The sequence below is a fragment of the Fistularia commersonii genome, chromosome 1 (genome assembly GCF_037954325.1).
Source record: "Fistularia commersonii isolate RoL2024-O1a breed Wild chromosome 1, RoL_Fcom_v1.0, whole genome shotgun sequence".
Classification (NCBI taxonomy): domain Eukaryota; kingdom Metazoa; phylum Chordata; class Actinopteri; order Syngnathiformes; family Fistulariidae; genus Fistularia; species Fistularia commersonii.
In genome coordinates this window covers 11,702,801-11,761,644 of record NC_141284.1, presented here as the reverse complement: position 1 = coordinate 11,761,644, position 58,844 = coordinate 11,702,801, and the positions used below count along the sequence as shown (strand labels likewise).

At 41.1% G+C, this 58,844-nt stretch overlaps 4 protein-coding genes across 4 annotated transcripts; all 4 read left to right on the top strand.

Moving 5' to 3' along the window:
- The first annotated feature begins 12,921 nt into the window (after positions 1-12,921).
- Positions 12,922-17,253, top strand: LOC147237364 (uncharacterized). Its single transcript, XM_086147932.1, has 2 exons — positions 12,922-13,170; positions 14,262-17,253. The coding sequence occupies exons 1-2, from the start codon at positions 13,120-13,122 to the stop codon at positions 14,547-14,549; spliced, it is 339 nt and encodes a 112-aa protein (XP_086004058.1). The 5' UTR covers positions 12,922-13,119; the 3' UTR covers positions 14,550-17,253.
- Positions 17,254-18,453: 1,200 nt separating this feature from the next.
- Positions 18,454-36,807, top strand: LOC147237363 (cytospin-A). Its single transcript, XM_086147923.1, has 12 exons — positions 18,454-18,678; positions 19,047-19,169; positions 22,312-22,914; positions 23,097-23,149; positions 29,653-30,173; positions 30,785-30,878; positions 30,959-31,019; positions 31,211-31,271; positions 31,574-31,670; positions 33,982-34,098; positions 34,180-34,239; positions 34,342-36,807. Exons 2-12 carry the CDS (start codon positions 19,130-19,132, stop codon positions 34,429-34,431), a joined length of 1,797 nt encoding a protein of 598 aa, XP_086004049.1. The 5' UTR covers positions 18,454-18,678; positions 19,047-19,129; the 3' UTR covers positions 34,432-36,807.
- Positions 36,808-36,813: 6 nt separating this feature from the next.
- LOC147237362 (CD109 antigen-like) lies at positions 36,814-38,529 on the top strand. Its single transcript, XM_086169009.1, has 4 exons — positions 36,814-37,147; positions 37,277-37,428; positions 37,906-37,934; positions 38,257-38,529. The coding sequence occupies exons 1-4, from the start codon at positions 37,068-37,070 to the stop codon at positions 38,527-38,529; spliced, it is 534 nt and encodes a 177-aa protein (XP_086025135.1). The 5' UTR covers positions 36,814-37,067.
- Positions 38,530-38,533: 4 nt separating this feature from the next.
- On the top strand, positions 38,534-52,150 carry LOC147237361 (CD109 antigen-like). The gene is made up of 28 exons (XM_086147912.1): positions 38,534-38,689; positions 38,882-38,921; positions 39,503-39,584; positions 39,667-39,754; positions 39,871-39,994; positions 40,080-40,189; positions 40,454-40,645; positions 41,046-41,144; positions 41,247-41,309; positions 41,710-41,880; positions 41,970-42,122; positions 43,377-43,446; positions 43,589-43,673; positions 43,818-43,935; positions 44,652-44,765; positions 44,882-45,100; positions 45,373-45,514; positions 46,326-46,502; positions 46,665-46,737; positions 46,855-47,086; positions 47,202-47,373; positions 47,974-48,164; positions 48,358-48,513; positions 48,598-48,663; positions 49,392-49,531; positions 49,650-49,806; positions 50,016-50,118; positions 50,476-52,150. The coding sequence occupies exons 1-28, from the start codon at positions 38,618-38,620 to the stop codon at positions 50,670-50,672; spliced, it is 3,606 nt and encodes a 1,201-aa protein (XP_086004038.1). The 5' UTR covers positions 38,534-38,617; the 3' UTR covers positions 50,673-52,150.
- The last annotated feature ends 6,694 nt before the right edge of the window (positions 52,151-58,844 follow it).

The window sequence follows — 58,844 nt, the reverse complement described above, 5'->3', positions numbered from 1 at the left end:
GAAGCGCCGGTACAGGACCATGTCCCCAGGCAGTCAAGCAGCTCGTCGGTTGTTGACGATGTCCAAAGTAGCTTGGGAAATCCAGGGCTTCTTGGGGGCTGGTCTTGTTCACCCGGCGGCTCCCTTTGGTCACCTCGCTTTTAAAGTGAGGCCAGTCCTGGGACATCCCGCTGGTGAGGGCGCTAAATCGGTAAGCAATGGAGCAACTGTAGCCCTCCATGATGGCAGGGTCTAAAAGACAGGAGGAGTCCAGCTTGGGGGAGGCATTGGCTGAGGCCCCACCCTTGAGCTTTAGCCGCAGGTCGGCTATCAGCATGCGATGGTCGGTGTTGCCAAGCTGTGCGCCTCTGAAGACACGGCAGTTGGTAACCAATGTCTTCCAGCGGCGGGAGATGAGGATGTGGTCTATGGCCTCTTTTTGTCTTCTGTCTACCAGGTCCAGTGGTGGATTTGTTTTCGGGGGAACCAAGAGTCGGCGATGCAGAGGTTGGCGGCTCTGCAGAGGTTAAGTAACCATTGGCCCTTGTCGTTGGTGGTGGTATCAACGGGGACTGGGCCGGTTACAGCCGGGAGGGTCGGATCCTGAATGGAGATTGTGGCAATGGCGTCGGTGAAGACGACGACAATGTCATGGGGGGGGTGCGGCCTGGATGGCATCTTGCAGTTGGTCATGGAATGTGTCCTTGGCATGGTCTGGGGTGACGTCAGTTGGGCTGTCGGCGACAATGACTGTCAGCTTCCCATGTTGGTGTTGGAGGCGGGCAGACAGCAGTCGATCGCTAACTGGTTTCCAACTGATGACAGTGTTCCTCCGGTATAGCGGGATGGCTAGGGCTACTCCATAAAGGCCTCTGCCATCATTTGGGCCGCTCCAGAGGAAAAGATGGTCGCCAACAGTGGTCTCTCCAGTTCCGGGCCAGCGTGATTCGCACAGGCCAGCAAGGGTGATGTTATACCTAGAGAGTTCACGGGATAGTAGTGTGGCATAGCTGGGGCGCAGGAGTGTCTGGACATTCCAGCAGGCAATGCGGGTTTTGTGACGGAGATCCAGGTGGTGTAGTCCGGGGGCAGGCAGGGGTCTGTTACCGATTTCTCCTGTACTGAACTCCGTCTGGTGTTTGGATGTGATATGATCTGGCACTGTCTGCTGTACTAACATCAACAGCTGGTTTCCAACGTCCATTGTCCTGAAAGCGAATCATTTGTCCTGGATGAAGAGCTGAGAGTGGCTTTGAGGATCTATCATAATATTTCTTTTGGTAGCTTTGGCGAGAGGCTCTGATGCTATGAGTAGCTTTGTGGCTTACCGCTTTTGGTTTTAGCTGGTGAGAGGTGCATGGCAGAATTGAGTTCAGGCGACAATTTGAAATTGTCAATGGGTGTAGTGCGGTACTCAAGTAGACTCAAATAGGGATCCTTGCGATCAACTTTTGCCTTTTCCATAAGCGTCTTGGCGATGTGGACAGCTTTCTCTGCAAGACCATTGCTCTGTGGGTAGTGTGGACTTGAGGTTACGTGTTTGAACTCCCACGTATTTGCAAATGCCTCAAATTCCCTGCTTGCGTATTGTGGGCCATTGTCTGAGATCACAAGTTCAGGAATACCATGCCTTGCGAAGGATGCTTTGAGTTTGTGTATGACTGTTGTCGAAGTGGTGTTGTGCAGTTTGTCCAACTCAAAATATCTGCTGCAGTAGTCGACGGTAACAATGTAGTTGTCGTTGTTCCAGGTGAAAAGATCGGTAGCAACTGCTTGCCATGGCCTGTTGGGGATCGTGTGGCTGATCATGGGCTCCGGGCTCGGAGTCCTCATCAGGGACTCTTGCTTGATGGTACATCGCTTCAATGTTGGAGATGAGTGCGATGTGTTCATGTCGAAACCTCGTCAGGACTCCAACCAGACCATTAGTGAGGTCCAGATCCTGTAACAGCTCCTTGTTCAGTGACTTCCCTTGAAACGAAGCGGCACAATCAAAAACAACCCACAACTTTCCCTTTTGTGGATGGATCACGCCGTGATGGGGAATATACCATACTCGCTGCAATTGCGCTCATCTTCAGGAACTTCCACTGCGTAGCCTTTGTTCAGCAGGTCTGACATGAAGGTCTTATTGTCCTCGTGGAAGCTGGGGTTCTTGGCAAGTTTCCTTTTCAGGTTTGATGCACATTGCTCGGCAACACATTTGTCGTTTGGCATCACCTTATTTTTGTTTCTGAGAGGCATCCCAATGCTGTAGTGCTCATTAACTTTCTTGATTGTCTCAGTCACAGACTTCATGAACGGAACATCTTCTCACGATATTTCTGACTTCTCTTCACAAGCTTGCTCCAGAAAGTCGTGATTGTATTGCTGCAAAAGCATGCTGTCCACACCGCTGACTGAGATTCTGTTGACTGAAGCCCTTCGACTGTAGTGGCTTGACCTGCCTTGTCTTGACTTGTCGTGATCGTCACCTTTCTTGAGAGGGCCATTAACTACCCAACCAAGTGTCGTCTTTACTGCATAAGGCCCGTCATCTTGGCTGTGGATTATCTTCCACGGCTCCATCGCAGAATGAGCGTTCATTCCGATTAGTAACTCAACATCTGCGTCGATCTGTGGTAGCTGTACTTCCTTCCGCAGATCAGGCCATCTTTCAAGTCCTTTTCAACGAGAACATTGTCCTTTTTTACAGGTATATCTTTGTGGGTGTAGACATCTGGCAGGCTGATGTACTTGTACTCTGTCAGACCACAGACTTCGAGATCTGAGAGTACAAAACAGGACACAGGCTTCTCCTGGCCCATAGTACGGAGTAGCACTTGAGCCTTCTTACCATGGACACCAAGCTGTCTCATCAACTTTTTGGAGCAAAACGTACCAGAACTTCCTGAGTCCATGAACGCGTACGTCTCTATTTTCATGTTGCTCCTCTTGGATTTGATGCGCACCGGCACGGAAGAAAGAATGCAGTCGTTGCCTCCGGCCCAGGTGACTGCTGTGACTTCACTCTTGGCTGACGCATCTTCTTTAGGAGTTGAGCATCCGCTGGCAGAGCCTTGACTCCTCTCAGACTTGGCGTTCTCTTGGTCATTCTCGTCCATTAGCTGTCAAGCAGACTTGGGTGTTTCACATGTTGCTCTCTTTTTACAGTCTTTTCCCATGTGCCCTTGGGTCAGACACCCGAAACGAAGTCCTTTACCTGTAAGGAACTCAATTCTCTCTTTGTTCGGAAGACTTCTTATTTTGTTACAGGATCACCACAGGGATCCCCACAGAATGCAGGAACTTTTCGATGAGGTAGGTTGGCTAGTCTCTGTTGTGTGACTAACATCTCTGTGATATCCTTCTATTTCAGTATCACCTCACCGAGTTCAACTTGCTTTCCATTGAAACTTGTACTTGTGTTATTGTTGTTTTTGTTCTTTACTTGCTCATAAGACGTGTATCTAGTTGGATCGTGAGAAGCACTATTGTTTTGGATGGCTCGAACGCAGCTGGTCAATTTTGGTCTGACATCTGAAGCGTGATGTTCGATGGTTGCTGCTATAGGCATGTTCTTGTAGAGGTAAGAATTCATACCATCGTCGCCCATGTTTTCTGTGTCATCATATTCTCCCAGACCGTGGATCTTTGCTGTGGACTCTGTAATAGCAGTTTGAACATCTAGCTCCTTCATTTGAGCCTGGAACTGGATCGTCATGGCTTTCAGCTGTGCTTCCATTTGAGCCTCTTCCAACTGCAGTGTTTGCTTTTTCTTAAGTGCAGCTGCGCGTGCGAGTAGAGCTGCACGGTTAGCTCCCTCTTTTCTACGCAGAGATGAAGCATGAGACGATGCTTTAGATGAAATTGAGTGTCTACTGTTTACACTTCGTACTGTGACTGAACAACGTTTTTCTTGTACAGCGAATGCACTGTCGTCTTGATCCACGTCTTCGGCAGCAGACTCGCCTCGCTGTGTCACTGCGTCGTCCTTTGGAGTCAAATGTTCAGTAACAGCCTGTTGGTCAGCAGCCTTGGCTTGCTGTCTAGCTTCTATTATCCACTGCTCCAATTTGTCTGAAAGTTCTCGTACTTTGCACAATTTGGCTCACTCCAATACTGCTGGTCGGCTTCCCTCTCCTCTTCTGACAACAGTTCACTAACTGCATTGTTCGTTTCAGTAAACTCATTCAAGAATTTTGAATAATCACTCAGATAATCCTTTTCCACTAGAAGTGCATTGAAATCATTTTGAATGAGGTTTTCTATTTCCTCTGCTTTAGAGACAAGGCGTGCTAATACACGTTTTCTGAGATTCATCTGTTTATCAAGTTTCTCTTCTAGGGCCTTTGTGGTCAACTTGACCTTTCTTTTTACCTCTAGCTTGACATTGCCATCCATCTCGGTTTTATCCGACATTTCAAGTGGCTATCAAATGTTAGATCAGTCTTATAGCAAGCTCTTGCGAATTTCTGAAATCCAGATTAACAGTCCTCAACCTCAAAACATGTAAATGCTTTCAAAAACAAGATTCCAGGGCTGTTCTTATGACCAGCATCAAACTCGAGCTTCTTCTGGGCTGATATGACTAGCCAACAATATAGCACTCTTCAAATGTCCCATGTGGCTTCTGGCTAGTAGGCTAGTAAATCCTCTAATATTTTGGTTTGGTCACGTTACTTGTCTACGTTCATTACAATGACGAAATGATCCTTAATTCGCCATTACTATCAGGCTCTAAGCTATAACTTATCCATTCATTCAATTTTGTTCTTTGTCTACTCATCCATCCTCGTAGAAGTCTTCTGGAAATATGGTTGGGTGCACAGCGTGGTCACATCAGTTAGCTATTTCTTCAGCTAGCTTCTTTCATCAACTTGTGCTCGGCGCTGCACATCCCTCGGCTCCCGAAGATCTTCTCTCGCCCTCTGCGACGGTTTTCTACTTAATGAAGTGGCTAAAGTTCCCTCTATGTATTCATTAAGTGTTTGCCAAAGTATTCACTCATTTAACTTCTCTAAGACGGAAAGAACGAGTCTCTACGTGTGTTTACTATTGAGGACGGTAGAAAATAGCGCGTTCGCTCCGTCCTTTACTGGATACTGAACCAGGTACAAATACACAGTTTCACTTTCTAGTCACACGTGAACTGACCACGTCATAGCTCAGCGCGCGCTCCTATCCTTATTTGGTTAACCTAAACATGAATACATGTGCCATGAATAAACATGTATTTAACTAAAATGTGAAATTAAATACAATAATGTAATTATGAAATAATTATGCTGTAATAAACAATCACCAAACAATTAATTTAAATAACATTATATCCAAATCTGAGGCTAAAGTACAAAAATGGAAAATTGCACTAACAAGACTCATAAGACTATCTGACATTCTTTTCATCTCTCAAACGTTCCTCCTCCAAAATCCTCCTCCAAGATATCCCCTACTACATTTCTCTTCTTGTCAGTACCATAATTGTACAACTTAAAGCCTGCTCCTAAGCTTCTAGTCTTACTACTGTTCCGCCTGGTCTCCTGAACACACAGTATATCCACCTTCCTTCTCTGCATCATGTCGACCAACTCTCTACCTTTTCCTGTCATAGTCCCAATATTCAAAGTCCCTACTCTCAGTCCCAGGCTCTTTCCTTTCCTTCTCTCTGCTTTCGAACACGCACTCCTCCTCTTCTTGTTCTTGTTCTTTGACCCACAGTAGCCCAATTTCCATTGGTACCCTGTAGGTCATCAGTACCAATGGCGGTCGTTGTTAGCCCGGTCCTCGACCGATCCGGTATGTTATGGTTGACTCGCATGTTTGGTTTTGGCAAAAGTTTTACGCCTGATGCCCTTTCTGACGCAACCCTCTGTATTTATCTGGGCTTGGGACCTCAAGGAAGGCTAGGGGAGACACGGGCCAGTGCCGCCCTGAGGCTGCATTCATCTTGTTCAAACTGTATGCCCAAAAAATATGATATTTTCCCCAGATCATTCATGTTGAACTTCAACTTCATGCTCTCTTTAAATGTGCCGAGCACATCATTGCTGCTTGCTGCAATGATTAAAACATCCACCCAAATGATTACAATGATTTTGTCACCATTTTCCATCAGTTTTCTGTACACACAGTGGCAACTTCTTACAAAGTTGTCCTGCTCTAAATGGTCATTTAGGAGTTTATACTAGTTTCTTCCTGATTGTTTCAGGCCAGAAAGAGATTTCTTCAATCTATACACCAGTTTCTCTCCTGTCTCTGACCTCTTTTCAAACCCTTCTGGTTGTTCTAAGAAAATCTCCTCATCTATTTGAGCATGTAAATATGCCGTCTTAACATCCATCTGATAGACAATGAGGTTAATTTGTACGGCTATCTGCATTAGTTCCCACACTGATGTACTGTTGGCTGCTGGTGCAAAAGTTTCATGATAGTCTAGGCCTTCTGTTTGATTGTAACCCTTAGCTACATATCTCAGCTTAATTATTTGTCCTCCTTCAGCATTTTCTTTAAGGGCAAACACCCACTTTCCTCCAACTGCTTCTCTCTGTTCAGGTAAAGTTGTCAGTTTAAATGTGTCCTTGTGTTTAAGTGAGTCAATCTTCCTCATGGCACATTTCCATCCGGATGCCATCAGAGACTTAATTGCCTCATTGCTTCACTGTCAGTCTGTGGGACTCCACACACAGTCCTGTAACATTAATCAGCAGTTGCATGATTTTTATTACTGCCAATATAGTCTGTCTGATAATCCTTTAAATACTTTGGAGCAGTCTTTTCTCGTCTAGGATAGCGACTGGTTTGCCTATATCTGGGTTTTTATGTCTGACCTCGTCTCTTTTCATTTTGGACATTTTCTGATGTTTTGTCGTCATGTGACCCATCTGCGTTTGCCCTCTCATCCTCATTTTGCATCTGGTTGTCTTTTTTTATTTTCACTTTGTGACACATCAATACTGGTTTCATCTGTAGATTCTGTGCCTTCATATCCCTGGATTTCTGTCTCATTATCATAAGTTTGTGTCTGTTGTTCAACTCTGCTCTTTTTGATAAATTTCACCAGTCTCTGTTTTGGCACTTTTTTGTAAGTGGATTGTAGACTAGTTGTGTAGGACTGTTCTTGCTGTATTCCACAAATATTCCTCTCTCACATCTTGGATCAAATTTCCTAGTGTCATGCTTGTATGCATAACAGTCAGTCCCAAAAATCCAAATTTTTGAGAGATCTGGCGTCTCCCTGTTAACATGAAGTATGGAGTATTTTTGAGTCTGTCACTGTAACATCTATTTTGAATATAGGGAGCGTTCTGGACAGCATAAGGCCACAAAACCCTTGGTAATCCTTTTCCTATTAGCAGACATCTTCCCATTTCAAAGAGTCCTCCATTGTCTTTCTGCTGTCCCATTTTGATGGGGAGAGTATGGGGATGATATTTCATGTCTTATCTCGTTTTCCTCAGAAGAGATTGAAAAGCATTTCCTGTGTATTCAGTTCAATTGTCTGACCTGATACATTTCACAATACCATACACTGCACTGTCAGCAAGGAACTTCATTGACTTTGATACAGCCTGAGGAAAACAGTTTCAAAGGGATAAAAAAAACAAAATAAGTTATATTTATCTCAATAAGATTGTTTATGTTATGGGTCTCAAGGGTGATGACCACAGTAACAAAAAGGTTACCTGTTTTAAGCATGTGAAAGAGCAGAAGTAAAGAAGCATGCAGCTCGTTTTCTCTCCCAAGTAACATCTGAGGAGACGGCAGAAGCGTCCACCCATTTACCGCTCCCAGTGCAAGAGAAAATAAAAGTTCCGCCCCCCACTTTTACAGAAAAAAATACTAGAATTGGAATAAATCACCAAATAATAACAAATAAAATCCCAATTAAATGTGGTCACCCTGTTTAACTGTGACTCCTGGTTCAATCCAGCTTGTTGGTATCCTCAAACAGTATTCTTGCTAAACGACATACACTGGGTTATCAGACACTTGCTCCCTTACCACATATATCCTATTCTCCCAGTTTTACCTTTTACCTGGCCCAGCACGCTCACCCAAATTCCTAACCAGAACTCTATCTCCTGGCTTTAAGACTTATCCCCTCACTTTCTGGTCATAATGAGACTTTCTCTTAGCACTGGATGACAGACTATTACTGTTAGCGATACGATATGGGTCTGCCATCCTTTTCTGCCACTTCTCTACATACCCTGTGTGTGTCTCTGGGTCAGACCCTTTTGCCAACCAAAACAGAAAATCCACTGGTAGACGAGGATGTTGCCCAAAAATCAGAAAATGGGGTGAAATACCAGTGGACTCGTGTCGGGTGCAGTTACAAGCATTTATGACCTGTGGGAGATGTTCTTTCCATGCCTCCTTCTCTCTGTCTGTCAGTGTCCATAACCTCTGCAGCAGCGTACAGTTGAATCGTTCAACCGGGTTACTTTGGGGTTGGTATGGGGTTGTGCGGGAGTGTCCTACCCCAGACAGCTGACGAAGAGCCCAGAAGAGCTAATTTTCAAATTCCCTCCCTTGGTCGTGATGGAGTTTGTGAGGGAACCCAAAACGAGGCACAAAGTCATTATAAATTCACTCAGCTGCTGTCTGTTTTTCGTTGGGTAGGCTTGAGCAAACCTTGTGAAGTGGTAAACAACCACCAAAATATACTCATACCCCCCTCTGTTCTTCTCAAGGTGCAAGAAATCAATACTGACTAGTTCGAGAGGTGAATTAGACTTTAAGCTGCTCACTGGCGCTCGCACATGAGTTGTGGGTTTTTTTCTGTTTTATGCAGCTGCATTTCTTGGTCACATAGTCCTCAATATAGTCCTTCATGTGAGGCCAGTAGAGCCTCTCCCTGACAAGATGGAGAACTCTTTCTGTGCCCACATGTCTCTTGTCATCATGAAGATGTTTCAGGACTACATCATGATATTTTTGAGGCAGGACTATCAGCTTTCTGGCAGGTGTCTGGGAGTATAGTACTCGATCCTCTAGGCCAGGGGTGTCAAACATATGGCCCGCGGGCCGGAACCAGCCAGCAAGGAGATTCAATCAGGCCCGCAGATTAATTTCAAAGTGGAAATATGCATAAAAAAACAAGAATTTAATTTTTTTAATTAAGTGCAATTTGAGAATTTTCCGCTAGGGGGGCACTATTTTGGCCAGAGTAGAAGACAAGCCGCATCACTGAGACAGACCAATCAGCAGACGTTATCAATGCGCCATTTGTTGCTTATTACGACATTGTTTCTACCCTGTTCTCGACCTCCCTGCTACACCCTCATTAGCCAAAATGTCGTTATCAAAACAAGAGAAAAGTAGAAAAAGAGTATAGAATTTTCAAAGAAAAATTGACTTTGTCCTATTTATTTACGGAGATGCACGGGAAACCTTTGTGTTTGGTGTGTTTGCAACAAGTTTTGGTATGTAAGGAATATGATATTCGGCGCCACTACAAGACTCATCAAAGCGAAAGGACAACTTGCAATAGCTTGCAAGGAAAACTGAGAAGAGATAAGATCAACGAATTGCTGGCGGGTCTGAGGAATCAGCAGGCCACTTTCACCGATAGCCGAGAAATCAGGGATGCAGCAGTAAAAGCCAGCGACCTAATTGCTTGTGAAAATGTGCAATTTAATGTCAGTCACCAGCTTCACTACAAAAGAGTATGGTGGAATTCTACTGTTCATGCAACTCCATACATTTTCAGTATGTATTGTATGTGTATGCATGTTTCATGTATGAAGTTTACAGGACACATTTACAGGACAGATGAATACTTTCTTCCTTACACATTTAATAGCACTCTCTGCAAGGTGTAGGCAGGGATTCAATTTAGATTTTATATGCACATGCGTAAATGGTTTAAAAACCCCTTTCTTTATAAGTCTCATTTAATCATAAAGTGCATTACTATATTTTTCAATACCAATTACTTGTTAAAGTTTTGTGCCTTTGTACGATCAGTGGGATCAGTTGCAATGCATACATTTGAATGATAAAAGTAAACTACACGTTTGTCTAAGGAAATATGAAGTGTTTCATGAAATGTTTTTCTCAATATCCTTGTACTTCTTTACGCCAAAGCAGAGGAAAGACATGATATTTTCGTTAATTATTACTGAGTATGCTATAATTTTAATGGTCCGGCCCACTTGACATCTACCTAGGCCGTATGTGGCCCGCGATGAGAAATGAGTTTGACACCCCTTCTCTAGGTGGAGTCTGTTCCACTCACAGAGGACTTTGCAAGCAGGTCCCTTCACTGACCTCCTGATGTCATCTGCGAGTTTGTTGTTAGTCTCCTTGAGTCTTATGACGCCCCCAACTGCGCGATCATCTCGTTGGGCCTAAATCAAGGCATCCCGTTTTATCTCCTGGAAAGGTGTGGGAGGTTGCAGGGCTGTGTTGTGGGAGAAAGCAAAGAGGGCTGCGACCCAAGCTACTTTGTTTTTCTGGGCCGCTTGAGTTCCCTTCCAGGCTGCATTCACACCTTCCTGAGACGGTTCCTCTGTGCATGAGGCCATGTAGTGGTCCATGTCGACTGGCAGGCAAGACAGGGTGTCTGCATCAATGTTAGCTTTTCCTGGCCTATATTTGATGTCAAAGTGGAAGTCAGACAGTTCCCCTACCAAGCGATGACCAACCGCGTTGAGTTTAGCTGTGCCCATAATGTATGTGAGTGGGTTGTTGTCTGTATATGCAGTAAAGTGTGGAGCATAAAAGAGGTAGTCCCTAAATTTCTCACACACTGCCAACTTGAGAGCAAGGACCTCTAATTTCCCACAATGCAGGTGATAGCTGCGTTCTGCATAGCTAATGACTCGCAACTTCTCACCCTGCTGTTGGTATAAAACAGCCCCCAGGCCACGCGTGGATGCATCCATGTGTTGGATGCGTTGGATAAGTTGAAATCCGGGTAGGAATGGGGGATGGGTCAACATGTCAATCAGTTCCTCCAGAATAGTCTGATGTTTAACAGTCCACTCTATAGATGCCCTAGATGGCAGTTGGGGCCCTTTGCTTTTACCATGACGACCCTGGACGGGAAGGGTGGAGACCTTCCCCTGAAGTAACTCATACAGTGGCTGAGCTATTTTGGAGAACCCTTGGATGTATGAGCGGTAATAACTGAGAAAACCAAGGACCCTTCTCAGGTCACCTTTGGTCTCTGGGGATTTGGTTTTTAGAGCCTGCACAGCCTCGTGGTCCTTTGGGTCGATTCGGACGCCTTCAGCACTGACCAAACGACCCACATAACGAACCTCCGCTTTAAACATCTCCCATTTCTCAGACCTAAGTTTAACGCCGTAAGGTTGCAAAGCCTGGAGCACCCTTCGAACCACTTCTACATGTGCTTCAAATGACTGGGAGTAGCAGAGGATGTTGTCAAGATAAGATATGCAGGTGTGCCACATTTACTTCAGACTCTATACTTCAGACTTCAGCAGTCTGGATGGCACACAACTCTGACTGGCCTGCTCCTTCCACAATCTCACTACCCTACCTCATTCACTACCTCACCCATTCACATGTCATGCCCTAACTCTGCTGACTTTCTTATCGTTGTTTGTCCCAACCCGCACACATCTTGCCTATTTATTTATTTATTTATTTTATTTATTGCTATTTGTTTTTGTCACTTTTTATATTGTTGTTTTGTTCTGGTTTTGTATATTTCACCCTTACTGTTCCTTGATGTTGTCCATTGCTATCCCTGATGTTGTTGCTGCTGTTGTCTGCTGTCTATTTATTCGTGGATGTCTTGCTATCGTCTGTCTATTTAAATTTATATTCATATTTATTTTACTTTTTTTTGACATTATAACTGTGACATGGTTGTGACAAAGGAATATCCCCTATGGGGAAGTTTACCTTATCTTATACTTGAAATTACCTGAAGGAAAACATTCAACTCAAATGCTTACTTCATATTGTTTATTGTTGTATTTACATTCTATGCTCTATATTTGAAAGTATCTATAATGTTGTCTCTATACTCTATATGAAATCTGCACTTACCTGTTATACTGAAACAGTATAATTGTTTACCTCATAGGGGTTTTATTGTGTTTCACAGACCAAGTGAATGTTTACTTACCTGTTTATTGCACCAAAGAAATCCAATTATTTACCTACCATCATGTTCAGTGTTTGAGTATTGCAGTAAGCTAAAGTGACGAACAACTTTGAATAAATACAAATAAAAGAAGTGATGTAATATTCAGATAACGCCAGTAAACTGAAGTGATGTTTATGTTTGCATGTACTACTTGCGTCATGACGCTGGTGTAAACATATACTAGGTGTGATGTCTTGGGGGGCAGTTAAATAAGATACCGCAGCAATAAAGCCCCATATTGTCAAGCTCTGTCATACCACATAAGTGCAACACATAAAAATTACAAACTGAATGACTGTTTCCTAGTTTTAAATCTTTTCTAGTATGATTTGATGGACTACAGTAGTATCTTGTTGGCTGCTATTGGTTCATGTCAGTATTACCTGGCTGAAGTTATCACTTCTGAAACATTTCAAACACGTACTACCATCACTTGCACTTGCAGTGCTGCCTAGCTCTAAGGGAAATTCTGTATTGCTGCTGTGAGAAAGTAAGCATAAAAATAATAAAATTGACCACAGAATTATTTATGGCTCCATTGACATGATATTGCCATCACTATTCTTCCAACACAATTATGATAACTTGTTGGATCATGTGAGGCTGGATGGGTGAGATGGGCTAAATACATATTAATACATACAATATATAATATATTCTTTAAATTATGCGCACCATATTTTCAATTTGAGTCCCAAAGTTGTCAGATTGTATTTGAAGAACCAGACAGCGGAACACCCTTTGGATCAACCTTCCCTCTGTTTAGGCTGCCCATCCCTGTAATCCCCTCAAGCTCACCATTTAGAGACAGCCTGTTATGTAAAGGCAGGAAGGAGACATTATAAGAGTGCAACAATCCGCCTGCAATCAAGTCCCTGAGAAGAGGTTGAAGAATCCACCAGCCTGGACAGCTCATCTGTTGGTCGGCTTCCCGACCTGTTGAGGCCAGGAAGGGGAGCTTGATAGACCACCCTGTCTCCTGGCCTCCCACTCATTTCTGATCTGACAGAGACTTCGAAGGAACGCGAGCAACAATGTTTTGCAGAGTCCCAAGACTGACTCCTGGCTACATCAGGCTTCTGCAGGTGAGTTGTTGATTTAGATTAAAAGCCTTGGTAGTTTGAATGTTCTATTGACGAGGAACAGTAATATCAATAGTAAAAAACACAATTTAAATGACTCTGACCGTAATATGCAATGTTTCAATTCCTGAAAGAATTAAAGCCAAAAAAGAATCAAGTAAAGTACTCAAAGCATATTTTATTTGCTGATATTTTCCTTGTTACTCCACTTAATAGATGATGGAATTAAATATTACTTCATTGCAATTCATTCAAATTAAATGGCTTACTTTGAAGCCTCACACAACAACCAAAAATTATTCTTAGATTCTTGGAGTACCTTTGATGCTCAATACTCTTTAGAGGAGCTGTTCATGTATACCATGCCTAGTTTTATTACTGAAAGCGCTATAGCAAGTCTGTTTCACTCCACTTTGCAAATATTATGAAGTCATGTGCGGCAAGATAATAAAATGCATTATTATGTTTGCCATCTGCCAGTAGGAGTTTTTTCCAGGCAATTCTTACAATAATTGTTGATTGCATCTATATTAATTCACAATGCACAATCACGTTTTTGGTGTCACAAACAATAGAGAAATCCAAGCCTGTGCCAGTCCATTGCATTGCAAGAGGAAATAGGTATTGGGTGAGTGCCTACAGAAATGGCTTCCTAACAGCCTGTGACACAGCCCCCATTGGAAAATTTCAAGTTTTTATCATTTGATTCCACTATAATTGTTGCAGATAGCTCTGCTGAGGAAATTACCTGTGTCGAGAAATAGAACGACTTTTTGTTTGTCAAGAGACCAATCACAATAAGGTAAATGAGAAATGATGTTTCTAATCTGCTTTTAATCTATTGGGGTTCAGGGGAGGTTGAGGAGAGAGCTTTGTGGTTAACTTGCACCAGATGCTTTTAGGAAAATGACTGCAAAACATGCTTCCCTTGTATTTAAACCTCCTTGCACTTGCAAGTGATTTCTCTCTGTGTTTGGCACATGAACAAATCTCAACTTTTAAACATTAGCCTGCCAGTTTTTTTTTTTTTGTTTGTTTTGTTTTTTGTAAATTGTCTTGAAAGCAAGTTTCCAGGATTTCACTTTCTCCTTCAGACACAGGCCTACCATGTCATCTCCACACCACCTCCGGCATCGAAGACCATGCCTGGTATGGCTATGCTGATGGGGGCTGTTGGGTTTGCCATGTGCGGCTACAGCTCCAGGCAGTTGGCCCTCTACCACAGGCCCTCCACCCGGGTGCAACAATTGGTTGGCACGTACACTGATGCGAGTATGATGGGCGCAGCAACCCATAGGACCCCGTTACTGGATGCTGCCCCACTGGTTGCCACCCACCAGGAGATTCCTCCTTGCTCCTTTGTGGGTCAGAAGTTAATTTAAAATAATATGCAGTTCTTTGTTTGACAAAGAACAGCAAATGTAAGCATAGGATGAAAACACATTGGTTGAAAATTCAATGACTACATTTTTGCATGTTTTAAGATTGTAGCTATGCTGGCCCATTGCACAAATGTGGCCCATATGCTCTCTGACAATGCGCAAGTGTGGATATTTGAATGACCTCAACCTGTGTTTTGGATTATACTGAATGTTAAAATATCAATCTCGATTAATGTCTATAGCTACAACATGAAAAAATAGGAAGGTTGTGTCATTCATTAATGTGAGTATTAATGTAGTTTGGGGGGGCTCTTAATAACATGAACGATTTGGAGAAAATGAGGCTAAAAAATCCCCCAAACCGTTCCAGTATGATGCATGAACAAACTATTGGGGTTAATTTGGTGACATCATTTTAAGGCCTGGTGTAAAATAAAGGAGCTTGGTTGTGGTCATGTCAACCATGCATATACTCTTGAGCAACCAATCTCCACTTTAAACACGTTTCATCTAAAGGGGTAGCAGGGACCACCCATCAAAATAGGCAACAACATATGCCGCCTGCTCTGATTTTGGAACACAAGATTCAGATTGGATCTGAGGCTCTTATCTGCACCCTGTGGTTCTCACTTCAGTCAAAACATATCCAAGGTTAGTCAGGATTATGAGGAACAGCAGATTATCTGATCAGCAGATCATACAATCACAGAAGACATTTAGGACCCATTGCATGCATATGATACATCATTTGCTGAATCCAACAGATAATTGACTTTCCTCACACAGTGGCAGGATAGGGCATGGAAAGTGGAGTGGCGGTTCCTCCTGGCTAAGCCTGTGTCCTCTGAAGGGATTAATACAGGTGGAAAATCACTCCTCTCATTAACCTAATCTGGTATTAGAATCAAGAACATGTGACTGCTGAGTAGTTCCAGTGTTTCTCGACTTTGTCACTGGAGTGTCCACCATTTGTCCCCCTGCAATTCTGGCATCAGGATTAAAAGTGGTTGAGAACGCGTGCCGTGCCTTAAGGAGGGGCATGGGTCTTGTTTCTTGCCCTTATTGTATCAAGAGACATGCTGGAGTCTCAGGGTTACAGAAAAATTTGGAAAGTTGCCTGCTCTATTAGAGCCAGATCTGGTAATTGCTTTTTTTCCATTGCTGAAGATTGACTCTTATATGCCAGGTTGAATCAGTGGGTATTTATGGTAGTTTGGGAGCGTTTGCAGCTCAGTAGCTGACATGCAAATCAGTGACGTGCAGTGAGGTTCATGACTGGTTAAGCACTGACTTCAACACAATCAGATTTAAAAACATATGAACCCTACAGAGTAGCTTATTCACCGAATAAGCTGAGGAATCGCAAGACAAATCCCTGGAATCACAAGCGTCCCCCTACCATGAGGCAGGAGAACGTCGTGCCTCACTTAGTGGCTCTTCGCAGCCGTTTTATGATCCCTTAGCACAAGAAACTAGTAACACACATATCGTTGTTGACAAAAAAACACTGTACATTAGAAATGTAGTTTGGATAGCAAATATATTTAAACATTTTAATAGTGATCTACAGAGAGGGAACAATACGGTTTTAGTGCAGCGCATGCCAGCAGTAAGCCGTCATTGTGCAATCTACACTGGCCTCAACAGTTTGTGGCGTCACCGCACGTCTCTTCTCAGTACTTGAACAGTAAATGTGAAAATCCAGCGATTTTGAGTAAAAACATTCTAAAACTGGTGAAGTCAAATTAAAAATTTCTAAATGTAACCATTTAATTCTTTTTTCATTTCTCATTATTTTATTTCCAAGATTGGCAAGTGAGGCAAAGCATCTCCGCTTCCCCTGACTGCACATCACTGGTGCAAATATAGGTCACAATGGGTGATTATGGGTGACCATAATCCACTTTGCACTGGCAACACAATCTCTGTAGTCATTCAAACTACTCTGGATGCACACTGATACCAGTGACTTTCTAAAGAGAAAACGCATGATGCTTTCAGCTGAGGGGGAAACAGAAGGTATTACATGGCTTGTGAGAAATAATCTTTTTTTTCTTGCATACTTGACATGCTCCTCACTTCTGTTGCATGTGTTTGCCCTGCCTGGTTCTGGCTTTAATATTGACTTTATACATTGAAGACCTGTGAGTGAGAAATAAAAAATGTGAAATAAATACACGCCAGGCCTGATTCTCTTTTTACCGTATACAATAAGCTCAGACCACTAAGAAGGCCTATTCAATATCAGAGTTCTTCTCACTGCAATAATTATACTGTTTCACCATTCCATGTGCATTTTTAAAATCTAGGTTAGTTGAACTGAGACAACCTAGTAACTTGTGAAGTTCAGTGTGTGTACAAATCTGACTCAAGCTGTGCCCCTGAGATGAAATATTTGAATTGTTTGCAATATGAGTCATACTATTTCAGATATGTTGAAATAAAAAAAAAGCATTAGATACTCTGTTGTTGCCTGATGGTCTCATTACTTTTTGGTGTAAATGAAGTTATCCCTTTTTATTACAAGAAAGAGAGGCTTTAATTCAATTTGAAATTTGAACTGTTGTACTGTAATCAGATGAAATTTGTTCTTAGTTTGTTTTTTTTCTTTTCCATCCATGTACTCGAATTTGGGTCTAAAACTTTCAGTCGATACTTAATATTTTTACATTTGTATATCAAAATAAATAATGTTTTAAATGCATTTTTGCAGTATTATAGTATAATGAAAACTAAGATCTTCCAGGTAATCTTCAGACACATAATATTTAAAGAACTCACATGATGGATATGGTTTCAATACAAAAGGAAAGAAAAAACAACACAAATATCAACAAAATAAATGCAGGTGAATTAAAAATCAAACAGCACAAATAGAGAAATGCTGAGAGGCACGAATAAAGGATAAAAAATCTACATCAGTTAGAAAAAAAAATTGTATCAGTATCCACCGTCAAATTGATTAGCAGACTGTTGGTCAAGGAATGGTTATTGACAGTTCATATATATATGTATATATATATATAAATCACAAAACATTTGGCAAACGAAAGTTCAATAAGTGGTGTTCAATCGGCCATACAAAAATTAAAAACAACACAAGATATTTCATAATCTTGTTTCAGGTCTTATTTAATTAAATTTAATTTAATTTAATTTAATTTAATTTAATTTAATTTGATTTAATTTAATTGGGGCATTATTTTAATTCTTCATGTTTTATAAGCGTTATACAGACGGCTGCTATTCAGTTACTCTGTTAAGTAAAATTGATGTTGATGGGATGAGTTTTTAACATCTAGTTTTATCACGATGTGGTTCAGACTGATACTTACATCCATTTATTCATTTCAGTCATCTCTTCCAAGTTTATGTTATCGAATCTCACAGTCTGGCATATTATGCTTTCAATGTTAATTGGTGTTCTGTGAAACTTGGGAATTAGAGTGGCGTTGTGTGGTAGGATAAAGGCTATTATTATTATCATAATTTTTAGCAGCATTGTTGTCGTATAACATTTACTCCCCCACACATGTATGTTCACAAAAAATCGACAGATGTACTACCCCGTTTTCTCTCCGGGAAGTATTAACACGCCAACCCTCGTAAACAAGTTTAACGGGGGCCATAACATTATAGTACACCGATTTCATTTTGAAGAACTCGATGTTAAAATCCATCAGAGTAAGAAGATCATAGCATTTTTTTTTTTAATTTAAGTGGATTTACTACAAAAATGCCAGTAACTACAAAACAAAAAGACTTGGACTTATTCATATTACGATCGGCATAGTGGGCGAAACCAAAACTGATAAAATCCGATGGCAAGTGAAGGCAGCGCATCTCCAAAGCTACAGGTTTCCCGCCCCAACTGTGCCCTCCGGTGGATTCGTGCAACGGCGATGCCCGCCATCGCCGACCGACGCCTCCGCCTCTTGAACTACCGTCCGATGTATTAAACCCCCGGATTAAAATCAGTCCAGAGGAGGGTCACCGTTTACGCGTCGAGCCCCGGCTCTGTGCATAGAGAGGGGACGCCGAAAGGCGGCTCCAACAGATCCGGGAGGAACCACGCGCGGAGTGGATCGAGCGAACTTTCCAAAGAACAAAAAGATCCACGCTGAACAGGGTTCGTATGCACTTTTGGGGTATTATTTTTGTTCTCACACCTGTGATGTTTTTTTTTTTTTTTCTCTCAAACAGAGTTAAAGTAACTAAACTCGATATTTGTGATTTCGTAGCATTTTATTTGCATTTCGGAGAATTTTTGGGGAGTGAATAAACAGGAAATTATTTCACTGCTCTCTCCAAAAGAAAGTTAGTCGTTGATCTCATGTACTCGATTTAACTCCACCGCATGAGTCATATCTGAAAACCCCCCAGTCTCTTAGAGGGAATCACTTTATGGGCCCCCGGGCAGTGTAGAATTCCATCGATCATCACACTGGATGTTCTGTGTGTGTCTGTCCATGTGTGCGTGTTTACATGCACGCACAGGTCACTTCGCGCCGTGGCTGCGTTAGTCTTGATTGAGTGAAGGAGCGGCGAGCATCTGAGGCCCCAAACCCATTTACAGCAACATGGGCAACTTTTCCAGCAAGGACACCCATGGACCCTCAGGTAAGATGGACACTTGACTGACTCTAATGAAGTCCCCTCCTTTTCATGCATTTTAATTTCGTGTCAAGCTTTCTTGGCACCGAAAGCAGACACACATGCACCCAGTGAGGAGTCATGCATCGATTAGAGATTCAAGGATACATAGCGGGAAAGTGAGAATGTTGTGGAGAGACAGGATGGATGAGGGTTTTGTAAGGAAATTGAAGGCAACAAGAGAGGTGTGTGTGTGTGTGTGTGTGTGTACGTGGTTGCAGGAATCTTGGCAGTCCTCTTGCCTGCTGCTCAGTCAGTGGTCATTTTCCTCACATCCCTGTGTGATTCGTTTTGGCCCTTCAGGCCAGCTGTGATGAATCGGCAGAATTCCCCGGCTCAGCACAAGGGCAGCGGATTAATCATAGAAGGCTAATGCAATTTGACACACACACTCACTCACACACATACCTCGGTGGATGCGCACACTCCGACTCATTCGGTCAGTCTGCCACCCGGGCGTATGGTTGGATGAGCACATTATGGATTGGAATGAAGAAATAAAAAGCAGGGGTGGCATGAGAAAGTTATTAGACAATCCTGTCATTCTTTCCCAGTGATGTTGCCCTACTGCAGGTGGAGAATAGCTGGTGCTCTTACATCATTAAAAGAAGAAAGAGGAGACAAAACGTTTTTTCTAGCATTGAGGCTTTTGTCCAAACAAGGGAAAGAAGAACAGAAAAAAAGGCCCTAATATTCATCGGTTCATTCATTGGTTCCCACAATTTGGATTATAAATGGCCTGTGGTTTGAGGGGCAACGAATATGTGGTCAGAATTGCATTTTGCGAATAGCTGAGTCCTGGCGTTGTAATTATTATGTGTCAATCTTCAAGATTTATCTGCAGCCAGCTGCAGCAAATATGGCCGTTTTATTTGTGTCCTCTCATTCTCGGAGTCGATGAATGTCCCTACGGTAATGGCGAGGAATTTCTCAATCAAAGCATTCATCATCAGAGTAACGGCCAGGATGACACTGAATGGTGTTTTGAGTGTCAACATGTCAGCCTATTCTCTGCCAGTGTCTCAGTCAATTTGAATATAGAAGCTCCCCCCTTTTTCAAACTTGCAGAACAAGTATGTGGAGGCGTGAGACTGCCTGTGGATCTGGTCCAACGAAATATCTTCAGAGCTGAGGGCAGTGTCCCCTTGAGGACTTTCAACCATTCTACCATAGTGTTTCAGTTAAAATCTGGTGACTGGTGGCTTTTGGGATAAGAGTTCAATGATTATGTTATGAAACTTAAATTACACAATATGATTGGTGAATGTTTTTTGGATAATTGCCCATTCCTTGCTTTGTTGATTAATTAGGGTGCGGCATGCTGCAGGGGATTAGAGTGGTCATCCTTGGAACCGAACTGTTCTGATGTTCTGACTGTTCTGTTCTGATTTCTGCCCCCCCCCAGCCTGTCGAAGTGTTGTTGAGCAGGACACTGAACCCCAAACTGCTCCCCTGGTGCTGCTCAGTAGAAGCCTTCTGCTCATGGTTCATCATGGTCCATGATGGGTTAAATGCATTAATTAAATTTTGCCGATGTTGTGCTGTATGTATACCCGAATGTGACGACTAAAGGGATATCTATCTATTTAGGGTTGTCAAACTCATTTTAGCTCAGGGGATACATGCAGGAAAACCTATTCTCAAGTGGTTCAGGCAATATCATGACATATTAATTACTGTTAATGTACCTATTGTTCAATTCGCCCCTGAAACCTGGTATCTTTTAGCGTTGCAAGCTGGATTAAAACCATGGGCCCGATCTGGCCCCCGGGCTTTGAGTTTGATGCCCCTGATCTACTTCTATTAATCCACTGCACTTGCTTGCGGTGTTCATGGCATGAAGGTTAGAGCATTATGATATGATGGTTTGATTACATGGCTTGCCATTAGAAAACAGAAAAACAGATCAGAATTTCCAAATCCTTTTCTGCCCTGTTTACTCTGAACGTCTTTTTGTTTTGTGTCACCCAACTCGGATACACTAATTGTGCATTAATGAAAGACACAGTGTCTGTTTTGGGGTACAAGCTGATTGGCTTGAGGTCTATTGGTTGATTCAGTCAAGGCTGTTTTCCTTTGAGAAAACAGACGAAAGTGAGCCAGACTGGATGAAAGCACTAGACACGATGATTAATTGACAATGTTAGGGTTTTTAGATAGTCTTAGCCCCACTCTGCTGCCTATAAATAATGCTCTTGGGTCCGAGATTCCAGGACAAACCTGAAAAATACAGTAAAAAGGAGTCAGTCATGCATAAACTACTTGTGTACTTGTCAGTCATGCATAAACTTTTATCTATCAGGCATGTCTGCATACGTGTATGTGTGTGTGTGTTTACATATACAGTGATCCCTCGCTATAACGCGGTTTACTTTTCACGGTTTCGCTACTTCACGGATTTGCATCGTGCATTGTATTCTGCATTCTGATTGGCTAAAAAGTCACTCTGCTTCTTCTCTACCTGTGCGTCAATAACGTTGCAGTTTAATATGTACACGTACGTAAAACAGCTTGCCAAATTTACATTACGTACGTGCAAATTCTCTTGCAATTTCGAGTTTCTCAAAAACCCATAATGTTGACAAAACGCTTTGGACCGACAAAAGCACCTGCGGCAGGGCCCAAAAGGCAGTGGAAGATGCTATCTATCGCAGATAAAGTTAAACTTCTGGACATGCTAAGGGAAGGTAAAAGCTATGCGGCTGTAGGTCGGCATTACGGAATTAACGAATCTCCCGTTCGTTCCATAACGAAGGAAGAAAAAAACATAAGGACGACAGCAGCAATAAGTTTTAATAAGGATGTATAATAATTGTAAAAAAAAAATAAAGGTTTCTACTTCAGGAATTTTGCCTATCACGGGGTCTTTTTGGAACGTAACCCCCGCGAAAAACAAGGGTATACTGTATTATTTGGATCTACAGACACTGTTTAGCTGATTAGCTGCTAAGTAATTCAAGAGTTTATAAATTGACTTGAAATTATATACATAAATTCATACATTTACATGATAGCATCTCAGATGAGGTCCCATTGTCTCCATTGTCTCTTCAAAGATATGCTTGTCTTTGTTATTTTAACTGATTGCTTGATTGCTTTTTCGACCTAGGGCACAATGTCGACCACTTCCAAACGCCTCCTGCTTCACCGCAGACTGAAGAGCCAGGGTCTGTATCTGGTGTTCCCCAAATTTTCCCCCAAACTTCACTTCAATCATCTCTCACGACCCCAGTTTCATGGCCACCTCCAGTTCCAGCACTAACATCAAGTGTGAGGAGGTCTCAGGCAACTTCTTCCAAGCCCCCTCCAGAGTGGAGGCCTCATCAACATGCTGGCTCAAACAGCTCCACTATCAGTCCAGGAGTTAGCCTACTGCAGAAAAAGCCAGAGGGTACTGATGCAGTGCAAGGACAAATTAGTTTAAGGAGGAATGGGGGTCCATGTCCTCCCAACCCTCGGACTCCGGTCCCCCAGGGGAAATGCGCTGCTGTCCAGCCCACAAAGACCACGTCTTTTCTGTTTGGTTCTCCACCAGTCCCGTGTACTTGTTCTGGTCCAAAACGGACAGAAAGGGACAGCGGTCTAAGTCAGTCCCTTTTGCCCAGTGCTGAGGATGGAGACAGCCAGTCTGAGGAACTGGAGAGACTGATGGACGAGTGTTGGTCATCCTTAAGGATCACTGCCAGTGAGGACAGGCCCAAAAGCACAACAGGCAAGAATCAAACATTTCAAGTCATCTAAGAAATCTCCTTACTTGCAAAGTATTCAGATTTATAATATTTGGCTTTCAGTCCTAAAACCTATCACTTCAACGTTGTCCCTTTCCTTGTTTCTCGAGTTTTCAATGTTTTTGGCATCATCTGATGTCCTCATGTTTCTCGATTGTTCCTTTAGAGCTACTAAAGAGTCTCTGGACAGAAGTGAAGAATTTAAGAAGTACTCTGCAGGTAAGACAGACTCAATAAGACATATGAAAATGGGATGTGCTATTTTTATAAATAGCAGGTTAGTGCAAATATTTGCTTTTTTATTTTGGTGTAATTAGAAGTTGTCTTTGAGCAAACAAAAAGCAAGAAAAGACTCAAAAAGCAAAATTGGACTCATCTCACTGTATAGGACGACAGTGGTTAGTGCTCACGCCTCACACCAAAAAGGTCCCCGGTTTTGGTTCTGACAAGCCTTTCTCTGTGGATTGCAGCAGGATGTTCTCCCCGTATTTGTGTGGGTTTCCTCTGGCTTAACTGGTCTCTTCCCACAGAAACATGCTGCAGGTTAACTGGAGACCCCAAATTGCAAAGACATGTGAATGAGAGAGTGACTGGTTGTTTTCTCTCTATATGGGTCCCTCTGATGGACTGGTTGATCTACTGGTCCAGGGTGAACCAAAAATGACTGCAAGGATGGGATTCAGCTTCCTGTGACCCTGAGTGCACAACACGTGATATAGATAATGAATGAATGAATAGATAAATATCTATTTTCCCCATACTGAGCCAGGCATATTATCCCATAATGATCTTAAAAGGTGCTTGTAAATATATTTATGAATATTTGTTTTTTTCTCACAATTTAAATCTGCCTTGCTTTTTCAAATTGTAACTTCTTGTTGGGCAGCTGATAACAGCTATAGGTCTGCATTGCATGGTTTGTGATTACGGTAATCCTCTTTTTCCTATCTTCTTTTACAAAAAACACTTGAAAGAATGATGCAGATAGTGATTTGTGTTGAAAGTCAAAACCCGCATATAACTTGTAGCTTTTCATTCAAGAGATAACACCAAGACAGTGTGTCATCCTCTGTGAAAATATCTACTTGTCCCTCGTCCTAAAGTCTGCTCCCCTAATAGATGTCATCCAGTCTTTTGCCTTACTAAAAGAGGGTGATCATTCCCTTCTCATGAACTTTCCAAGTCTTTTATCATCTATGAGGAGGTCGGAAACATTAGTAAGTTTAGGATTACTTAAGAGAACAGCTTCACTTTAAATGCTAGAAAATGCATGTAACATACACAAGATCTAGAGTTTATTCTCCTTTCCTGGAACCCAAACACAACAGTCAAGTCCCATTTGGATACTAAGGATTTGCCCCCCCCCCCCAATCCTTCAAATCTGTTGAAGTTGAATACAGAAATCACACAAAGAGTATAGTTTTGCTAGCATTCCTAAGAGGAATTGCTCATGTGGTCCTTGTTCATATGCAGATGGTGATATTCTGCAGTAATTTCCTGTCAGTCATTTGTTCCAATTCAGACCCTCCCTTATGAGGGTTGAGGAGCCAGAGGCTCCCAGCTGTCTCTAGGTTTGCAGCAGCTGGATTGTGACCTCCAGTGCCTCACCCCATTCCACTTGCCCCCACCCCCTACTTTGTGTTTCTTCCTTCTATGACGACTCATTTTTATTTTTTTCTGTCATACTGCAGTGTACAATTACCTCATTTTTTAAAGAGCCACCCTCACCAAGAACTTTTAACTATGAACAATAACATTCCTTGATGTCAATGTAGTTACTGCTCTACATAGAAATAGATTTCAAATCTAAAGTATCTCTGCAAAAGACAAACAGCGGCATCTACTTAACAACCTTTTTTCCAATTCATATAATTCAGAAGTATCCCTTGGTACTTAATATTCTGAATGATAAGACAAATGTTTCAATGAATGCCTTTGTATGTATATCTGCATTTTCAGCTGAAAAGAAATGTAGGATTTACTTTCAGCAGTGCAAATGTACCCATATTTTAAATCGATTATTAATTATGAGAAAGTGAGATTGTGTATTGATTAGTTGTTGTGGAGGTTGCCTTAAGTAATCATATATTACAGTTGAAGCTTTTCATTTCTATTAAACCCTCGGTAAATCATAAGCTCATATTTGAGGAGTGACAAGGAGTCTATCAGACAGCTCTCATGTGATCCCCAAATTCAGATGGACTTCGATGTCTGTCAGTGTTTCTGTCATCCATGACATTGCTCTTGACTCCATCATGAGAGTGTCATGAGGGTGTCGTTATGGTACTTGGTAGATATGCAGTTAACCCGTATGAGTTTAGACAAACTGTAAAAAGTTTTTTGTTGCAGGCAGGGGCCTGTCACGCCGCATCAAATTTTGTCCTTGATGATACTTGCTCTCCTTTTGCCATCTACAAAGTCTAACCTTTCTGTTCCCCTCAACCGCCTTTCACTTTCCAATATCCCCCAGCCTGGCTTGTTACTACAATTCTTGCTTAATCCAGCAAAATTGCGGAGAGCCAGAGGGCGAACACCGAGAGGTAATTTGGAGCAATCCAACGGTATGTTTGCACAAGTCCCCAGTAGGCCAATATAAGTTGCAAATCTCAACTTTATGAACCCTTTCTCACTCTGTTCTGCTGTCCTGGGAGCCTTTTTGTTGTGAGCTGGAGAATGAGGGAGCAGGGCAGAGGAGGGGGTTCACATTTGACTATTCAGGAGACAGAGCTTGTTTTGCATTGTGTGGTGAGACTGGGGAAAGGGGCACTCCTCGCAAAGAATGGCCATTTTTGTTTGCGTATGGCACATGTGAGTCAGAAGACTTGCAAATGCATGCAGATGCACTGGAAGTCCTGGCCGGTATGAACGTTTTTTTAGCTTTGTGTCGAAACCTCCTCCCCAATCTCCCCTTGCTGTGCCTCTCGGTCCCTTCTCTCTCCATCAGAGGTCTGACCACTCCTTCCTGTGCTCAAGAACTCAAAACAATTACCCCGCAATGCTGCTCCAATGCTGTCCTCTATCTCATCCTTTCTTCCCCCTCCTTTATTCAGCCCACTCCAGCTCCAAAGAATGTTTCCCTTCATGGTGTGTTCTTTCACATCGATCCATATGTGACACTTTTTTTCAGTTTTCTTTAATGAATTTTTACTGTTCTCTGATCTGAATCCGATCCATGGTTTCCAGGTGTCAATACTAACCGTTTTTCCTGTGTCATTCCCTTAAAAAAACATGTTCTCCATGCCTCTGTATCTGTTTTCACCTCTGGTCTTCCAAGTGTTGCCTCTGAATGTCTCCTGCTGGCTCAATAGTAAGAATGGATGTCCGACATACTGCTATTACACGGGATGATGATATGTGATGACCCCATGTGCAGTGAACCATCTGTATGTTCTTACATGCACTACCAGTCTTGCATTTTCTTAATCAGCAAAAATGCTGTGTTGATTGTGTGTCTGTTGTGTGATGTGTGTTGTGTGTGTGTGTGCGTGTGTGCGTGTGTGTGCGTGCATGTGTGAATGGCCATTTAGAGTTGACTCCCTGCTGGGGATTTTGTCCGTCTCAAAGCCTCACTTTGGAATCAGTTCCAGGTGACTTGAGATTTCCAAGAATTATCTCCAAAGTCTGTGTGCTGTCTTTACAGTGGCAGGGCCTCCCCTGCAACCATTAATCTTTCGGCTGGCTGTTCATTGGCAGACTGAAAATGTAGTCATTTTGGTTACAATTAAGGTGCCAAAATGTGTTTGAATCCCAGAGTAAGAGTACATGCCTTGACGCCATTGCATTTGATTCAGTGCATTACAGTGTCACAATCTCACAGTTTCAGTTAGCAGATCTTTTTTATCCAAAATGAGATATATCTGAGAGCCATTTATCTATGAGATAATTTGATATATGAATGCCTAGGAATTTAGCAATCCTGATAGCAGCATCACAGCTATTATGAATAGCCACAGTATGCAAACATGGATTGGGTACAGGATCCCAGCCCTTAAAAGCACATTTTGAAAAACTTAGACGACATGGTTCCCACAGAAAAGTCTGGCCCTGTTGTGCTAAATTAATTCTGTGACAACTTCTTGTTTTACAACTACCATCATGAGAATGACTCGACCTTGATACATGCCGCAGCTGTGAAGGATCATCATTCAAACATTATATTTGCTTTGGCTGTTGCCTCAGCTCAAAGGATGAGTGGATGAGTGATACTGAGTTGAGTGTCGACTCTTGCCTCTTCAATGAGAAGGCCAGTATCACTTATGATACAATATGATAGGGTGGGGAGTAACAAAGATAGGCCACTCATAATATTGTCTTGCCTCATGTTTTGTTTTGTTTATGTTAAGAAAATATATAAACTTTCAAAATCTAATGTGTAAAATGTCACACCATGTCTGGGTCATATTGGCCAGCCTTGATTTAACCAGACTATAGTTAACTTTCTTACTATATGTTGAGATGATACTGGTTGTGGATTTGAGCATGAAATGTGTGTATATGTATACTTCTGGGCATGCAGTGGGGCAATTCTTAGGGGATAGTGCCTGTTCGTGTGTGTGTGTCACCATAAGCCTGACAACCCATACCCTTATCTCAGTGTGAAATGAGGAGCACCCCTTCCTGTTTCCTTAAACAGACATGCTCCAGTTGGTGCCCTAATGAGCAGATAACGCTCTTTGTGAAGGCAAAATCCCTCAAATTCAAGTTTTAGTTTTAACCTGTACAGACCTTTTGCAAACAAAGACCTTTATCCTACTTTTCATTTGACCTTCTTCCAAGTTGTATTTCATACTCTTTCTTCAAATCTCTCATGTGTGAGAAAACCAAACAATGTGTTTTGGTGAGATAAAGGAATAAGTGATGAGAGGGAACATGTGGAAGAAAGAGGAAATAGAGAGAGAGAGAGAGTGTGTGTGTGTATGTGTGTGTGTATGTGTGTGTGTATGTGTGTGTGTGTGTGTGTGTGTGTGTGTGTGTGTGTGTGTGTGTGTGTAGCCAAGGTAATTGAGTCCAGCTGTGGTCTTGAGTCAATGGTCAGATGATGGAGTGACTTGGCTCCAAAAGTCTCTTCCTCCTCCACATCTCCATTTATCCTTCATCTAATTACTAACCTTCCCAAAGTCTTGTTTACCTCTAAACTCTGGTTTTATTTTGCTCTGCTGTTTGTTTGACCCCAAAAGGCTGCTCCTTTCCACAATTTCTTACTCCATCTCAGATATTCTTTTTAATTCTCTACGGCTTTGCTGTTTTTTTACAGCCTTGTGCTGTTTCATCTGTAGTATGTCTGAAACGCAGATACCTTTCAAACTGTCTTTTCACCTCCTCAGTTTTATGCAGTATAGTATTTGTCTTAACAGTCCGTCTCTTTTTCTCATCGGATCACAAAGCATCAAAAGGATGTCAGAATATGCATGTATTATTTATCTCTTGGCTGCTCCCAAAAGGTTGTTGCAAGACATGCCCGTTTCCTTTTTTTTAATGATTTGCGCAACTTTAATAGATACAGTATTAGATAATGGGAATCCTCTGACAATGACATTCTTAGCTCATAATTCTGCTATGTCCTATGAATCAGTTATAGCAACTCCTGCTGGTAAAGCCTTCAACTCCTCCTCAGAATAGGGCAAATGGACATTTACTTGTTCCTCCTATAACTAATGACCTCCCAGCTACATTTAACTGTTTTTGGATTAGATCTGAATATCTGTTTTGGATTTTTGAATGGTTAGTATTCTAATTTAACCCATATCAAAAATACTGTCACAGAAGTATTTGAATAAAGCTAGATATGACACTTAAATATTTCATCCCCCAAGATGTCTGACCCATGCCTATATACAGGTATCTATATATCTGTATCTGTCTTTCTCTCTTTATATAAATAAATAAAAACATATATAGTTTATAAGATGCATATAGTTATTTTTTTACCTTTGTAGTTTCCACCAGCTGTGCTACTTGCCGGTTTGAGGACTGAGAAGGATTTTCTAGCTTTGGCTGCCTTTCTGTTTTATTATAGGTTTGTAGCAGTTGGACGATCGGCAAAAACAGTAGCTTATTTAACTTTCAAACCTTGGATTATGAGAATGTGCTTTTCTTTAACTGTTGTCACTTGCTGCAAATAGTTGTTTTGCAAAAAGAAAAAATGATCAATTCACTGTATGATTAGTTGTATATAAAAGAAGAAAGGAAGAAGTTATGTGTGAGGTGCTGAATGGACAATGCAACCAACTAAGTTAATTCTTTTTAAGTCACTTCTGCAGCGAAAAAGGAGAGAGAATTTGAATTTTTTACATTTTTATCTTTTTTTTTTTCAAGCTATTTTTTACACTATGTTCTTGTAGAGGTGGCACAGTGGTGCAGTGGCCTCACAGCACAAAGGACCCTGATTCGATTCTGACAAGGGGACCTTTCTGTGTGGAGTTTGCTTGTTTTCCCTGTGTCTGCGTGGGTTTTTCCTGAGTTCTCCAGTTTCTTCCCACAGTCCAAAAGCATGCAGCATTGGAAAAAATTGGGAAAGTGAGTGATTGAATTGTTGTCTGTCTGTATATGTAACCCTGCGATTGACTTGTTGCCAGTCAATCGCAGTCCAAACAACTAGTCCAGGGTGTAACCCGCCTCTCCCTGATGACAGCTGGGATAGGCTCCGCCATCCCCCCGTGACCCTGAGTGCAGGATAAGTGTCAGACGATGGATAGATAGATGTTCTTGTGTGAATCTTCCAGGTTGAGCGTGGGGAATGGCTGCAGTTCCAGGCTGACCTACAGGTGGCGGTATCAGTGGCTGACCGCCTCAGAGCCGAGGCCGAAGAGGAGCTGACGGCGCTTCGAATAGCTCACAAAGAAGCGGAACGGGAAAGGTCTCTGGCCGTACAAAGACAGAAGGAGGCTGATATGCAGCTGGTCACTATGAGAGGGGAGCTGGAGGAGAGCAGGCAGAGACTTACTGCCCTAACCCAGACTCATGATGTCCAGGTTCCATGTCAAGACTTGGATAGAGATCCCAACTCTGAAAGCGAAGGAGGGATGAAAAGGGGGAACGAGGTGGGAGTCTACAGGTTGGGACAAGAGGGGTTGCAAACGTGGAGTCAGAATGAAGTCAGGGGTAGCGCTGCCAGTGAGGATCCTCGTAGGGACTGTAAGGGTGTGATGAAACGCCACCTGAGAAATGTGACCAATGAGGATCGGAGCTCGAGGGAGTTGCGCTCTAGAGAAACACAAAGAACAATATCCACAGAGAGATCCAGGTGAGATTCACATTTTATTATAATGATTCATATGATGGAAATAGTCTAAAGCGCCAACTGGAATGTAAAGCTAATGCTGTTTAAGACTTTGAAAATGAGACCAAAGCTATGTTAGCCCTTTCATAGATGTAGACCTCACTGGAAATCCCCACACTGTGTGTAGATCTGGGTTTATGTGGAGTTAGTTTTTTGGAGCAGTGCGGATCAAAGACCTTCTAACATGCCGTCTGTAGTTTTCCTCTTACCGTTCAACTGTATTGTCCACTATGACCTGCTAAATCCAAGGTGATAGTGGTTTCTAATGCACAAATCAAAAGGGCCATTGGCACTTTTGAGCATTGGGGGCCCAGACATTTGCTCAGCAAATGAGAGCATTTAAAATGAAGCCTCGGTCTCATAAATCTGAACAAGAACCAGTAAAATTGAAGCCACGGTGTGATTGTGGTTTTGTGTTGCTGTCCATAGGCCTCCATGTTTATGTAATTGACCTCTTGAGGTCAGTTAAACATTTGAATATGGTTAGAGGAGCTGAGTGGGGTTTTGGAACAAATTTAAATGAAATAGAAATGGATTAACTGGTTTATTAATGATCTGTGTTGTCACACGGGCAGAAGTTTGTGTAGGCTACCTGCATCATCAGACTCACTCCCCTTGCAGAATGGGACTTCCCAGTCCACATCTGTTACAAGTTCATCTCTAAACAAGGTGAGGAACTGTAGCTTTGAAAAGTATTTTGGTCAGTGCGATGTATATCTTTCTTATTTTGATTTATTTTTTCCCCCAAGAATTTAGGGCAAGTTAAAGGAAGTCTGGATTGGCAGGAAAGCAGGTCAAACATTGATAAAGGTATATAAACTATTTTTAAAAGTCACCTCCATGTCTGTTGAAATATAAATATGCATAATGATCACTTGCCTTCATTTTTGCCATTGGGGGGTTTAGATTTGTGGGAGGGAGGAAACTATTTGGAATTAAAAAATCTGATCTTAATTTAACGCCTGTGACAAATGTGCAATTGCTTATTCTTGTCTGTGCAGGAAAACGTGAAGAGTCTCTAAACAAGTATAGCATAACTCTGACTGAGATGCCATCCACCAGGTATGAATGAATGACACACACACACACACACACACACACACACACACACACACACACACACACACACACACACACACACACACACACACACACAAAATAACAAAAAAACACTGGTAAAATTTTTCACCACCAACTTTGCTATCCAAACTCTTATCCCTACCATGAATCCACCATGAGTTGAGTATGTTAATTTTCACTTCACCAATGTGACCAGACCTTTTTAAATTCTATTATTTTTACAACAGCTTATAACATGTATTGAAAAACTCAGTCACCTTGTTTTTTTTTGATGTTCTTTTCAGGTCCCAGGATGGTTTCAGCATGCTTCTGCGTCGCCATGGAGGCTCCAAGAGGAACTCACTGCTCCGCTGGTGTCAGAGCCAAACCCAAGGATACAAAGTAATTCTATAAACAATTCTAAATGTCCTATGAGAAAGACACCGAACTGCAGTTTTACAATTAATAAACTTGGATATAGTCTCAGTCTGAAAAACAATGATGCATCAATACCATCTGCTGTGTTTTTGAAATACAAACGAGGATTTTGATTTTGAGTAAAAAAAAAATGAAGGGTTTACCTTGGTTATAGTGACTCCTGTTGGTGGAAGTGCATCAATTTCTTCTTATGATAAATGTACGTCATTCTTGACCTTTCATAATTATAAGTACATCGATTAAGAAAAGTGGTTGCATGTCTCTCTACTTTGCCATACAGTGTCACCTTGTGGCTGATTAGTGTAACTAGTTACCAGGACAACATTTAAAACCAGACAGCTGTCAAGTCTGGTGTCACTTGAGCCCTTTTTTTTATAAACATATAAATTACTTCTGGTTTTGCGTCACATAATCATGTAATTTAGAAAACTTGTAGTGTTGATGGAATGCATTGTTGGGATATTAATTTCTTCCTATTTTAATATTTGTGCACAGGAAACTGTTCATTCTGCTAACTTTGACACAATTCAAATGTTGTCTGTACATTCTGAAGTTGTCTGCTACAGCTCTCGATATCATGGCATTGCATCAGATTACCAGAAAAACTCAAAGACTTAAAGTTTTATTTGTATAACCTTGTATCAAAGTGCCTCCCATATTTTATATCATCACAGTCCATAGTGTTATGTCTATTTATTTTTTTTGTAAAATGGAGTACCGAGGAGTACCGGCATCAGTTCATGTCAGTTCTTTTCCGTTCTTGTTTACAACTGCGTGACTCATTCTGTGCCCTCTCAGCTAGTCAGTTGGTGCCAAAGTTTTCACAAAAGCAGAATCAAGTGTGTAGATTTCATAGCTTGCTCATTTTCATTGTTACCAGTTGTGTTTACCAAAATGTGAAAGACTCTGTTCGTGTGCAAACACAGACTAAATTGTGACATTAAATCTTTGCATAGTTACATTTGTCTTAAAAACCCTTAGTGTTGGGTATTATCAGTCTCCAACTTTTAAATTTGACATGGAACCTTGGAGCCTGGAGCTCTGGAGAAGGCATTCGACCGTGTCCCGCGGGCAGTTCTGTGGGTGGTGCTCCGGGAGCATGGGGCACCGAAACCCATCATATGGGCTATTCGGATCCTGTATGATCAGTGTCGAAGTGTAGTCCGCAATGCCAGTTGTAAGTCGGAATAATCCAGGCATGTCCGTCTGGGAGGAGACCACGGGGAAGACCAAGGACACACTGGAGATACTATGTCTCAAGGATGGCCTGGGAACGCCTTGGGGTCCCCCAGAGGAGCTGGACCATGTGGCGGGGTAGAGGGAGGTCTGGGCCTCACTACTTTGTCTGCTGCTCCCGTACCCAACTCCAGATAAGCGGGGGAAGATGGATGGTTTAGACCTACTGCCTTTTTGAATGATATAAAACTAGACATCTTTTCTCAGATCTCAGTGTTGTACATGGTTGGGTTCTTTCACAACCAGATGTGATGCAAAACCAAAGTTGGATTTTACTTGACAGACTTGTTCAAGCCCAAGTCTCATTGAGTGGGATTTTAAATATACATGATACCTTTAATAACTGAAGAATTTTAAACTTTCAGAATAAAAATGTCATAATCAAGAAACAACTCACAGTCACTGCCAGGGCACTGTATAATTCATGTGGCCAGTAATGATCACAACTCTGTTAAAATCAGTTATCATCATACATCGACTCATGTCTTGAAGTGAACTAAATGAATATGTTTCACATGTGAAATATGATATAACCCTTAAAATAATCACCAAAACCATTTCAATGTTTGCTGCAGCAAACATTCTTCAAGTTGTTATAACACTGTTAAAACTGTTGTTATTGTGGCTATAACTATAAGACACACAGGATAATGTCTTAAATAACCAAATACCAGTAACTCTTGTTCAGAGACTCCTGAAGACGAACTGCAGGGTTGTAATCAGACCAGTTGGCAAACAGGAATAATGCAAAGTAGTGCAGTAATATTCATTCCTATGTAACTGACTATTTGAAAACACCAACAGTGAAAACCATTAAATTGGGATTGATAAATAGAATAAGTGTTTATTTCCGTCCGTTTATTGTTTCTGTCTGTTTTCTGTTTGCATATTATTGTTGTTCTTGTTCTTTGCGTTTCACAACTTTAAGTTCAATCTTTCATATTATTTTGTATACCTCAGTTACATTATACTATAATACATCTCATAATATCAATGTGTTACATATTGAACTCTTGTATTTCTCTTGTTTCTCTTGCAGAATATCGACATTACAAATTTCAGCAGCAGCTGGGCAGATGGCCTTGCGTTCTGTGCCGTTTATCACACGTTCCTACCCTCTCACATCCCTTACAGTACACTTTGCCCAGAGAACAAGGTAGGATCATTGTCAGGTTGAAGAGTAAACAACAGCATCAGGTGATTTATTGGGTTCAATTCATGCTTCGTTCCATTACAGAGAGAGAATCTCAGCTTGGCATTCAAAATAGGAGAGTCTGTTGGGATCGCTCAGTCTTTGGTGAGCTGTGTCTTGGGCTTGGTCTGCAAAGCTCAGTTCTCTGCACTAGGCCATCACTTATGCAGGGAGGCTATAAATCTTGTTGGAATGTTTGTTTTACAGACAGTCGAGGAGATGCTGCGAATAGGAGGTCCCGACTGGCAGAGGGTCCTGAGCTACGTGGAGAGCATGTACCGCCACTTTGAGGTGTGACTGCTGAAGGCCCGTACATCCAGCCATACAGTGGATCGCTACGTGTTCATCAGAGTAAACCATAAACCAGTGAAGGCGGCTCTGTAAATGTTGTGCCTGTTTTTGGAGAGTAAATGGAGAAAACATTTTAGTGTCGTCAGCGAAAAGCAACATTAAAAGGTTTTTTGCAAGTTTTTTTTTTTTTTTTTTTTTTTCTCTGACTTGGATTTACGAAAAGACAGGCAACAGCCAAAGTGAAATGGGAATAAAAAGAGATACTCATTTGAGGAGGAGGAGGCCATCGATGACCAATGGGGTGTGACAGTGCATCATGGCAACGCTTTCACTGTTTTCTGACTCAGATATGACAGGATTTCATGGTCAAAACTAAATAGCAGATTTTCAATGTCATGTCACTTTGGGTGTTTTCAGTGATCTGCAGTGAAGAGGGTAAAAACTGATGTGGAGTTCAATGCGACCTATCAGAAAATGAAGAAGAAACTGCCTGTCAGTTAGAAAAAAAAGACTGTTTTAATCCCTGTGGTTTTAAGGTAAAAGAGAAATAGTAAAAAAAAAAAAAAAAAAAAAAAAAGGAACAATTGCACTTGAATCTGGTTTACAGAATTGTAAGAAACAAACCAGTAATTTCATTAAATATATGATGCGTATATTTACTCAAATCCTGGTATTATGTGTTAAACTGAACAATGTGTTGATTCTCTCTGCATCCTCACTAACAACTCTTTGACTTCTTAAATATTTACATTCACCTTCTGAGGAAGGGACAGTAATCTATCTACAGACTGACTTGCTGTAAACATCTCCACACTGGTACTTTCCAGGCAGAAAATGCAGTATTATGTCACATAACCATCATACCATCATATTCTGCAGGTGTTTGTGTATTTCTAAATCCCGTTAGTCAAATTGTTTCTGGCCTTACAGCCATGTCAAAATATGCACATGCAAAATGCACTTTGTGAGAGAAATTGTAATTGTCTTTTTTTCTTATAGGTATTACAGAACTGCTGTGGTTAATGGCCTTGTAGTTAACAGGGCACTATCTAAAGCGCAGTATGAACATATGTTTATTTCCACTTTGTGGGTGCCATGGTGGTGCAGTGGTTAACACGTCTGCCTTACAACAATAGGGTCTCTGTTTCATTTCTGTGTGGAGTCTGCATGTTCCTCAAGTGTTCTTCCACAGGCCAAAAACATGCAGGAGGTTGATTCGATACCCTAATCTCTTGAGTTTTGTGAAGTTGTTTGTCATTATATGTCCCTTTGAATGACTGGTGAGCGGCCCAGGGTGAGCCGGCCAGTAACTGCTGTCATAGGCTCCAGAACCCTCACAACTCTGAATGCAGGATGAGCCATAAAGATCATGAATAAATCGGTATTTTCTCACATACGACAATTGCAAAAGTGAAAATCTGAACGTACCACTGCCTGTTTAGTCAATTTTAGTGATGTGCATTACAGGTGCCATGTACAGAGGAGCCTGACATGGCTTCACAGGCCTGCAAATGCAGATTTAACATCACCTGGTGTCTCTGCAGGGTCCTTACAAAGACACAACGCACTGTCATCACATCAGCACTGACTCAACTAATGTAAAGTGGATTACAAGTTTGTCCTAAGTGTCAAATTTTTGAGAAATAAACCTGGTCAATGATGATTCAATGTGTTAACTAATCTGGAAAAGCATCGCCAAAGAAATTTAAAAATATAGATATTTTTTGTATTTTTCCATGTTCTGTCTTTTTAAGAAAGCTTTTTCATTCAATTTATTTCTGTCTCATGTGAGGTAGTTGATTTTCTAGTCACGTCATCTGTCCGTGACTACCATCTGCTGGGAACAAATGGTTATTATGAAAAATCAAAGAAACGGGATTTTCATGATTTTAGTAATGCTGCTGGAAGATTATTATGTGTTTATAAAACGAGCAATATTGTAAACCCCCTTCATTCATATCTAATTTGTAAAAGTCTTAACCTTAACTTAATTTTTGTTTCACAAAGGCTGGTACATGTCTACATCCCATCTCAAAAGTGTTTGCTTTTAATAGCAAGTGTGACATTTAAAGTTCAATTTGGATTTTGGCTTTTTTAATTGCAATAGACCTACCATGCTGTTCTTGTCACCTCCTGCAAGTGACAGGTTAATTGAATTGTTAAGCCTGTGTATCAGATCCCCAGATTATGTTTGCATGTTTTTTTTTACTAAGGCAAGGTGAAAAATTTGGCAGTGACTCAAATGGGATTTTCTTTACTTTCTGATTTTCATATCAAAATGAAAACATCCCATGTAGTTGTCCACATTCAAGATGTAACACTGGATTCCATTGGCCTCTGTGTGCTTCAGGCAGAAATGTGAAATGTCAAACTCTGAATAGATATTCTCTCTGGGTAAAGGTGCTTGTGTGTGGGAAAACCCCCACACCTTCTACCTGCACATTGTCTTGCAATGAATATGAGACATGGTAATATGTGTATCGTATGTATGGCTGTGCGTGTGTAATAGCATGTGAATTTTACCCCGGGGTGTTGATGCCCTAGCAAGAGGTGGAGTTTTATCTCCTGCTTGTTTCAGAACAGTTTGGAGTCTCAGCTTATGCAGAATTGTATCGATATGTGGCATCACCTGTTATAGAAGCATGGACAGAATCTGGATCTTCATAGCATGTTTGGGAGTAATATGTTCTGCAGTTCCCAGTTTAGCTCAAGATTCAGCTGAGTAAGTGAAAATTACATTTCTTCCAGATTTTGTCACTGCTTAGACACCTAATCACACAATTGACAGTTCAGTTTAATAATTTTATGTTACTCACATTTAATAACAGCCCACTCTTCTGTTCTCGACCAGGACATTATTTGTTCTTACAGGTCCAGAGGTATTGCATGCTGGGACCCCCACTCTGCTTGCTCTCACTGTTTTTTCTGACTTCCCTGGGAAGGTGATAGCTGAAGCTGCCCATGATGATACCAAAGTCACCCTTGAAGAGGACTTCCAGGGAGGTGATGTCAAGCATATGCTTACTATTATAAAACATGAATTTGGGAAAGGTAAACAATAGCCGAGAAGAAATTAAGACTTCTAACATTTTATCTCCAAAGATTCTGATGGTGTTACATCAAATGTCCTAGTCAGTTATTTCCACCTTTATGCAGTAATCGTAGCTACAGACCCGTAGCTAACATTGGCTCTGCAGGAACTCGTTTATAAAAACTTTAAGCCAAATTTTAAATCGAACTGGACTATGTTGTTAACCGGACAATTCCCTTCACTTATCTTTATGTTGTGATTGTTTTCTACAAATTGGAATTAGAAACTGATTGTGGCATCATTTTTCAGCATCAGTATCAGAATCAGGCAAACTTAATTTGTCCCTGAGGAGAAATTAGAAAAATAAAGGCCTAATATGTATTTGAATAGGTGAACCTTGCAAATATCTATAAACTTCGAAGACTAAAATGTCATTTCTGCTTTTCTAGGTGTGACCAGAATCATCACACTTCCTCCTGTGAGTATGCTTTTTCTCTTCTTTTCACACAAACAAAATCAATAACAGAGCTTCGCAATGGCGTCCCAGTCATAAATTGATGGCTCGTCCTGTTGTAGATTGGAACTGCAAACTATTCTGATATTCAACTAATCAGTCGGTCGTTTTGAATTCCCACCACGTAAAAGCCTATATTGTGTTTAACTTACCTTTGTATGAGAGTCATTTGAAAATAAATCATCTTATTTTCACAATCCTGATAAAGGACTAATTATTTAATGGATAAGTGTTACATAAACTTTTTGTTTACGCTGACTGATGCTCCCTATCATCTTTCCAACAGCTTCAGACACCTGCCTCCGTAAATAAGAGCAGCCTCTTAAATTTGACAGTGAAGGGCTACAGGGGGGAAAGTCAGATTTTCTCCGACACCGCCAACCTCAGTCTCAGCTCCAGAAACGTCTCCAGCCTCATCCAGATCGACAGATTGCGCTTCCATCCAGGGGACATTGTCAGAGTCAGAGCGGTGGCGGTCCAGTTGGATAATCACCCCTACAAAGGCAGAGTGGATATCTCAATAAGGGTAGGCCCTTGTGTCCTGCGTGAAAAGCACTGATGAGCAATGTGTTTTAATACTTTTTTTTTCTGAACAGGATCCGGAAGGGAACCTTATTGAAAGGTGGGAGTCAGCAGGGAATCTTGGGATGGTGTCGCAGGAATTCACTTTATCCTGGGCCCCTCTGTTTGGACTGTGGGAAATCACGGTCAAAATGAATGTATGTTAAAGTGCTCTCTCTCTCTCTCTCTCTCTCTCTCTCTCTCTCTCTCTCTCTCTCTCTCTCTCTCTCTCTCTCTCTCTCTCTCTCTCTCTCTCTCTATATATATATATATATATGCATTTTCTATGTAAGAAAACACAATTTGAATAAATACATTTTTGATTTTTGCTATGTCCCTCTTCACAACAGGGTGCCACTGATGTGAAAACCTTCATTGTGGAAAATTACGGTATAAGTTCTTTCTGCCTATTGAATTTAAATGAGGAAAAAATTAAATAAACAAGGGCTTCAACTCAATTTTACATTGATAAAGATGTGTTTAATAGTTTAATTGCAAAACCCATATTCCCAATATTCCTATATTCATAAATGTTTAGTTTTACAGTACATTAAAATAACAGATGTCTAAATTCCCACACAATAGAAGAGTGAGCAATGAGTAAAAGCAAAAGATATTTCCACGAAGCCTGAATTCATCAGTGGGAGAGAGAACTCTACCCACAATCCAGACTTGTTCTTGATGAAACGTGAACATAATTCTATAATAGTTTTTATTCTTTCAGAAAACTGGAATCTGTCCTTAAAAGAGAAAAAAGAAAAATTTTAGGTTACTCCAAACCTAATCCAATCTTCAATTCTGAATACACCTTTGCACCAAAGTAGGACTGTGGGTTATTTCCACTTATAACTGTTAATGGATTTTCACACTGGCAATATTTTCCTCATTATAGAGAAAAACAGCTATCGAGAAGAAATGAAGCTGTTATGTCATTACTACCCGTCCTGCCTCTTTTCTATCTAATGTTGCAGAGCCCCTTCTCTTTGAAGTGCTGGTGAATATGCCCTTGCAAGTCCAAGACGGAGAAGACATCTCAGGATCAGTGAGGGCCATGTATGTTCATTGATCTGATTAAAGTCTATTATCACAATTGAACAGATTACACATTGAGCATTGCTATTGGTGTTTATTCTAGCTACCCCAGTGGACAACCTGTACAGGGAACACTTGCTGTCTCAATGCATCTGCCCTCAGCCAGGGATATATCAACACAATCCAAAAAGGTGTTTTGATTTTTTTTAGAACTCTTACATAGAACGTAAGTGCGATAAAGACAGGGAGACAGTGTGCGTGGACTTGAATGATTCTTTGGTTCCCATTGTTTTGTTTGTTTATGTAGATTTATGGGTCTGCACAGTTTTTATTCCCCAAAGCTCATCTTGGAACTCTACAAACATCTTCAGGATTGGATGATGAAGATACTGTTGTGACTGTTAATGCATGTGTTACTGACAGTTCAACAGGTAATATAATTTTGGATTGTTTTTTTATGTCTCTTGTCATTTGCAACCTCAAACTATTTTGCCGTATTATCTTTTATCGTCTCAGGATTTGAATCCTGCAGAGCAACTGAAGTTCACATATTTCAAGGTGCATTCGGTCTTAAATTCTATGATTATCCATCTTCACTGAAGCCATCGCTACACTTCTTTACAAAAGTGAGATATACACACACACCCACATCTATCTATCTATCTATCTATCTATCTATCTATCTATCTATCTATCTATCTATCTATCTATCTATCTATCTATCTATCTATCTATCTATCTATCTATCTATCTATCTATCTATCTATCTATCTATCTATCTATCTATTGGAACTGGAAAGTCAAATAATTTTTATTCTTTTTATTATTTTTGTAATTACCATTTCCCATAAGCTAAGGGAAAACCTCCCTTGCCTGCTTGCATTCCACAGCTTGGGATTTCTCGACATGACAGAGAGCTACTGACCTCGGATGATATGTCTGCCCCAGTTGTGGTCAAAATCACCCAGGATGCAGGCACCATTGATGTGACACCTACAACTCTGACATTTCGTGTCCCCGAGGATGGGAACCTCCAGATTGATTTTAAATTACATGATCAAGTCGAGGTGCTTTATATCAAAGTGAGTTATTTCTTTTTTGGGGGGTAGCTGTTGCTCAATTGGTAGAGTGGCCGTCCATCCAATCAAAATGTTGGTGGTTCATTTCCTGGCTTGCATGTCTAAGTATCCTTGGGCAAGACACCATATTTGCTCCTGATAGTGTATGGGTGATTGCTATCAAGTTTGAAGCACTTTGAAACGACAAGGTGTGAAGTGCTCTACAAGTTTAGCACATTTACAATACTTGGAATGTTGATGAGCAGTAGTTCTGGCACAGTAAGATAATACATTACCACAATGTTACTGCAACACATAAAGAAAACAATATTTAAATTTAGTAGCAAAATGTAAAATGTTTTAGTTCCTGGAGTATGTAACTATTTCACACCAACGTTTTTTTTTTTTTTGTGTTTAAATTCAGGCCAGATTCAAATCCACTGAGGAGATGCTGACGGTTTACACCAACCACTCCTCTCCTACCAACTCATATATTCAGATTTACCCTGTCGTCTCTGGCCAAGTAACAGCAATCCTTTTTTTTTGCATTTCACCATTTGTATTTTAAAGTAATGATGGTAAGTTTATACTGAACTTCCCAAATGTGTAATATTTTTTCTTGCAGATTGGTTCACCCCTTCGAATCAGTGTTGAAGACACATTTCAGCTGACAGAGCTCCACTTTGTGGTACATTTCACTGAAACTTGAGAGGGATTAAATTTATGTTGTTTTTTAATCACAATGCTAAAGGGATGTAGTTGGAAAGAGCTATACGAATAATATTTATCTAGATTTAAAACTTTATTTAAGAATTTAGGCGGTTGAAAATACATGATAATTAAACAGTAACAGATATAAAACCCTTAAAACTAACCTAAAACAGTTTGGAGACAAATGTGCTTAATATCCACAGGATCCTCACCTTCATAAAGAGGAGGGAATCTCTTTATGATTGTGTTGCATTGAAAACTTTTTTTCTTTTTCCAATTTTAATATATTTTCTTAGTTGATTTCAATAATTCAAAATGTTATCTTGTTTTTACACATTTTCGTTTTACTGCTTGTTTCTCCCTTCTCGTGTTTTTAGGTGATCTCCAGAGGTCAAGTTGTGAATGCCGGGACAACCAATACTTCTTCCTTTTCTTTGCTACCAACATTGTCCTGGTCCCCAGAGTCCTGTGTCACTGTCTACTGTTTTCTCCCTGACAAGGAGTTGGTGACTGACACAGCATGCATACCCATCAACCATTTTAGTCATGTAATGTCCTTTCATTGCTCTTGATAAATGTCATTTCAATAGCCACATGGAGAATGTGCCTGTGACATCCTATGTATTTCTTTTCCCAGGTATCTCTGAACTGGAACAGTAAAAATAGTCAGCCAGACAAGCAGGTATCGCTCACCGTATCTGTTCCTGAACCCAAGTCCCTGGTAGAAATCATGGTGGTTGGCATACGTGACGATGTTCCAAAAGCCGCTCTGGATTTAAAATTTCGACAGGTACGATATTATTTTACATGTGCCAAAACACATGAAAATTAGAACCTAGGCCTTCAAGTATTCAAAAACAGGTATAAACAAACTTTGAGAAATTGAAGTTTCTATCTGAGGACAGGGGCCTAAATATAACCTCTGTAACTGAAACTTCTGTGAACCTCATTCAAAAAGGTGAATGATCATTAACTATTTAGATGCTGTCATTTCTTATTTGTCCATCATGTGGTTAAACAAAGTGCCAGGCCTCCACTTCTTAATCCATTGTAAAATCATGCTGTTCCCAGGCAAGAGACTGCATGACTGTGCAGACTAAAACCGCTAAACCAGTTGGTCGAGATGTAATGGATCTCTCTCTTTTGTCCAAGCATGACTTCATTGGCTGTAAGAGCCGGTAACTCTAGCATGCTTGGTGCAGTGGTTATGCAGGACCTGACGCTTACTGAGGGAGGATGCACGAAGCAGGAAACAAAGCTGGGCTGAAGGTGGTTGTGCTAGGATGACCTTTCTCTTATTTCCAAATGACAGGAGACCTGCATTGTATCTGATAGAATTACGATTTAAAAATTGAGACCTTCCCACGTGTCTTTAGAGATGTTTCACATCTTACATAATTTGCCAGCATCTGACCTACCTTTCTTCATGATCATGAGCCTCAGGCTCATGCCAGCCCCCCTTTGTAATTACAGGACGTATTAATACATAAGATAAGATAAGATAAGATAAGATAAGATAAGATAAGATAAGATAAGATAAGATAAGATAAGATAAGATTAACTTAATACTGTCACAGCAGCATAACAGCGCATCAATAACTAGGAAAATAAATATAAATAGAGACAATTGGAGATAGCAAAAGATATCCATAAATAGGTAGACAGCAGAGAAAATAACAACATCAAGTACCAGTATAAGAATGGACAACGGATTGGGGAAAAAGAGAACAAAAAACAGCAAGGATGAAAATATAGACAACCAAAATGACAACAACAAGGATAGGAATATAAACAGTGACAATAGCAATGACAAAAATAAGCAGGATGCGAATAGGCTGAGACCAACAAGGATAATAATAGTCAATGGAGTTCGGGCATGACGTGTGAATGGGTGAGGTGGTAGTGAGGTTGTGGTAGCACAGATGCACCTCCAGCTGGTCAGAGTTGTGCGATGACTGTCGTTATCCAGCAGTCTGGACATCTACATTGTTCCGTCATGTTTTTTTTTCTACCACTACTATTACTATCTGCTTTCACTTCACAGGAATGTAATTTTTGGATGATTACCAACACCAGACCGTACAAAGAAAATCAGCTCGATCAATTTGGGCCTGGTATGATGTTTGTGAATCAGTTACTGTATGAAAACCATGTTGTACTTGATTCCAAGTATTACAATGATTCCATTGATGTTGCAGTTAATAATCATTGTCACAAGTACACAAATTCCTCTGATATCTTTTCTCAAATTTGTAGAGGAAGTCACCCTGATTGTGGAGAGGCAGTTGAAGCATTGGTTGAGTGGCAGTGAGTCCTTGTTGTGGCTCAGAGCTAATGTGAGGTGGGTGCTGTTCAGTACGTATGCTCAGGAGTCTGGAATATATAATTAGTGATCGCTACTGCCCATTAAATGTTCCTTGTATCAATACAGGATAAAATCTACCACATAAATGGAGTATGTGTTCTTTTTTATCACACCTCTCAGTCATCAAACATGGACAAGTGGAGAGATAAAAGTGCCGGATGGATATGCTGCTCTCGGAGCTATCGCACTGACAATGTCAGACAACCGGGGTTTAGACTTTACCTCTGTGGTGAGACAGGTAACTGAACATCAAGTATGTTTAACGCTATGCCCGTATACTGTTTCATTATATTTTCTTTCAAGTAGCGGATGAGGATGACATTGCAGCTAAAATAGCATGAAACAAATGGGGAATATCTGACATGTTCCTGGTATTTGGGCACTAACATTGCATTATCAGACCTACAAGCATCAAAAACATCTATATTTCATTGTTAACTATCAACTTAAATGGCAAAGATATAAAACAGATCCACAAACATAACCATAGTAGACCTATGAGACTAATCAGTATTATACATTATTTTACATTATAATCCAATCATGTCATCATTTAATCATGTCATCACAAACTGCATAATTATCGTTTATGTTCTCAAATTCTGGGATGCTCTGGGCAAGTAGTATAATTCAGTAATACTGCACCAGGAATACAGGTGTGGTTTTCTCCTCTAGTCAACAATGTACACAAGGCACACAGTAATACTGCACTGATCTTGCGCAGGTAGTATATGCAGGTTATATTTGTATTCTTAACACAGATAATTATTTTCTCACACACTGATTTGAGTGTTCTATACACCCTTCTTAGGTCTCTTGCATTGAATACAATTCATCATCATTGGCTTTCTTGTGTGTATATATATATATGTATATATATATATAGCTGAAAATAGGAAACTGAACTAGATGAAAAAAGCTGCTCTGATGTTTTTTTCATTTCCTCTCTCACAGATTCCTGAATCCAAAGATTTCTCTTTGTCTCTTAATGTGCCTTCATACCTCATCAGAGGAGAGGAACTTGTGCTAGAGATTAACATCATCAACCATTTAGAGCATGAAATAGAGGTATGGAGTGAAATGTTTGAGAGATATTCTGCTGAAAATTAATGCAATATGGGATTTTTCTGTAATTACCTCTTTGATTCTTAGTTTAAACAGATCCTGCTTTTTTTCTTTCTCAGGTGATCCTGCTTTTATCACAAAGTGAAGCCTTTGAGTTTGTTTTGGCCGACAAAGGTGATGTCTCTGTTGTGAATGCACAAAAATTCACCCTGGGCAGTCACATGTCTGCATCAGCCCTGTTTCCCATAAGGCCCGTGTCTTTGGGCGAAATGGAAATATCCGTAAATGCCATATCTGCAGAGGACTCAGAAAGTCTTGTTCAGAGAATTCTTGTGAAGGTATGGTGTGATGAATATGGGTAAGAAGAGTGGAACTGACAGAGCGTCTTGGGCTAAATTTTTATAGATTAGATTAGATTTGATCAGAACTTGCTTTGAGTAAATCACAGCATTAATTGATGAATTGTTGGATCAGTAATTACACCAGCGCAGTAAGGATTATATTACTGTACTAAGGATATATTAAGACCCAAGAATGCAGTATAATACACAATGTGCTACATTTTAGACTTAAGTCCATGATAACCATGAATTACCTCCATGTTCCTAAGCCTGAGGGAGTTGAACAGTCCTTCTCAGAGACTCTCTTCCTGGAGCTGGCACCAATGAAGCGCAACAATTCCAAGTCCATCTCCTTTTCCTTTCCACCAGATGTAGTACCCAGCAGCCAGAGAGCTCACTTGGCATTGGTTGGTATGTCCACCGTTTGTCCTCTCAGTTTTGCCAGAGTACATATACAGTATTCTTTGTCAGTTAACTGATATATACAAGAGCTTAGGCTTATGGTATTCTGAATTTTGGAAGCTGCAAGATCAGAAACCAGAAAGGAGCGTGGATAGATTCTGAACAGCTGTCGCGCAGTTTGGCTCGCCACCCTCTGTAGAGGGGCAAGTCTAAGAATTTTCCTCATTTAGAGCCAAATAGCTGGTTCATGTTCATGTTGCGATAGTCGGCCTTCTTAAATATCAAATAAATTTAAAGACTGAGGTTTTTCCTTCCACTGTACTTTTCTGTGTGCTAAGAACTTGGACGGTTTATTTTCCATTCTTCCATACCGTGCAGCTCTAACCTAAACCACTTGAGTGATAAATCCAAATATATTTGTTAATTTCACAGAAAGGCCAGTGGCTGTCTCGAGTGAACAGCAGATTTCTAAAAGCACTTATTGTGTTGCAAAATAAAACACGTTCAGTTTCACAAGACAAACATCGCACCAGTTCCAGATTATATAATAGTTTTGATTGCACATCGAGAGAACTGGAAAAGCTGCTCATCAGCGGAATCTTGAGTATTGTTGCCAAGGGGTCCAAAGACTATTTTAAGTTGCTTGTTTTAATTACAATCAATTGATCTAATCTTATAGGGTCCCATCTATAATCTGATATATGGAACATAAAATCTCACCAGGTCCAATGCATGGACACTGTTTCACCTGAATTATCCCCTGTCATTTCTGCCTGTAATGTTTCTAATTATTAGTCCCTCCTCTGTTGCTTTTCAAAAGGTGACATCTTGGCCCTGTCCATCAAAAATCTGGATTTGCTGGTTGAGTTGCCTCTTGGATGTGGGGAGCAGAACATGATCCATTTTGCTCCAAGTGTTTATGTCCTCCAGTACCTAGACAGGTCAAACCAGGATAACTCTGAGCTCAGGAGCAGAGCCCTCAGCTACATCGTGAAAGGTAAGTGGTATCAGACATTATTGTGTTGCACAATAATGCTTCAAAATGTAAAACTATCATTTTGTATTATTTAGGTAGATTTATTTTAGATTTCATTGCATTGTATATCTAATTTCGTTGGATGTCCCAGCCAATGTGTTTCACAACTATTTTTACTGTCAGGATACCAGAGACAGCTGTCTTATCAACTAGATGATGGTTCCTTCAGTACTTTTGGTGCAATTGGAAGCACATGGTAGGTTATATCTTAAATGAACTGATGTTGTTCTCAATTCTGGCAACAGAACCGATTCAGGTTCCGTTTTCTGCCCTATCCTTTGCAGCTTCATCTTTACTTGTTTTCCCCTCTCAGGCTTACAGCTTTTGTGCTGAGGTGCTTCCAGCAGGCTCAACCCTACATCCAGATAAACGAAAGCGTCCTGGCCAAAGCCAAGATTTGGCTCTTAGGCCATCAAGGGCCAGAAGGAGATTTCAGTGAAGCAGGGAGATTGATCCACAGTGAGATGCAGGGAGGACTGGACAGCGGTAACGTGGCACTCACAGCTTATGTTCTAATAGCCCTTCTGGAAGACAAAAATAATGCAGTGAGTTTTCCACCAACAATTACCTTAAATGAGACATCCATTGGGAGCGACTAGCCACGGGGCTGTTCCAGTACAACATGAGTTTTTCTGTTTTGTTTTTTTTCTGTGTTCGAAGGCAATGTTTCCTCACAATGTGTCGATGGCCCAGAGGTACCTGGAGAGCAGAGTGTCCAGTGGAGCCATCAGTAATTATAGTCTGTGTCTGGTGGCGTACGCTTTAGCTCTGGCGAACAGTCCCGTGGCTGGCATGGCCCTTGATAAGCTGAATCAGAGAGCCGATTACAGAGGTGAGTTTGTCCAAACTGTTTTGGCTGTTTTTGCCTGACTTTGGTGCTACGAATGATTGCTTGGGATCTCACTGTGCAAGATTGTGTCAAGAAGTGTCATGAAAAAAAAAAAACAACAAACAATAGGATAAAGCAGTCTGCTTTAATGCACCAAAGATTTGGACGCACTTACTCCATGAATTATACAAGAACCAGACAAATTTTTAACTCCCCCCCCCCCCCCCCCCCCTTTTTTTGTTAATACTGTCTATTTATTTATTCTTATCTTATACCCAACTTTTTCTTTTTCTCCCAGCACATTAGTTCAAGTGCATGCATAGAAACTGATAAACCTGTTTTTGGCTATGTTTTCTTTTTTTACTGGAGAAAATGAAAACGTTCCATTCAGGTTGAATCAGGTCATTTAATTATTATTTATATGGCACTGAATTGTTTTTTTTACAAATTATTAGACCACCATATGGCTAATTGTTGGAACTCTTTTTTGCAACAGATTCTGGATAACAGGTGGTGACTTTCTTTGAATTAAGCGCCATAGTAAAGGAAACAATAAGTGGCTGTGCTTGTAATAATGACAATGCAAATCAAATTAATTCTCAGATGGGATCATGATGTGGGGATCCTCCGCCGGCCTGGATTCACATGGCTGGCAGCCCCACTCAGCACAGATCGAAATGATTGCATATATGATGTTGGCACACACTCAGCGTGGAAATTTTGTGGAGGGAATTGCACTCATGAAATGGTTAAGCAAGCAGAGGAACTATCTAGGGGGCTACGGGACTACACAGGTAAACAAAAGGAACTTGTGAGTAAACTACAAATCACACAGCATCAAAGTTACAACATTTTACCAAATTTAATGCGATTTGAGGTTAGTTTTTCTTCCCTTATTTTCAGTTGAAGCATTTGTGCTTAAGTAGTTTGTGACTCAGCCACTCCCATAAAATGCCTGCTTTTAAGAATCTACATTTTCTACTGCAGGACACAATCGTCGCCCTCCAAGCTTTGGCCTACTACGCTGCGTTTAGTGGTGCCAGCGCCATTGACCTCAGGCTCAAAATATCTGATCCTGCATCTTCCTCCACGTCACACTTTCTGATAAACTCTGCTACCTACTTAGATTATCAGTGGCAAGAGGTAACTGATGCAAAACCTACTTTCAGTTTTAGCATTTATATATATCTGTATCTTTTTACTATTCTGGCGTTTCCTTTTTTCTAGATCAATGCAGACAAAGATATACATCTAAATATATACATGGAAGGACGAGGATTTGCCATTTTTCAGGTACAATTCTATATCACATTTGTTTTTCTGTTTTATGTAGCTGTGCATCAAATTGTATTCATCCACCATTAAATTCCAACTTTGTCCACAACTTGGTTGGTTTTAACTCAGATTAAGCTAAACGTCCTGTGCCCAAGGGTAAAAGAAAAAAGCTCTACCACAAAATTCAACCAAGCACTCACCTTGCAGGAATTTTCCATTGCACACCTGATCCAACTGAAAGTATAGTTTAATAATCCGAAAATGGCCCGCGCAAACTGAACACGGCAGTCGTGCATGATAGATTTCCAAGCACAATGTACTATATTGTAAATACTAATGCGAAACAGCTACATGCAAATGTAGCACAAACTCTGAAAATACAGACCGTTGCTTCTTATCCAGTTTTTCTATCGGGCCAGTACAGAAACATAATGTTTATTAATATGTTCTATATAGAAAATTCAGTTTAAAGAAACCTGTTTCTTTAAACCTCTGACCTCTGTTCAACATAAACCTTCGCCTTGTTTTATAATCCATAGTTCTTTCCGTTTAATTCTAGAACAGCAGTCCATTTTTCTCATTGACATCATTGTGTTAGGGTTATAAAACAGATGTGTTTTCATGGTCTTGATCTATCTGCACATTTCACCTAAATGGTCTTGTGAGCCGTTAATGGTCCACAGCTTCTCTTGAATTTTAAGTATTTGCCATAAAGTAACAGCTTACACCCCCATGAATTCTTCCAGATGAATGTCTTTTACAATCTGGAGAGCAAAGCTCTCTCAAAGGGTATCCTGCATGCAGTTGACGAGGATGCTTTCGTAGTAAGTGTGGATGTTCTTGGAATGAGGGATCACGATCACATGATAGTGTCTATCTGCACAAGGCAAGTGCCCTGACGCTACACACAGATTCCACTACTTTTATGTTATTATGTCTTTCCATTGTGTTTTAATACAACTGCAGTTTTGACTGAATTTAGCTTTTCTCTTCTTCATTTCTAGATTAAAGAGTGACCAGATGATATCCCACACAGGCATGGCTATTTTGGATGTGGGCTTGCTTAGTGGTTTTACTCTTGTCTCTGAAGCTCCTGCCAGCAATGATTTTATCAGGAGGCTTGAGATACTGCCTGAGAAAATAACACTGTACCTAGACTCAGTAAGTATCTCTTAGCCACATGTGGGTTCAGGGATGGATTGTCGTTGTTTCTAAATCTTAATTATGGTATTAAGCCTCATGGGGGAAGGAGACAACTATTTCTGTTCAATTTGTTTATCAATAGTATGTTTTATTGGCATGTTTTAAAATCTTCTAATATATGATGTATGGCAGATATGGATACATCTCTATTATTATATCATTTTCAGCTTAACAAATCAGATGTTTGTGTCAGACTCCCAGTCATCAGACTTTACAAAACAGCTCATGTACGGGATGCTGTGGTACAGGTCTATGACTACTATGAGCCCAGTAAGTATACCAAATATTCACACATACTGTAGATGGGGTAATAAATTAGCTATGTAACACATGATATGATATTTACTCAAAGTTAAATGTGGAAATGTGGAATGTCAGACATTTGGATGTAATTTTTCTTTGAAACATAGACATCAACATCTTTCTAAAAATCAAAATAACCACCTGGGTGCTAAGCAGTCTCATGTACTAAATCAGACTGTAATGATAGCTAAATACCACTCAGATATTATTGAGGTACCCAATTTTGCCTCTTGAGTACTTATACTCCTGCACTGAAGTTTAGGCACTGTGTTTTGTTTGAAGAGTTTAACCTACAAATAGGAATATCTCTGTCATGTCTGACAGTGAGAAGAACAACGACAGTATACAACTCAGACATGTTGCGGAAGGTGGACTCTTGTTCCTTCTGTGGCGAGAACTGCAATCGCTGTAGGCCAGGAATCACCATCACAGTGTCCTCACTCCTATCTCACTCGAAAAAAAACACCGCCCTCTGCTTAAGTTGCCTCCTGCTTGCAATGACTGTTTTATTTGCAGTTTAATTACCCAAACAAAGGACGCACTGAGAGTCATAGGGTTTGATCGGTGTTTAAATGAATAAATGTGTGCTGGATGCAATAAAAGTGCTATATCATGCATGCAAACCCTGTGCTGGTCTTAGTACTGGTTAATCTTTTTGAGATAAATGGGATTAAGGCATTTTAATCAAATATATTTTCTTTACATAATAAGGTCAAGTGGCTTGAATACAACTTCATATGTCAAGAGAGAATGCTCCTACACATGCTTAATGACAATTGCTAGATAATATATTTACTAATTAAGCTTCCCCCACCCTTGTCCCCATGTTTACTTTAACACTAAGATGTCTGAAGCAGTAAAAGACTAAACCAAGTTTATATCCTCCAGCTCTAACTGTGATTCCTGGGAAACAAAATTGCAAACCTGTTTTATTTTCAATGTTTATTCTCCCTTTGATATGTGAAATTGGCACCAAACAGGTGAGATTCAGAGACCAGGCTGACCTGTAACAGTATCTAGAGTTAGGAACACACACAGAAGGCACTGCGGTGGATTTAGCTGATATACTGTTTGATATTGATATTGATCCCACTCTGCTCAATCCATGGCATATTGTTTTATATCAACATTTACCAAAAACATCTCCCTATAGTCACCTTTTAGTGTGAAATTAGTAAAGATGAGTACACCGCAGAAAGTCCTACAAATGGTAGTTTTGAGACAAATAGCATATGAGAATATGTTTGATGACAGTGTAAACTGATGTCAATTAAATTTTAAGTTTTCTGTTAAAAATCCATTTCTGCTTCATTAGCTTAATGTTTCAAAAGCCCACAAGGCCCTCCTCGCAAACAATAAAGATGATTTTTTTTTTGTTTTTTTATGTTTTTATAATTTCTCAAATGTAGTCAGTGATGAATTGCATTTAATTACTTGTTATTTGCATTATACAATCAAGCAGAAAAGATTTACTGTGAAAAGTGGCCTCTGAAATTATAGTCATGACAGACATAGTGATTAAAAAAAAAAAACATATGCCTAGGTGTTTCTCCTATTGCAGTGCAGATAAGATCTTATTGCAGTGTCTTCCAATATGCTTTGCAATTTAGGTTTTGCATGTATCCATATTTAAAAAGGAACATATCGAAAGTCGAATACATTATTAGTCTCAACAACTTTATTTCTAAGTGAAATTTCTGATGCATTTATTTGCCTGATTTCTCTATAAAGATATTGGACCTTCACAGAATTGAAGTGTTCCTTTAATTTCCATTCTTTGAATGAAGCCAATCCCTTGACTTTGCTAATTATGACTTCTCAAAAACGAAAGAAACCTTCAAATTATTTTACTGAGAGAATTAAATATTTAACTTTAATTTTATTCTGTGTTGCATACAACTGAGTGGAAAAGCTGCAGTACAGGTTGGAAGCACTAGATGGGAGGCTAATCATGTAAACAGTGCCGCCTCGGCGCCCGGCTCCATCAGACCACATTACATTTTGGATCTAAATAGAAAAAATGCATATCATCAAGTGATTCTTGTTTTAAGGTTTGAGAATGTGACATCATCTTTATCCAAAAAGAACACATAAAAGTTTTAAACATTTACGGAATGTGTCCCCTCACTGATATACAAATTGAAAGGTTGTATTGATGGTCAATTGATATAAATCATTTTAAATGTTGTTTTCTATGACTTCCAGTATGTATACAAGTGGTGTGAGCAATACCTAAGGATCGTGACAAATGACTGTGACTTACCTCAGCTTTGCTGCAGGTCACACTACAAAAGCAGACAATCTATCAGGGCTATAGATTAGGCATGATGTTATGCATTTCCTTTGTCAAGAGCTCTCAAGGACATTTTATGTGGTGTCAGCTGATGGAAACCTTAGTTTAAGTGCAGTGAGTTTATTAAGACTCAAATGCGGCTTGATAGAGTGCAGGAAAGTGTCAGAAGAGATTCATGATCTTACACAACATCTTTCAGAATTTTGTTTAGTCAGATGAGAAGAACATTACATTAAAGAGACTCAACTTTGAAGAGGAGGAAACCTTGCTGTTCTTCTTTATTTTTGAAGATGTTTCTTGAGCTTGTCATTGCTAAAATGACCCATTAAGCCAGCCATAAACTACCGCTTATCCTGCACTCAGTGTTGCAGGGCATGCTGGAACCTATCCCACTGTCATTGGGCGAGAGGCAGGATACACCCTGGACTGGTTGGCAGTCAATTGCAGAGCCGCATAAACAGACAAGTTATCATTCACTCATTCACGGCAATTTCTACCAATGAACCTGCTGCATGTTTTTGGTGGTCTTGGGAAGAAACTGGAGGAAACGTACACAGACATTGGGAGAACATGCAAACTCCACACAGAAAGGTCTCCCAGAAGTGCTAACCACTGTGCGACCATGTTGCCTTCCTAGAATAATGCCCAAACAAAATAGACAATGTGAAATATAGCTTTCATCAATGTGGCTGTGACATTAGTTGCTTAACTGCGTAAAGTAAAGACAATGATAAATATTTCAAAGGAGATTTATGTATTCAGAAATTACACTATATATCATGAATTTTATTGAGGACTATTAACAAAAATATGAAGATGCACGGATGTCAATGTGCTTCATACCAGACTTTTGAATGGAATTATGCCATCATAAATTGCACATAAACACTTATTCTACTCGACTTTTTCAACAACAACCGTTTAGTACTTTGGCAAGTCCCATGCTGGGCTTCAGTGAAATATTGAATCTCCAGATGACAACAGGAGGAAAGAATTATTGTCACAATCCTGACAGAAATGGGGGGTGACAGCAGCAAAAAAGATAAATGGAAGGGAAAACCAAGCCCCGGCTCAGGCTACCTAAACAACTGCCTTTTCCTGCCAATGGGAGGGGGATGCGAGTCATGGAAAATGCTTCTGAGCTAGCATCCCACCCAGAGTAAGTGTGTCAACCCCCAGATGACCCATGCAGGCTTGCGCAGAGTCGTCCTGCTACAAACGGGAAATGAGTCTGTTCCCAAATGAGGGCACTCCCGGGGTACTAAAAGGACAGATGATCTTGAGGGAAACAGCCTCTGATCTGACTTCTGTTTTCGGTGACTATGATGTCTAGTCTAACTTGTCCATACCATAGACCCTAGCACAAAAAAAAAAAAGATTTTGTTAGTTCAAACACATTTATGTTTGTATTGGCAGACTGGTTTTGATCTTGTTTCCTCTACAAACAGTAGATCATTCAAGAGTCTTTGGTCAGTAATATCCAAACATTCTGATGCAAACGTCTATTAGGCAAGTTTATTTTTGGTTTCAGAAATAACAGTAAATGGATAAAAACAGAAGTGATGAAAACACATCTGAAACGAAAAGTAGAGTAGCACATCTAGAAAGCAATTTTATGAATTCCTATCCTGCAGTGCAAAGAGAGCAAAACAGTGGTGTTTTGATGACAGAGATGTATAATTTCTTTATCTCAATGTTGCTTTGTATTTTTTAGCACAACACAACTGTTATTTATCATTCAGGTTTTCAAAGGGGTATGTGAAAAAACAATGAACATGAAAGTGATGTAAGTGGTGCAGTCGTTAGCGCTTTCTATGTGGAGTTTGTATGTTCTCCCTGTGTCAGGGTGTATTTTCTTTGGGTTCTCTGGTTTCCACCCAGTCTAAACAAAGGGAGACCCTAAATTACCCAGATGTGTGAATGAGTGTGACAGGATGTTTGTCTATATAAGTTTCCCTTTGATCAACTAGCTACCAGTCCAGGGTACAATCCAGGCAGTCCAGGTGGTATACCTCTCGCCCAATGATAGCTTGAATAGATCCCAGCAATCGCACAACCCTATGTGCAGGATAAAAGTTAGTTAGTTAGTTAGTTAGTCCTCTTGTACGAGATGCGTAGAGCCAACCGTGGCTACCAGGTTTCTCCATCGGGGTCTGTCGTTGGCAAGTTGCCGTGCCTGTGCCAGGCTCACACCGCAGGCCCTGAGGTCCTGGGCCACAACATCAAGCCAGTGGGTGCGGGGGGGCACCTCTGGGTCTTCTCCATCCGGCTAGCTGGGGATTAAAGGCCAAGATGGAGCTTGTGGGATGTTCGGCAGGCAAGCGGATGATGTGGCCATACCATCGAACTCACCGCATTGATGCGAGGCGAGATACTGGGGGCTGCTGGGTTCGATCCCTTAGGGTCTTGTTGGTGACATGCTGGGTCCAGCTGATGCCTTCTAATGTCCTCAGGGCCCTGGAGTCAAATCCATCAAGCCTGGCTGCCAGCGTGTTGTTCAGCGGCCAGGTTTCGGAGCCATAGAGTAGGACAGAGATGACTGAGGCATTGTAGACTCGGAGCTTTGTCACCCGGGATATGTGGCCGTGGCGCCACAATGGTCTCCACAGGGACTGCATGACTGACGCCGCAAGGGCACAGCGCCGGTCAATCTCAACTTTGAGATCTCCGGTGTTTGACAGGGTTGAGCCGAGGTACTTGAAGGTAGCGACAAAGTGGACAGGGGTGCCGTCGAAGAGGAGTGGTGGTGGATCAGGTCCCTCTCCTAAATGCATAAGCTCGGTTTTTGGCCAGCTTATCTTCAGGCCGAGTTTCCTGGACTCCTCATCAAAAACATGGAGGGCTTCGCGAAGCTGGTCAGCGGTCTCACTGAACAGCGTGGTGTCATCCGCGTACTCGAGGTCCCTGAGGGTGTAGCTGCCTATGGGGACCCCAGGGATCCGCTCAGAGACTTTTGTCATCAGATAGTCAATGACACGATTAAAAAGTTCTGGCGCAGCGACACAGCCCTGCCTCACCCCGCTGTTGATGGGGAACCACTCAGAGTCCCGGCCATTCACACACACACAGCTTTCGGCTCCTTGGTAGAGCTCTACCTGCAACCCAAAGCAGACGCCGCCAACAGCAAGCCGGCTTCATGACCAATCAGTCCACCACAGATCACATCTCTGCCCTCCGGCTCATAATTGAAAAGGCCCGGGAGTTCAGGAAGGATCGGCACCTCTACATCGCCTTCATCGACCTGAAAGCTGCCTTCGACACGGTGGACCATGGCTCTCTCTGGAACGTCCTGACATCCCTCGGAGTCCCGGCAAAAATAACCACACTCTTTAGGATAAAAGTTAGAGATAATGAATGAATGAATGGTTGAATGAATGAATGAATGAATGAATGAATGAATGAATGAATGAATGAACTAAAACATAGCATCAACCAACCATACTTTACATCAACCAATGAGAGACAAGTTGCGTTCCAAGTCCCATACAGTAAGTTAGAACTGATCCTGATAGTGAGAAACAGCTAATAACTTAATTCCTCGATAAAATATCACTCTCCGCTTCAATTCCTTTCAATTTATTTTGATTTCTTCTCCCCCTCAAAACATGAATTGCAAACATCTGCTGTGATGGCTATATTCACGTCGAAGTTTGTTGCTCCACTGTTTCATGCTTATATGTTTATGTTTCAACATATTTCTTGCCTCTATGTTGGGGTCATGGAGAATTTACTTTTTTTTTTATTTCAGTCTGAATTGTTTTAGGATACAGCAAAAGATGGCCATTTGGTTCACAGGTCTGCTTAAAAAAAATACCCTGGAATTTATGAAAATGTTCTTTAAATTTAAAACTTCCCAACAGGCTTGATAAACAAACTCTGGTGAATGTACATCAACGATTTGGTCATATAGCCAAGTGACCTCATTTAAGTTTATCCAGACCAAAGCTGTGTTTTAAATCAGTACATATTGTTCCATGCCGGTTTTAAAACATGAATATTTCCATAAATTATGGATGGCAGTAAAACAGCTCAGGGGGACATTTCAGGAAACTATTTAATTCCTGGAAATAATGCAGTCTCAGGGGGGCGAAGGCCAGTGTCCCAAGCCCGGATAAATGCAGAGGATTGTGTCAGGAACGCATCTGGCATAAAACTTGTGCCAAAACAAAACATGTGAATCAAACCTTATTATCCCATACCGGATTGGTCAAGGCCCAAGTTAACAATAACTGCCATTGGTACAGATGACCTACAGGGTACCACTGAAAATTGAGCTATTGTGGGTCAAAGAAGGAGAGGAGGAAGGCATATTTGGAAGCAGAGAGAGAAGAAGAGAGGCAAAAGTCTGGGACTGAGAGTAGGGGCTTTGAATATCAGGACCATGACAGAAAACGTTAAAGAGTTGGTCGACATGATGCAGAGAAAGAGGGTGGAAATACTGTGTGTCCAAGAGACCAGGTGGAAAGGTAGTAAGGCTAGAAGCTCAGCGCCGGCTTTAAGTTGTACTATCATGGTACTGACCAGAAGAGAAATGGAGTATGAGACATTTTGAAGGAGGAGTATGTTAGGAATGTTCTGGAGGTGAAAATAATGTCATATAGACTTATGAGTCCAGAACAGGAAATTGAAGGTCTGATGCATCAGTGTTGCTAGTAGCTGTGCACTGCAGGTGACATGTGAGTTAGAGGAGAAGGAGAAGGAGAAGTTCTGGAATTAGTTAGATGAAGTGATGCAGAGTATCCCCAGAGATGAGAGAGTGGTAATTGGTGCAGACTTTGAGGGGCATGTAGGTGCGAGCAATGGATGAGGATGAAGAAGTGATGGGCAGGTTTGGTATCCAGCATAGAACACAAAGGGATAGATGGTGGCAGATTGAAATGGCTGGAGTGAATACTTTTTTCCAGAAAAGCCAGGAACATAGGGTAACTTAACACCATTGTGAGCAGCACGGGGGCGCCACAGGGGACAGTCCTGTCTCCCTTCCTGTTCACGCTCTACACCTCAGACTTCAGGTTCTCCTCGCAGTCCTGCCACCTGCAGAAATTCTCAGATGACTCTGCCATCGTGGGCTGCATCAACAGAGGCCAGGAGGAGGAGTACAGGAGCGTGGTGGACAGGTTTGTGGAGTGGTGTGGACTGAACCACCTCCAGCTCAATGTCACAAAGACAAAGGAGCTGGTGGTGGATTTCAGGAAACAGAGGACCCATCCGACCCCAGTCACCATCAGGGGTACAGAGGTGGACATTGTGGACAGTTATAAGTACCTGGGTGTCCACTTGGACAATAAACTGGACTGGACTATTAACACCAACGCCAGCTTCAAGAAGGGTCAGAGCCGCCTGTTCTTCCTCAGGAGGCTCAGATCTTTCAATATCTGCAGGACCATGCTGCAGATGTTCTACCACTCGCTGGTGTCCAGCGTCATCTTCTACGCTGTTGTGCGCTGGGGCAGCAGGCTCAAGACAGCTGATGCAAACAGACTCAACAAGCTCATCAGGAGAGCTGGGTCTGTCCTGGGCGTGGAGCTGGAGTCTGTGGTGCAGGTGTCAGAGAGGAGGATGCTGAAGAAGCTCCTCAGCATCATGGACAACATCCATCACCCCCTGCATGCCACACTGACGTCCTGTCAGAGCTCTTTCAGCCGTAGACTGATACCACCGAGGAGCTCCACTGACGCCACAGGAGGTCTTTCCTCCCTGAGGCGATCAGACTTTTTAATTCCTCTCCATTCAGCCACCGGCAACCATAACAACCTATCTTTAACTCAAAAAAAAAACAAAAATGTGCAATATCTCATTTCTGTGCAATATTCAGAAACTGTGCAATATTTCATCTCATAACAGCTACACTGTGCAATATTTCATCTCATCTCATAACAGCTACACTATAATGTTCCCTTCTATCATACTATTGTGCACTCCTTACCTCACTTGTTACTAAGACACTTATAGTTTTATCACTGCTTACTAAGACACTTTATAGTTTCACTGAAACACTTTATAGTTTATAGTTTATTTTTATTTCTAATTCTGCCTTTCTTTATTATTTATTACTGTTATATTTTCTGTAACTCTGGCACTGCAATTTCCTTCGGGATTAATAAAGTTGTTCTTATTCTTATTCTTATTCTTAAAAGTAACTGTCTCACATCCAGCATACATGTCCTGCACCAGTCTAACATACTTCTCTGCCACTCCAGATTTCCTCATACAATACCAGAGTTCCTCTCATGGCAGCCTGTCATATGCTTTTTCTAGGTCTACAAAACACAAAGCAGCTCCCTCTGGCCTTCTCTGTACTTCTCTATTAGCATTCTCAAAGCAAATACTGCATCTGTGGTACTCTTTCTAGGCATGAAGCCATACTGCTGTTCACAAATGCTGACTTCTGCTCTCAGTC

Excerpts from the sequence above, each read along its gene's own strand:
- LOC147237361 (XM_086147912.1), top strand. The coding sequence starts at position 38,618 with ATGGTGTCGCAGGAATTCACTTTATCCTGGGCCCCTCTGTTTGGACTG. Across the intron at positions 39,585-39,666 it reads TCAGGATCAGTGAGGGCCAT|CTACCCCAGTGGACAACCTG; the intron begins GTATGTTCATTG and ends TGTTTATTCTAG. Across the intron at positions 48,165-48,357 it reads GGGGCTACGGGACTACACAG|GACACAATCGTCGCCCTCCA; the intron begins GTAAACAAAAGG and ends TTTCTACTGCAG.
- LOC147237363 (XM_086147923.1), top strand. The coding sequence starts at position 19,130 with ATGGGCAACTTTTCCAGCAAGGACACCCATGGACCCTCAG. Across the intron at positions 30,174-30,784 it reads ATATCCACAGAGAGATCCAG|AAGTTTGTGTAGGCTACCTG; the intron begins GTGAGATTCACA and ends TCACACGGGCAG. Across the intron at positions 34,240-34,341 it reads TTGGGATCGCTCAGTCTTTG|ACAGTCGAGGAGATGCTGCG; the intron begins GTGAGCTGTGTC and ends TTTGTTTTACAG.
- LOC147237362 (XM_086169009.1), top strand. The coding sequence starts at position 37,068 with ATGGACAGAATCTGGATCTTCATAGCATGTTTGGGAGTAATATGTTCT. Across the intron at positions 37,429-37,905 it reads TGAAGAGGACTTCCAGGGAG|GTGTGACCAGAATCATCACA; the intron begins GTGATGTCAAGC and ends CTGCTTTTCTAG. Across the intron at positions 37,935-38,256 it reads GAATCATCACACTTCCTCCT|CTTCAGACACCTGCCTCCGT; the intron begins GTGAGTATGCTT and ends TCTTTCCAACAG.
- LOC147237364 (XM_086147932.1), top strand. The coding sequence starts at position 13,120 with ATGTTTTGCAGAGTCCCAAGACTGACTCCTGGCTACATCAGGCTTCTG. Across the intron at positions 13,171-14,261 it reads GCTACATCAGGCTTCTGCAG|ACACAGGCCTACCATGTCAT; the intron begins GTGAGTTGTTGA and ends TTTCTCCTTCAG.